Raw genomic sequence first — 56,602 nt, 5'->3', positions numbered from 1 at the left:
CAATTTGGATTTGTGAAATTACTTGTCCACTTTGGCATGATAGTTCGAGTTGTGCGCCTTCATATACATTAGCACACACTTTGCGGATGGACTTCCACAATTATGTGTTGCACTTTTCCTTTACATATTTTCCCCGATAATCGCACGTGTCACTGCATCCATTTTTAGCTGTAACCCAAGAAGCCCAATAACGACCAATGCTATGTCCATTCACCCAAGCATGTCCTTTACCTAGGCCTTGGAAGTCCACCACGATAGGGTTTGTTCCAAAGGGGCTTTAAACTCTGCCTATACCAAGTCATAGGTTTTCCAATAGGAATATGAGGTGAATTAGTGTTCCATGATACACTGAGATGTTGTTGCGAATCATATAAACGTTTCCTCTCACCATTCAAACCAACCTTATAAGACCAAAGGTTGGTTGACAAATCCATAGTAACATTATTTTTCCAATCAATTGAACAGGGCCACCTGATATGCCTGTTTTTATCTCGTCAAACCATGCACCATAGTTTGCAAGCCCGACAGTGGCACTAAGCAAAGTTATAATGTTTGTTCCATTCTTCAAAGAAACTTTCTTTTCATAAGTGAATTTATTTCCCCATTGGCTAAATTGGTATCCTATATACCTCCTATTAACATAACCATGAAGTGTATGCCCCATAGTGTTCACACTGAGAGTTGCATTGCTCCAAATTGAAGTGTCATTGATATCAACACTAGTCATGTACCATAAATAGTCACTAGCATCCAAGGTTAGTTCCTTCTGCTCCAAGAGCTGATGTGCTTTAATATTCCCTTTCCATTCATGGTGTCTTTCTTTGGCTCCATTTTCCATTCCCAAGTGAGTTCATTAGAACTATTATCACCACTCTTTTTCACCATTATTGAGGTCTGACTATTAACTTTTGCCGTATTGAAATTTCTTTGTTGCATCCATCAAGAATGGTGACGGACCAGGCAGGAACAAAGTATTTACCATCATTTTGTAAGTCAATATTTGCATCTTTGTTAGTGTCATTATTGCTCAGGAAACAAAATCTTGCGCCTGTGGAATTGCGTATGTTGTAAGTGTGATTCCATTGCCAAGATCCTTGTCATTTACTGATATATAATTTGTAAGAACATTTTCACCCAATTTAATTGCTGCATGAAGTTGCTTAAGATGTCCCCATTTTGGTTGATTCAAATTCCCATACTCATCAATCGGTGCATCATAGTCATAAGATGTTGTTATATATGGTCCACCTGATGTGCGGCCAAAGTTGGTTCCTCCATGGTACATGTAGTAATTGTTTAATACACCTCCATTTTGGAAAAAGCGTGCAACTGAGAAAGCTGAATCTTCAGCACTTCTATGGGGAACCCTTTCACCCCATTTTTGGAACCAACCAATCCAATTTTCAGTGAACATTTTAGGACTTTTTGGGTTATTAGGTTTAAAATTATGACAGTAGTATCCATTGCAAGTATTGATGATAGGTTGGGGAGCATCACCTTGCTGACACATGATCCATGGAACCCCAATATTTTGTGCTAGAGCCATTTGAGCACACCATTTAACGTATTCCTTCCCGGCATCTTTGTAATTCCACATGATATCTCCATATTCATTCTCAATTTGAGCTAGAACAATGGGACCTCCTTGTGATGCAAACAGATTTGCTTCTTTTGCCACATTCACGATCTTTGTGGTGAAAATCTGCATTTCTTTCTTGTAAACCTCATTATTTGTTCTTAGCTCGATCCCAGGAATATTGTGAAGCCACAATGGGAATCCTCCGTAGTTCCATTCCGCACATGCATAAGGACCAATCCTCATAATGGCATATAGTCCAGCTTCTTGGATAAGCTTGAAAAATTTGACAAAATCCAAATTTCCTGAGAAATTATATTCACGTTGAACAGGTTCGTGACGATCCCAAAATATATAAGTTTCAATGGCATCAAGGCCACCATCTTTGGCCTTTTGAATAAGGTCGGGCCACATCTCCACAGTGCTTCTTGGATAATGGATTGCACCTGAAAAAATAAGACGTCTTTCTCCATTGATAATTAGAGCTTTTGAATCATAAGTAACCTCTATGGCAAAACACGAGTGCAACATAATCATACTCATTAAGAGAATGCTATAACAAGATAACAAACCCATTTTGAACATGTATGATTCTTCCGTCTTTTTATTGAAATATTATAATTGAGAAAATGAATTATATAGGAAAATGTAGTTTGGTTGTTCCCCAAAAATAGTGTTGAACTATCTAATCAATATTCTAAATTAGATTTCTCTTCATAAAAAGTATGTTATATGTGTTGGTCACAAGAAAAAAAAGACACCCAAGGAGTGAGTAAGAACTCGTCAAATACAACCTATATGTTCTAAAAATCTTCAAATATTTAACTTTGTTTATCCAAATACAATTATTAATTTTTAATTTAAGTAATGGAAATAATGAATGAAACAAAAAAATCTTCAACCAAAGTGTACATAAAACTACGGAATAACAAAATTATGCTTGTCGCATATATCTAAATTAGCATATTTAAATTTGCTATTATAATAATTTATATATAGTAAAAGAGATATAATTCCAAAATATTGATTACAAATTATTCAGGGTTAGTTGATGGTTTAGGATAAGATAAATACAAATATAAGATGAATGAACGGTATAAAACACGAGAAGATCTAATTATATCATGTATTTTATATAGACAAAAAAAAGTTTGCTAACATAATCTATTTGATATGTATATGACAATATCGAATCTAATCCTCCACATAAAAAATAACTCTTTAAATGACTTATAATTTTGATTTTACTTTCACACAAAAAAACAGTAGTTGTCTCCTTATATCAAATTATTATTTTTATTAAAATATTTTATTATATAAATAAAAAAGATATATTGAAATTTAAAGTAATAAACTTTTTTTTAAAATTATTTTTATCAATCTCTTAACGTTAAACATGCAAAGTGAAGCAAATTGTGTCTTATATTAAAAATTAAATACCTTACTATTTGTTATATGCTTATTAATTCTTTATAAATGTTCATATTAGAAACTATTTTACTGCCCCGATTATTAAAAAATTATGAATCTGCCATTGATAACTTATACCATTCAATTATATATTTTAGTTATACGAACAAAAATATTTTATTATTATATATTTTAAATTATATTTTGCAATGGTTAATATATAGTAAAAAAATTATATTATGATGGTTTCATACTCGACCCGTACTTGAAAATATGATTTTACTTTCAGAGATCTGTTATAATATGTGGCATATATAACTTATTGTTCTTGTTCAAAATAGAGAGACGTCATTTAACTGTGGACATGTCGAAGGTTTAGTGAAATTAAGATTTAGATTAAAAGGTATTTAAAATAGTTGTCCATAGTGTGTCGATTTATAAGTTGAACTTGTTCATATTTTATACTTCGAAAAAATATAATGATAGATTGATCGATATAGATTTTTATTTAACATAGTCCATGAGTGACCCGAGATTATTTTCTCTTCATTCATATCCACATCCCCTAAGCATGAGGTTCTTAAGGGTGATATGCTTTAGAAATAGTTATCCCAGTCTAAATGGCATGTTTGACCCGTGTAACGAGTTGCAGGGTCCATATTTGAAATCTAGGCTAGTTTTGTTTGAGGTCATGATCATATCCTTAACCCTCATGTCTGTCCAAAGCCCTAAAGCAAGTGGTTATTAAGGGTTAAATTCTTAATGAAATTATTTTGGTCCACCAGCACCTAGGAGCGAGATTGATTTGTATGAGCTGTGTATTTCTAATTGGTGTGTTCATGCCCGATTGACAAAGAAATATTTTTGCTTGTTATAAGTGTGTTTATTGTGTCGAAGCCAACACGATGAGGTTTATAATTTCTCTTGAGAAGAATTCTCTTTACTAGTTGATTTTTTTTCAAAGAGAATGTACCAGTCTGATCTCTAAAAGCTTTGTTGTTGTTGTCAAAACCAATTTACATTGTAGTATCTCTATGATATCACATATTGTAGTTTATAGATAAATGATTCTTCTTTTATCAGATGAACTACCAGTTGTATATTTTCTTAATTAACGAGATATTCATTTGGTATTTCGAGCTTTTTCACGAGTACGAAGAATATAATTTATATCTGAAGAATTGTATCTTCTTAGAAATCTACGACCATTTAATGGAGAAAATTTCTCAATGTTCTATATATAATCACATAGGAATTACTATTTCTCAAGTAAATCTTAATGTTTATCCCGGTACTAATATATCTCCCTCATCTCTTAGTGGTTTTATTTATTTATTTGTTATAAATTAGTGTTGTTTTTATGTTGCCATTTTTTATATTTTGGTAGGGTTTTGGATACTCCGTTTCTTTGTTGGCATGAGTTATAAAGTGTACCATACCAACTTCTTTAATAGAAATGTAAACTTGTTAATCATAAGACACGGTCTATATTAGGGGTGAATAATGCAAAAATTGATGCCTTTTGTTTTTGGTGCAGTTTAAATAAAGCCATATGTCTTTCCACGAGAGGTAGATTTGTTGAAAATCACAGTCGAACACGAACATTGTTAAATGATAGTATCACAAGAGTTAGCCTCTTTCTTCAAATGAGTTTAATATGGTCCAATTCATTTTAAATATATGCCAACACATAGAGATTCTATTTGATTTAGGGGAGAGTTTACAATACTTAGTCCTTTAACTAGAAGGATTTTAACGTGGCCCTACTTCTTTTAATGATACATATGCGCGTAGATGATTGTTGTAAATCCTACTTAGGGGATAGCATCATAAGACTTATTTATATTACTAAGGAATTTTAACATGGTTCAACTATCACTCATGATATTTTGGTGGATAGATGCATGTTGTCAAACCGATTTAGGGGAGAGTATCACAAGACATAGTTCCTCTACCAAGAGGATTTTATCACATTCATTCCATTCAGTTGTTTTTTAATAAAAGATATAAAACTCATGCAATGTAAGTGGTAAGATGAATACATAAATAACATAAATACAAAATTATATCAACTTTATTGTTTGTTTTGTGAAATTATTTGACATATTTCGTACTTTTATATATAACTGGTTATCCTTTTAACTCTTCACCTAGTAGTTTAGTTATATTTTATCATTTTAATTCATCACATTTATTTGTATTCCTTACATTAAGTTCGACAAAATACACTTTTTTGTTATTAAAATCAAATAACTTTAAGTTTTGAATACAATTCCACTTTATATTAGGAATGCCATAAAAGCATATCCTTCCAGAAAATTAAATTTTTAAATAAGTAAAACGATTTTAACTTTAATAATATAATTTTTCGTAACTTATAAAAATATCCATTTACAAGTCATATTGATAATACATTGGCTTAAAATTTAGGGGAAGCTACTAAAGATTTATATTAAGAGTCATGGAAATCAAAAAATAATAAAAACTTGTAAGTAATATATTAAAAATAGAAGTTTGTGTTGAATCAATATTGGTTCAAAGCTAAAACATCATTGCCTTTAACAATTTGAAATCTAAATCTAAATAATGTATCATAATTATTATTTTAATGAATTTTAAATGTCAATCAATTACTATTATCACATGAACGGAATTAGACATTAATTTATGGCGCTTAATTTAATATATATATATATATATATATATATATATATATATATATATATATATATATATATATATATATATATATATATATATAATTTATCGCATAAGTTAATGTATACATTGAATTCTAATGATAAATTTCACATGCACTAATATGCTTTCATATCTTTCACACTTGTGATAAAATATTTCATTAAAATAATTATCCTAATAAATATATAAAATTTGATCTAAGAAAATATCAGGATAAAGATAAACATGTAAGACTTACAAAACACACTTATACCTAAAAAAGAGAAAGAAATAAAAGACACATAAAACTACGATTTATTGTTTAAAAGAAAAATAAAATGTGTGGTGCAAGTTTTTTATTAGAAAGTAATAACAAGCTTTAAATATGAATTTTTTGAAGCAATTATATGTAGGGACGGAGGCACATCCATTGGTATGGGGGCATGTGCCCCCACTATGTTTCTCAAAAACAAATATATATATATATATATATATATATATATATATATATATATATATATATATATATATATATATATATATATATATATATATATATATATTTTAGTAGATTTTAAATTAATTGAAATAATATTATTATTATGAATATATTATTAAAAATTATAAAATATATGAATGTTTGTTTAGGATATTCTTTGAAATTAATGTGAGTTTTTTTATTTTCACTGTAAATAATTAAATCAAAATATGGCATACTAAATATATTCGATTTTTTTTTTGTATAACTTCAAAATATTTTTTCCCTAAACCTTTAAAAAAATTGATTTATAGGATTTTATATTAATATTATGATCTTATAAAAAATGCATACAAAAAAAATATTATTTTTTATAATAAAATTTAGGAAGTTACAAAAATAAAAGATTTATAATATATTAAATATTTTTTTAGATATAAATTTCATTAAAAAAAATATAATATATATTTATGTTTTAAAAATAAATGGAAATAAATTCATATAATAATATATTGTCCTCACAGTTTAAAATTTCTGACTCCGTCCCGGATTATATGTGTTTTTGAGTTGTTTCACTATAATTTTACTAATTTTCAATGAAAAACTAAACAAACTATAATGTTGTTCATGAGGTATAACATCTTGTTTGCAAATATACGGGTCATTTTGCTCTGTAAGAATGATACAATTTTTCATGGTAGAAATGTTGAAAGAGATTGGGTGGTTGCTCAAATAACTTTTATTGTTACCACAACTTACATTAACGTTTAAACTAAAGAAAAATGATTTTAACTTACGATATGTGAAATTTTTAATATATTATTTAAAATTTGATAATTGGACATTTAATTTTTAAATTAACTTGTAGAAAATTCTGGCTTAACATGTCACCTGCACCGCTAATTTAGCTGTACTATTTGTTACTCCAAGTGGAACACTAAACATTTCTTTTGTAACTATAAATCCACAATTACTTTTTCCTATGCATGCAGCTTCCACAACAGATTGGGTATTTGTAGCTTCCCAAGGCCCTTTCTTAAAAGAACCACACTGGCCTTGTGGATTCCCAAAGCTAGCAAATTGGATTTGTGAAATTACTTGTCCACTTTGGCATGATAGTTCGAGTTGTGCGCCTTCATATACATTAGCACAAATAATTCCTGTTGTCACAGTTTGGAACTGAACACTCTGAGGATTACCACCTATTTCCTCAAATAAAACCAATATGTTCATGTCATCATTCAAGAATGATCTTGGTACATGATACCACCTTTGCGATGGACTTCCACAATTAGTGTTGCACTTTTCCTTTACATATTTTCCCCGATAATCGCACGTGTCACTGCATCCATTTGTAGCTGTAACCCAAGAAGCCCAATAACGACCAATGCTATGTCCATTCACCCAAGCATGTCCTTTACCTAGGCCTTGGAAGTCCACCACGATAGGGTTTGTTCCAAAAGGGGCTTTAAACTCTGCCTTATACCAAGTCATAGGTTTTCCAATAGGAATATGAGGTGAATTAGTGTTCCATGATACACTGAGATGTTGTTGCGAATCATATAAACGTTTCCTCTCACCATTCAAACCAACCTTATAAGACCAAAGGTTGGTTGACAAATCCATAGTAACATTATTTTTTCCAATCAATTGAACAGGGCCACCTGATATGCCTGTTTTTATCTCGTCAAACCATGCACCATAGTTTGCAAGCCCGACAGTGGCACTAAGCAAAGTTATAATGTTTGTTCCATTCTTCAAAGAAACTTTCTTTTCATAAGTGAATTTATTTCCCCATTGGCTAAATTGGTATCCTATATACCTCCTATTAACATAACCATGAAGTGTATGCCCCATAGTGTTCACACTGAGAGTTGCATTGCTCCAAATTGAAGTGTCATTGATATCAACACTAGTCATGTACCATAAATAGTCACTAGCATCCAAGGTTAGTTCCTTCTGCTCCAAGAGCTGATGTGCTTTAATATTTCCCTTTCCATTCATGGTGTCTTTCTTTGGCTCCATTTTCCATTCCCAAGTGAGTTCATTAGAACTATTATCACCACTCTTTTTCACCATTATTGAGGTCTGACTATTAACTTTTGCCGTATTGAAAATTTCTTTGTTGCATCCATCAAGAATGGTGACGGACCAGGCAGGAACAAAGTATTTACCATCATTTTGTAAGTCAATATTTGCATCTTTGTTAGTGTCATTATTGCTCAGGAAACAAAATCTTGCGCCTGTGGAATTGGCGTATGTTGTAAGTGTGATTCCATTGCCAAGATCCTTGTCATTTACTGATATATAATTTGTAAGAACATTTTCACCCAATTTAATTGCTGCATGAAGTTGCTTAAGATGTCCCCATTTTGGTTGATTCAAATTCCCATACTCATCAATCGGTGCATCATAGTCATAAGATGTTGTTATATATGGTCCACCTGATGTGCGGCCAAAGTTGGTTCCTCCATGGTACATGTAGTAATTGTTTAATACACCTCCATTTTGGAAAAAGCGTGCAACTGAGAAAGCTGAATCTTCAGCACTTCTATGGGGAACCCTTTCACCCCATTTTTGGAACCAACCAATCCAATTTTCAGTGAACATTTTAGGACTTTTTGGGTTATTAGGTTTAAAATTATGACAGTAGTATCCATTGCAAGTATTGATGATAGGTTGGGGAGCATCACCTTGCTGACACATGATCCATGGAACCCCAATATTTTGTGCTAGAGCCATTTGAGCACACCATTTAACGTATTCCTTCCCGGCATCTTTGTAATTCCACATGATATCTCCATATTCATTCTCAATTTGAGCTAGAACAATGGGACCTCCTTGTGATGCAAACAGATTTGCTTCTTTTGCCACATTCACGATCTTTGTGGTGAAAATCTGCATTTCTTTCTTGTAAACCTCATTATTTGTTCTTAGCTCGATCCCAGGAATATTGTGAAGCCACAATGGGAATCCTCCGTAGTTCCATTCCGCACATGCATAAGGACCAATCCTCATAATGGCATATAGTCCAGCTTCTTGGATAAGCTTGAAAAATTTGACAAAATCCAAATTTCCTGAGAAATTATATTCACGTTGAACAGGTTCGTGACGATCCCAAAATATATAAGTTTCAATGGCATCAAGGCCACCATCTTTGGCCTTTTGAATAAGGTCGGGCCACATCTCCACAGTGCTTCTTGGATAATGGATTGCACCTGAAAAAATAAGACGTCTTTCTCCATTGATAATTAGAGCTTTTGAATCATAAGTAACCTCTATGGCAAAACACGAGTGCAACATAATCATACTCATTAAGAGAATGCTATAACAAGATAACAAACCCATTTTGAACATGTATGATTCTTCCGTCTTTTTATTGAAATATTATAATTGAGAAAATGAATTATATAGGAAAATGTAGTTTGGTTGTTCCCCAAAAATAGTGTTGAACTATCTAATCAATATTCTAAATTAGATTTCTCTTCATAAAAAGTATGTTATATGTGTTGGTCACAAGAAAAAAAAGACACCCAAGGAGTGAGTAAGAACTCGTCAAATACAACCTATATGTTCTAAAAATCTTCAAATATTTAACTTTGTTTATCCAAATACAATTATTAATTTTTAATTTAAGTAATGGAAATAATGAATGAAACAAAAAAATCTTCAACCAAAGTGTACATAAAACTACGGAATAACAAAATTATGCTTGTCGCATATATCTAAATTAGCATATTTAAATTTGCTATTATAATAATTTATATATAGTAAAAGAGATATAATTCCAAAATATTGATTACAAATTATTCAGGGTTAGTTGATGGTTTAGGATAAGATAAATACAAATATAAGATGAATGAACGGTATAAAACACGAGAAGATCTAATTATATCATGTATTTTATATAGACAAAAAAAAGTTTGCTAACATAATCTATTTGATATGTATATGACAATATCGAATCTAATCCTCCACATAAAAAATAACTCTTTAAATGACTTATAATTTTGATTTTACTTTCACACAAAAAAACAGTAGTTGTCTCCTTATATCAAATTATTATTTTTATTAAAAATATTTTATTATATAAATAAAAAAGATATATTGAAATTTAAAGTAATAAACTTTTTTTTAAAATTATTTTTATCAATCTCTTAACGTTAAACATGCAAAGTGAAGCAAATTGTGTCTTATATTAAAAATTAAATACCTTACTATTTGTTATATGCTTATTAATTCTTTATAAATGTTCATATTAGAAACTATTTTACTGCCCCGATTATTAAAAAATTATGAATCTGCCATTGATAACTTATACCATTCAATTATATATTTTAGTTATACGAACAAAAATATTTTATTATTATATATTTTAAATTATATTTTGCAATGGTTAATATATAGTAAAAAAATTATATTATGATGGTTTCATACTCGACCCGTACTTGAAAATATGATTTTACTTTCAGAGATCTGTTATAATATGTGGCATATATAACTTATTGTTCTTGTTCAAAATAGAGAGACGTCATTTAACTGTGGACATGTCGAAGGTTTAGTGAAATTAAGATTTAGATTAAAAGGTATTTAAAATAGTTGTCCATAGTGTGTCGATTTATAAGTTGAACTTGTTCATATTTTATACTTCGAAAAAATATAATGATAGATTGATCGATATAGATTTTTATTTAACATAGTCCATGAGTGACCCGAGATTATTTTCTCTTCATTCATATCCACATCCCCTAAGCATGAGGTTCTTAAGGGTGATATGCTTTAGAAATAGTTATCCCAGTCTAAATGGCATGTTTGACCCGTGTAACGAGTTGCAGGGTCCATATTTGAAATCTAGGCTAGTTTTGTTTGAGGTCATGATCATATCCTTAACCCTCATGTCTGTCCAAAGCCCTAAAGCAAGTGGTTATTAAGGGTTAAATTCTTAATGAAATTATTTTGGTCCACCAGCACCTAGGAGCGAGATTGATTTGTATGAGCTGTGTATTTCTAATTGGTGTGTTCATGCCCGATTGACAAAGAAATATTTTTGCTTGTTATAAGTGTGTTTATTGTGTCGAAGCCAACACGATGAGGTTTATAATTTCTCTTGAGAAGAATTCTCTTTACTAGTTGATTTTTTTTTCAAAGAGAATGTACCAGTCTGATCTCTAAAAGCTTTGTTGTTGTTGTCAAAACCAATTTACATTGTAGTATCTCTATGATATCACATATTGTAGTTTATAGATAAATGATTCTTCTTTTATCAGATGAACTACCAGTTGTATATTTTCTTAATTAACGAGATATTCATTTGGTATTTCGAGCTTTTTCACGAGTACGAAGAATATAATTTATATCTGAAGAATTGTATCTTCTTAGAAATCTACGACCATTTAATGGAGAAAATTTCTCAATGTTCTATATATAATCACATAGGAATTACTATTTCTCAAGTAAATCTTAATGTTTATCCCGGTACTAATATATCTCCCTCATCTCTTAGTGGTTTTATTTATTTATTTGTTATAAATTAGTGTTGTTTTTATGTTGCCATTTTTTATATTTTGGTAGGGTTTTGGATACTCCGTTTCTTTGTTGGCATGAGTTATAAAGTGTACCATACCAACTTCTTTAATAGAAATGTAAACTTGTTAATCATAAGACACGGTCTATATTAGGGGTGAATAATGCAAAAATTGATGCCTTTTGTTTTTGGTGCAGTTTAAATAAAGCCATATGTCTTTCCACGAGAGGTAGATTTGTTGAAAATCACAGTCGAACACGAACATTGTTAAATGATAGTATCACAAGAGTTAGCCTCTTTCTTCAAATGAGTTTAATATGGTCCAATTCATTTTAAATATATGCCAACACATAGAGATTCTATTTGATTTAGGGGAGAGTTTACAATACTTAGTCCTTTAACTAGAAGGATTTTAACGTGGCCCTACTTCTTTTAATGATACATATGCGCGTAGATGATTGTTGTAAATCCTACTTAGGGGATAGCATCATAAGACTTATTTATATTACTAAGGAATTTTAACATGGTTCAACTATCACTCATGATATTTTGGTGGATAGATGCATGTTGTCAAACCGATTTAGGGGAGAGTATCACAAGACATAGTTCCTCTACCAAGAGGATTTTATCACATTCATTCCATTCAGTTGTTTTTTAATAAAAGATATAAAACTCATGCAATGTAAGTGGTAAGATGAATACATAAATAACATAAATACAAAATTATATCAACTTTATTGTTTGTTTTGTGAAATTATTTGACATATTTCGTACTTTTATATATAACTGGTTATCCTTTTAACTCTTCACCTAGTAGTTTAGTTATATTTTATCATTTTAATTCATCACATTTATTTGTATTCCTTACATTAAGTTCGACAAAATACACTTTTTTGTTATTAAAATCAAATAACTTTAAGTTTTGAATACAATTCCACTTTATATTAGGAATGCCATAAAAGCATATCCTTCCAGAAAATTAAATTTTTAAATAAGTAAAACGATTTTAACTTTAATAATATAATTTTTCGTAACTTATAAAAATATCCATTTACAAGTCATATTGATAATACATTGGCTTAAAATTTAGGGGAAGCTACTAAAGATTTATATTAAGAGTCATGGAAATCAAAAAATAATAAAAACTTGTAAGTAATATATTAAAAATAGAAGTTTGTGTTGAATCAATATTGGTTCAAAGCTAAAACATCATTGCCTTTAACAATTTGAAATCTAAATCTAAATAATGTATCATAATTATTATTTTAATGAATTTTAAATGTCAATCAATTACTATTATCACATGAACGGAATTAGACATTAATTTATGGCGCTTAATTTAATATATATATATATATATATATATATATATATATATATATATATATATATATATATATATATATATATATATATATATATATTTATCGCATAAGTTAATGTATACATTGAATTCTAATGATAAATTTCACATGCGCTAATATGCTTTCATATCTTTGACACTTGTGATAAAATATTTCATTAAAATAATTATCCTAATAAATATATAAAATTTGATCTAAGAAAATATCAGGATAAAGATAAACATGTAAGACTTACAAAACACACTTATACCTAAAAAAAGAGAAAGAAATAAAAGACACATAAAACTATGATTTATTGTTTAAAAGAAAAATAAAATGTGTGGTGCAAGTTTTTTATTAGAAAGTAATAACAAGCTTTAAATATGAATTTTTTGAAGCAATTATATGTAGGGACGGAGGCACATCCATTGGTATGGGGGCATGTGCCCCCACTATGTTTCTCAAAAAACATATATATATATATATATATATATATATATATATATATATATATATATATATATATATATATATATATATATATATATATATATTTTAGTAGATTTTAAATTAATTGAAATAATATTATTATTATGAATATATTATTAAAAATTATAAAATATATGAATGTTTGTTTAGGATATTCTTTGAAATTAATGTGAGTTTTTTTATTTTCACTGTAAATAATTAAATCAAAATATGGCATACTAAATATATTCGATTTTTTTTTTTGTATAACTTCAAAATATTTTTTCCCTAAACCTTTAAAAAAATTGATTTATAGGATTTTATATTAATATTATGATCTTATAAAAAATGCATACAAAAAAAATATTATTTTTTATAATAAAATTTAGGAAGTTACAAAAATAAAAGATTTATAATATATTAAATATTTTTTTAGATATAAATTTCATTAAAAAAAATATAATATATATTTATGTTTTAAAAATAAATGGAAATAAATTCATATAATAATATATTGTCCTCACAGTTTAAAATTTCTGACTCCGTCCCGGATTATATGTGTTTTTGAGTTGTTTCACTATAATTTTACTAATTTTCAATGAAAAACTAAACAAACTATAATGTTGTTCATGAGGTATAACATCTTGTTTGCAAATATACGGGTCATTTTGCTCTGTAAGAATGATACAATTTTTCATGGTAGAAATGTTGAAAGAGATTGGGTGGTTGCTCAAATAACTTTTATTGTTACCACAACTTACATTAACGTTTAAACTAAAGAAAAATGATTTTAACTTACGATATGTGAAATTTTTAATATATTATTTAAAATTTGATAATTGGACATTTAATTTTTAAATTAACTTGTAGAAAATTCTGGCTTAACATGTCACCTGCACCGCTAATTTAGCTGTACTATTTGTTACTCCAAGTGGAACACTAAACATTTCTTTTGTAACTATAAATCCACAATTACTTTTTCCTATGCATGCAGCTTCCACAACAGATTGGGTATTTGTAGCTTCCCAAGGCCCTTTCTTAAAAGAACCACACTGGCCTTGTGGATTCCCAAAGCTAGCAAATTGGATTTGTGAAATTACTTGTCCACTTTGGCATGATAGTTCGAGTTGTGCGCCTTCATATACATTAGCACAAATAATTCCTGTTGTCACAGTTTGGAACTGAACACTCTGAGGATTACCACCTATTTCCTCAAATAAAACCAATATGTTCATGTCATCATTCAAGAATGATCTTGGTACATGATACCACCTTTGCGATGGACTTCCACAATTAGTGTTGCACTTTTCCTTTACATATTTTCCCCGATAATCGCACGTGTCACTGCATCCATTTGTAGCTGTAACCCAAGAAGCCCAATAACGACCAATGCTATGTCCATTCACCCAAGCATGTCCTTTACCTAGGCCTTGGAAGTCCACCACGATAGGGTTTGTTCCAAAAGGGGCTTTAAACTCTGCCTTATACCAAGTCATAGGTTTTCCAATAGGAATATGAGGTGAATTAGTGTTCCATGATACACTGAGATGTTGTTGCGAATCATATAAACGTTTCCTCTCACCATTCAAACCAACCTTATAAGACCAAAGGTTGGTTGACAAATCCATAGTAACATTATTTTTTCCAATCAATTGAACAGGGCCACCTGATATGCCTGTTTTTATCTCGTCAAACCATGCACCATAGTTTGCAAGCCCGACAGTGGCACTAAGCAAAGTTATAATGTTTGTTCCATTCTTCAAAGAAACTTTCTTTTCATAAGTGAATTTATTTCCCCATTGGCTAAATTGGTATCCTATATACCTCCTATTAACATAACCATGAAGTGTATGCCCCATAGTGTTCACACTGAGAGTTGCATTGCTCCAAATTGAAGTGTCATTGATATCAACACTAGTCATGTACCATAAATAGTCACTAGCATCCAAGGTTAGTTCCTTCTGCTCCAAGAGCTGATGTGCTTTAATATTTCCCTTTCCATTCATGGTGTCTTTCTTTGGCTCCATTTTCCATTCCCAAGTGAGTTCATTAGAACTATTATCACCACTCTTTTTCACCATTATTGAGGTCTGACTATTAACTTTTGCCGTATTGAAAATTTCTTTGTTGCATCCATCAAGAATGGTGACGGACCAGGCAGGAACAAAGTATTTACCATCATTTTGTAAGTCAATATTTGCATCTTTGTTAGTGTCATTATTGCTCAGGAAACAAAATCTTGCGCCTGTGGAATTGGCGTATGTTGTAAGTGTGATTCCATTGCCAAGATCCTTGTCATTTACTGATATATAATTTGTAAGAACATTTTCACCCAATTTAATTGCTGCATGAAGTTGCTTAAGATGTCCCCATTTTGGTTGATTCAAATTCCCATACTCATCAATCGGTGCATCATAGTCATAAGATGTTGTTATATATGGTCCACCTGATGTGCGGCCAAAGTTGGTTCCTCCATGGTACATGTAGTAATTGTTTAATACACCTCCATTTTGGAAAAAGCGTGCAACTGAGAAAGCTGAATCTTCAGCACTTCTATGGGGAACCCTTTCACCCCATTTTTGGAACCAACCAATCCAATTTTCAGTGAACATTTTAGGACTTTTTGGGTTATTAGGTTTAAAATTATGACAGTAGTATCCATTGCAAGTATTGATGATAGGTTGGGGAGCATCACCTTGCTGACACATGATCCATGGAACCCCAATATTTTGTGCTAGAGCCATTTGAGCACACCATTTAACGTATTCCTTCCCGGCATCTTTGTAATTCCACATGATATCTCCATATTCATTCTCAATTTGAGCTAGAACAATGGGACCTCCTTGTGATGCAAACAGATTTGCTTCTTTTGCCACATTCACGATCTTTGTGGTGAAAATCTGCATTTCTTTCTTGTAAACCTCATTATTTGTTCTTAGCTCGATCCCAGGAATATTGTGAAGCCACAATGGGAATCCTCCGTAGTTCCATTCCGCACATGCATAAGGACCAATCCTCATAATGGCATATAGTCCAGCTTCTTGGATAAGCTTGAAAAATTTGACAAAATCCAAATTTCCTGAGAAATTATATTCACGTTGAACAGGTTCGTGACGATCCCAAAATATATAAGTTTCAATGGCATCAAGGCCACCATCTTTGGCCTTTTGAATAAGGTCGGGCCACATCTCCACAGTGCTTCTTGGATAATGGATTGCACCTGAAAAAATAAGACGTCTTTCTCCATTGATAATTAGAGCTTTTGAATCATAAGTAACCTCTATGGCAAAACACGAGTGCAACATAATCATACTCATTAAGAGAATGCTATAACAAGATAACAAACCCATTTTGAACATGTATGATTCTTCCGTCTTTTTATTGAAATATTATAATTGAGAAAATGAATTATATAGGAAAATGTAGTTTGGTTGTTCCCCAAAAATAGTGTTGAACTATCTAATCAATATTCTAAATTAGATTTCTCTTCATAAAAAGTATGTTATATGTGTTGGTCACAAGAAAAAAAAGACACCCAAGGAGTGAGTAAGAACTCGTCAAATACAACCTATATGTTCTAAAAATCTTCAAATATTTAACTTTGTTTATCCAAATACAATTATTAATTTTTAATTTAAGTAATGGAAATAATGAATGAAACAAAAAAATCTTCAACCAAAGTGTACATAAAACTACGGAATAACAAAATTATGCTTGTCGCATATATCTAAATTAGCATATTTAAATTTGCTATTATAATAATTTATATATAGTAAAAGAGATATAATTCCAAAATATTGATTACAAATTATTCAGGGTTAGTTGATGGTTTAGGATAAGATAAATACAAATATAAGATGAATGAACGGTATAAAACACGAGAAGATCTAATTATATCATGTATTTTATATAGACAAAAAAAAGTTTGCTAACATAATCTATTTGATATGTATATGACAATATCGAATCTAATCCTCCACATAAAAAATAACTCTTTAAATGACTTATAATTTTGATTTTACTTTCACACAAAAAAACAGTAGTTGTCTCCTTATATCAAATTATTATTTTTATTAAAAATATTTTATTATATAAATAAAAAAGATATATTGAAATTTAAAGTAATAAACTTTTTTTTAAAATTATTTTTATCAATCTCTTAACGTTAAACATGCAAAGTGAAGCAAATTGTGTCTTATATTAAAAATTAAATACCTTACTATTTGTTATATGCTTATTAATTCTTTATAAATGTTCATATTAGAAACTATTTTACTGCCCCGATTATTAAAAAATTATGAATCTGCCATTGATAACTTATACCATTCAATTATATATTTTAGTTATACGAACAAAAATATTTTATTATTATATATTTTAAATTATATTTTGCAATGGTTAATATATAGTAAAAAAATTATATTATGATGGTTTCATACTCGACCCGTACTTGAAAATATGATTTTACTTTCAGAGATCTGTTATAATATGTGGCATATATAACTTATTGTTCTTGTTCAAAATAGAGAGACGTCATTTAACTGTGGACATGTCGAAGGTTTAGTGAAATTAAGATTTAGATTAAAAGGTATTTAAAATAGTTGTCCATAGTGTGTCGATTTATAAGTTGAACTTGTTCATATTTTATACTTCGAAAAAATATAATGATAGATTGATCGATATAGATTTTTATTTAACATAGTCCATGAGTGACCCGAGATTATTTTCTCTTCATTCATATCCACATCCCCTAAGCATGAGGTTCTTAAGGGTGATATGCTTTAGAAATAGTTATCCCAGTCTAAATGGCATGTTTGACCCGTGTAACGAGTTGCAGGGTCCATATTTGAAATCTAGGCTAGTTTTGTTTGAGGTCATGATCATATCCTTAACCCTCATGTCTGTCCAAAGCCCTAAAGCAAGTGGTTATTAAGGGTTAAATTCTTAATGAAATTATTTTGGTCCACCAGCACCTAGGAGCGAGATTGATTTGTATGAGCTGTGTATTTCTAATTGGTGTGTTCATGCCCGATTGACAAAGAAATATTTTTGCTTGTTATAAGTGTGTTTATTGTGTCGAAGCCAACACGATGAGGTTTATAATTTCTCTTGAGAAGAATTCTCTTTACTAGTTGATTTTTTTTCAAAGAGAATGTACCAGTCTGATCTCTAAAAGCTTTGTTGTTGTTGTCAAAACCAATTTACATTGTAGTATCTCTATGATATCACATATTGTAGTTTATAGATAAATGATTCTTCTTTTATCAGATGAACTACCAGTTGTATATTTTCTTAATTAACGAGATATTCATTTGGTATTTCGAGCTTTTTCACGAGTACGAAGAATATAATTTATATCTGAAGAATTGTATCTTCTTAGAAATCTACGACCATTTAATGGAGAAAATTTCTCAATGTTCTATATATAATCACATAGGAATTACTATTTCTCAAGTAAATCTTAATGTTTATCCCGGTACTAATATATCTCCCTCATCTCTTAGTGGTTTTATTTATTTATTTGTTATAAATTAGTGTTGTTTTTATGTTGCCATTTTTTATATTTTGGTAGGGTTTTGGATACTCCGTTTCTTTGTTGGCATGAGTTATAAAGTGTACCATACCAACTTCTTTAATAGAAATGTAAACTTGTTAATCATAAGACACGGTCTATATTAGGGGTGAATAATGCAAAAATTGATGCCTTTTGTTTTTGGTGCAGTTTAAATAAAGCCATATGTCTTTCCACGAGAGGTAGATTTGTTGAAAATCACAGTCGAACACGAACATTGTTAAATGATAGTATCACAAGAGTTAGCCTCTTTCTTCAAATGAGTTTAATATGGTCCAATTCATTTTAAATATATGCCAACACATAGAGATTCTATTTGATTTAGGGGAGAGTTTACAATACTTAGTCCTTTAACTAGAAGGATTTTAACGTGGCCCTACTTCTTTTAATGATACATATGCGCGTAGATGATTGTTGTAAATCCTACTTAGGGGATAGCATCATAAGACTTATTTATATTACTAAGGAATTTTAACATGGTTCAACTATCACTCATGATATTTTGGTGGATAGATGCATGTTGTCAAACCGATTTAGGGGAGAGTATCACAAGACATAGTTCCTCTACCAAGAGGATTTTATCACATTCATTCCATTCAGTTGTTTTTTAATAAAAGATATAAAACTCATGCAATGTAAGTGGTAAGATGAATACATAAATAACATAAATACAAAATTATATCAACTTTATTGTTTGTTTTGTGAAATTATTTGACATATTTCGTACTTTTATATATAACTGGTTATCCTTTTAACTCTTCACCTAGTAGTTTAGTTATATTTTATCATTTTAATTCATCACATTTATTTGTATTCCTTACATTAAGTTCGACAAAATACACTTTTTTGTTATTAAAATCAAATAACTTTAAGTTTTGAATACAATTCCACTTTATATTAGGAATGCCATAAAAGCATATCCTTCCAGAAAATTAAATTTTTAAATAAGTAAAACGATTTTAACTTTAATAATATAATTTTTCGTAACTTATAAAAATATCCATTTACAAGTCATATTGATAATACATTGGCTTAAAATTTAGGGGAAGCTACTAAAGATTTATATTAAGAGTCATGGAAATCAAAAAATAATAAAAACTTGTAAGTAATATATTAAAAATAGAAGTTTGTGTTGAATCAATATTGGTTCAAAGCTAAAACATCATTGCCTTTAACAATTTGAAATCTAAATCTAAATAATGTATCATAATTATTATTTTAATGAATTTTAAATGTCAATCAATTACTATTATCACATGAACGGAATTAGACATTAATTTATGGCGCTTAATTTAATATATATATATATATATATATATATATATATATATAATTTATCGCATAAGTTAATGTATACATTGAATTCTAATGATAAATTTCACATGCGCTAATATGCTTTCATATCTTTGACACTTGTGATAAAATATTTCATTAAAATAATTATCCTAATAAATATATAAAATTTGATCTAAGAAAATATCAGGATAAAGATAAACATGTAAGACTTACAAAACACACTTATACCTAAAAAAAGAGAAAGAAATAAAAGACACATAAAACTATGATTTATTGTTTAAAAGAAAAATAAAATGTGTGGTGCAAGTTTTTTATTAGAAAGTAATAACAAGCTTTAAATATGAATTTTTTGAAGCAATTATATGTAGGGACGGAGGCACATCCATTGGTATGGGGGCATGTGCCCCCACTATGTTTCTCAAAAAACAAATTATATATATATATATATATATATATATATATATATATATATATATATATATATATATATATATATATATATATATTTTAGTAGATTTTAAATTAATTGAAATAATATTATTATTATGAATATATTATTAAAAATTATAAAATATATGAATGTTTGTTTAGGATATTCTTTGAAATTAATGTGAGTTTTTTTATTTTCACTGTAAATAATTAAATCAAAATATGGCATACTAAATATATTCGATTTTTTTTTTGTATAACTTCAAAATATTTTTTCCCTAAACCTTTAAAAAAATTGATTTATAGGATTTTATATTAATATTATGATCTTATAAAAAATGCATACAAAAAAAATATTATTTTTTATAATAAAATTTAGGAAGTTACAAAAATAAAAGATTTATAATATATTAAATATTTTTTTAGATATAAATTTCATTAAAAAAAATATAATATATATTTATGTTTTAAAAATAAATGGAAATAAATTCATATAATAATATATTGTCCTCACAGTTTAAAATTTCTGACTCCGTCCCGGATTATATGTGTTTTTGAGTTGTTTCACTATAATTTTACTAATTTTCAATGAAAAACTAAACAAACTATAATGTTGTTCATGAGGTATAACATCTTGTTTGCAAATATACGGGTCATTTTGCTCTGTAAGAATGATACAATTTTTCATGGTAGAAATGTTGAAAGAGATTGGGTGGTTGCTCAAATAACTTTTATTGTTACCACAACTTACATTAACGTTTAAACTAAAGAAAAATGATTTTAACTTACGATATGTGAAATTTTTAATATATTATTTAAAATTTGATAATTGGACATTTAATTTTTAAATTAACTTGTAGAAAATTCTGGCTTAACATGTCACCTGCACCGCTAATTTAGCTGTACTATTTGTTACTCCAAGTGGAACACTAAACATTTCTTTTGTAACTATAAATCCACAATTACTTTTTCCTATGCATGCAGCTTCCACAACAGATTGGGTATTTGTAGCTTCCCAAGGCCCTTTCTTAAAAGAACCACACTGGCCTTGTGGATTCCCAAAGCTAGCAAATTGGATTTGTGAAATTACTTGTCCACTTTGGCATGATAGTTCGAGTTGTGCGCCTTCATATACATTAGCACAAATAATTCCTGTTGTCACAGTTTGGAACTGAACACTCTGAGGATTACCACCTATTTCCTCAAATAAAACCAATATGTTCATGTCATCATTCAAGAATGATCTTGGTACATGATACCACCTTTGCGATGGACTTCCACAATTAGTGTTGCACTTTTCCTTTACATATTTTCCCCGATAATCGCACGTGTCACTGCATCCATTTGTAGCTGTAACCCAAGAAGCCCAATAACGACCAATGCTATGTCCATTCACCCAAGCATGTCCTTTACCTAGGCCTTGGAAGTCCACCACGATAGGGTTTGTTCCAAAAGGGGCTTTAAACTCTGCCTTATACCAAGTCATAGGTTTTCCAATAGGAATATGAGGTGAATTAGTGTTCCATGATACACTGAGATGTTGTTGCGAATCATATAAACGTTTCCTCTCACCATTCAAACCAACCTTATAAGACCAAAGGTTGGTTGACAAATCCATAGTAACATTATTTTTTCCAATCAATTGAACAGGGCCACCTGATATGCCTGTTTTTATCTCGTCAAACCATGCACCATAGTTTGCAAGCCCGACAGTGGCACTAAGCAAAGTTATAATGTTTGTTCCATTCTTCAAAGAAACTTTCTTTTCATAAGTGAATTTATTTCCCCATTGGCTAAATTGGTATCCTATATACCTCCTATTAACATAACCATGAAGTGTATGCCCCATAGTGTTCACACTGAGAGTTGCATTGCTCCAAATTGAAGTGTCATTGATATCAACACTAGTCATGTACCATAAATAGTCACTAGCATCCAAGGTTAGTTCCTTCTGCTCCAAGAGCTGATGTGCTTTAATATTTCCCTTTCCATTCATGGTGTCTTTCTTTGGCTCCATTTTCCATTCCCAAGTGAGTTCATTAGAACTATTATCACCACTCTTTTTCACCATTATTGAGGTCTGACTATTAACTTTTGCCGTATTGAAAATTTCTTTGTTGCATCCATCAAGAATGGTGACGGACCAGGCAGGAACAAAGTATTTACCATCATTTTGTAAGTCAATATTTGCATCTTTGTTAGTGTCATTATTGCTCAGGAAACAAAATCTTGCGCCTGTGGAATTGGCGTATGTTGTAAGTGTGATTCCATTGCCAAGATCCTTGTCATTTACTGATATATAATTTGTAAGAACATTTTCACCCAATTTAATTGCTGCATGAAGTTGCTTAAGATGTCCCCATTTTGGTTGATTCAAATTCCCATACTCATCAATCGGTGCATCATAGTCATAAGATGTTGTTATATATGGTCCACCTGATGTGCGGCCAAAGTTGGTTCCTCCATGGTACATGTAGTAATTGTTTAATACACCTCCATTTTGGAAAAAGCGTGCAACTGAGAAAGCTGAATCTTCAGCACTTCTATGGGGAACCCTTTCACCCCATTTTTGGAACCAACCAATCCAATTTTCAGTGAACATTTTAGGACTTTTTGGGTTATTAGGTTTAAAATTATGACAGTAGTATCCATTGCAAGTATTGATGATAGGTTGGGGAGCATCACCTTGCTGACACATGATCCATGGAACCCCAATATTTTGTGCTAGAGCCATTTGAGCACACCATTTAACGTATTCCTTCCCGGCATCTTTGTAATTCCACATGATATCTCCATATTCATTCTCAATTTGAGCTAGAACAATGGGACCTCCTTGTGATGCAAACAGATTTGCTTCTTTTGCCACATTCACGATCTTTGTGGTGAAAATCTGCATTTCTTTCTTGTAAACCTCATTATTTGTTCTTAGCTCGATCCCAGGAATATTGTGAAGCCACAATGGGAATCCTCCGTAGTTCCATTCCGCACATGCATAAGGACCAATCCTCATAATGGCATATAGTCCAGCTTCTTGGATAAGCTTGAAAAATTTGACAAAATCCAAATTTCCTGAGAAATTATATTCACGTTGAACAGGTTCGTGACGATCCCAAAATATATAAGTTTCAATGGCATCAAGGCCACCATCTTTGGCCTTTTGAATAAGGTCGGGCCACATCTCCACAGTGCTTCTTGGATAATGGATTGCACCTGAAAAAATAAGACGTCTTTCTCCATTGATAATTAGAGCTTTTGAATCATAAGTAACCTCTATGGCAAAACACGAGTGCAACATAATCATACTCATTAAGAGAATGCTATAACAAGATAACAAACCCATTTTGAACATGTATGATTCTTCCGTCTTTTTATTGAAATATTATAATTGAGAAAATGAATTATATAGGAAAATGTAGTTTGGTTGTTCCCCAAAAATAGTGTTGAACTATCTAATCAATATTCTAAATTAGATTTCTCTTCATAAAAAGTATGTTATATGTGTTGGTCACAAGAAAAAAAAGACACCCAAGGAGTGAGTAAGAACTCGTCAAATACAACCTATATGTTCTAAAAATCTTCAAATATTTAACTTTGTTTATCCAAATACAATTATTAATTTTTAATTTAAGTAATGGAAATAATGAATGAAACAAAAAAATCTTCAACCAAAGTGTACATAAAACTACGGAATAACAAAATTATGCTTGTCGCATATATCTAAATTAGCATATTTAAATTTGCTATTATAATAATTTATATATAGTAAAAGAGATATAATTCCAAAATATTGATTACAAATTATTCAGGGTTAGTTGATGGTTTAGGATAAGATAAATACAAATATAAGATGAATGAACGGTATAAAACACGAGAAGATCTAATTATATCATGTATTTTATATAGACAAAAAAAAGTTTGCTAACATAATCTATTTGATATGTATATGACAATATCGAATCTAATCCTCCACATAAAAAATAACTCTTTAAATGACTTATAATTTTGATTTTACTTTCACACAAAAAAACAGTAGTTGTCTCCTTATATCAAATTATTATTTTTATTAAAAATATTTTATTATATAAATAAAAAAGATATATTGAAATTTAAAGTAATAAACTTTTTTTTAAAATTATTTTTATCAATCTCTTAACGTTAAACATGCAAAGTGAAGCAAATTGTGTCTTATATTAAAAATTAAATACCTTACTATTTGTTATATGCTTATTAATTCTTTATAAATGTTCATATTAGAAACTATTTTACTGCCCCGATTATTAAAAAATTATGAATCTGCCATTGATAACTTATACCATTCAATTATATATTTTAGTTATACGAACAAAAATATTTTATTATTATATATTTTAAATTATATTTTGCAATGGTTAATATATAGTAAAAAAATTATATTATGATGGTTTCATACTCGACCCGTACTTGAAAATATGATTTTACTTTCAGAGATCTGTTATAATATGTGGCATATATAACTTATTGTTCTTGTTCAAAATAGAGAGACGTCATTTAACTGTGGACATGTCGAAGGTTTAGTGAAATTAAGATTTAGATTAAAAGGTATTTAAAATAGTTGTCCATAGTGTGTCGATTTATAAGTTGAACTTGTTCATATTTTATACTTCGAAAAAATATAATGATAGATTGATCGATATAGATTTTTATTTAACATAGTCCATGAGTGACCCGAGATTATTTTCTCTTCATTCATATCCACATCCCCTAAGCATGAGGTTCTTAAGGGTGATATGCTTTAGAAATAGTTATCCCAGTCTAAATGGCATGTTTGACCCGTGTAACGAGTTGCAGGGTCCATATTTGAAATCTAGGCTAGTTTTGTTTGAGGTCATGATCATATCCTTAACCCTCATGTCTGTCCAAAGCCCTAAAGCAAGTGGTTATTAAGGGTTAAATTCTTAATGAAATTATTTTGGTCCACCAGCACCTAGGAGCGAGATTGATTTGTATGAGCTGTGTATTTCTAATTGGTGTGTTCATGCCCGATTGACAAAGAAATATTTTTGCTTGTTATAAGTGTGTTTATTGTGTCGAAGCCAACACGATGAGGTTTATAATTTCTCTTGAGAAGAATTCTCTTTACTAGTTGATTTTTTTTCAAAGAGAATGTACCAGTCTGATCTCTAAAAGCTTTGTTGTTGTTGTCAAAACCAATTTACATTGTAGTATCTCTATGATATCACATATTGTAGTTTATAGATAAATGATTCTTCTTTTATCAGATGAACTACCAGTTGTATATTTTCTTAATTAACGAGATATTCATTTGGTATTTCGAGCTTTTTCACGAGTACGAAGAATATAATTTATATCTGAAGAATTGTATCTTCTTAGAAATCTACGACCATTTAATGGAGAAAATTTCTCAATGTTCTATATATAATCACATAGGAATTACTATTTCTCAAGTAAATCTTAATGTTTATCCCGGTACTAATATATCTCCCTCATCTCTTAGTGGTTTTATTTATTTATTTGTTATAAATTAGTGTTGTTTTTATGTTGCCATTTTTTATATTTTGGTAGGGTTTTGGATACTCCGTTTCTTTGTTGGCATGAGTTATAAAGTGTACCATACCAACTTCTTTAATAGAAATGTAAACTTGTTAATCATAAGACACGGTCTATATTAGGGGTGAATAATGCAAAAATTGATGCCTTTTGTTTTTGGTGCAGTTTAAATAAAGCCATATGTCTTTCCACGAGAGGTAGATTTGTTGAAAATCACAGTCGAACACGAACATTGTTAAATGATAGTATCACAAGAGTTAGCCTCTTTCTTCAAATGAGTTTAATATGGTCCAATTCATTTTAAATATATGCCAACACATAGAGATTCTATTTGATTTAGGGGAGAGTTTACAATACTTAGTCCTTTAACTAGAAGGATTTTAACGTGGCCCTACTTCTTTTAATGATACATATGCGCGTAGATGATTGTTGTAAATCCTACTTAGGGGATAGCATCATAAGACTTATTTATATTACTAAGGAATTTTAACATGGTTCAACTATCACTCATGATATTTTGGTGGATAGATGCATGTTGTCAAACCGATTTAGGGGAGAGTATCACAAGACATAGTTCCTCTACCAAGAGGATTTTATCACATTCATTCCATTCAGTTGTTTTTTAATAAAAGATATAAAACTCATGCAATGTAAGTGGTAAGATGAATACATAAATAACATAAATACAAAATTATATCAACTTTATTGTTTGTTTTGTGAAATTATTTGACATATTTCGTACTTTTATATATAACTGGTTATCCTTTTAACTCTTCACCTAGTAGTTTAGTTATATTTTATCATTTTAATTCATCACATTTATTTGTATTCCTTACATTAAGTTCGACAAAATACACTTTTTTGTTATTAAAATCAAATAACTTTAAGTTTTGAATACAATTCCACTTTATATTAGGAATGCCATAAAAGCATATCCTTCCAGAAAATTAAATTTTTAAATAAGTAAAACGATTTTAACTTTAATAATATAATTTTTCGTAACTTATAAAAATATCCATTTACAAGTCATATTGATAATACATTGGCTTAAAATTTAGGGGAAGCTACTAAAGATTTATATTAAGAGTCATGGAAATCAAAAAATAATAAAAACTTGTAAGTAATATATTAAAAATAGAAGTTTGTGTTGAATCAATATTGGTTCAAAGCTAAAACATCATTGCCTTTAACAATTTGAAATCTAAATCTAAATAATGTATCATAATTATTATTTTAATGAATTTTAAATGTCAATCAATTACTATTATCACATGAACGGAATTAGACATTAATTTATGGCGCTTAATTTAATATATATATATATATATATATATATATATATATATATATATATATATATATATATATATATATATATATATATAACTTATCGCATAAGTTAATGTATACATTGAATTCTAATGATAAATTTCACATGCGCTAATATGCTTTCATATCTTTGACACTTGTGATAAAATATTTCATTAAAATAATTATCCTAATAAATATATAAAATTTGATCTAAGAAAATATCAGGATAAAGATAAACATGTAAGACTTACAAAACACACTTATACCTAAAAAAAGAGAAAGAAATAAAAGACACATAAAACTATGATTTATTGTTTAAAAGAAAAATAAAATGTGTGGTGCAAGTTTTTTATTAGAAAGTAATAACAAGCTTTAAATATGAATTTTTTGAAGCAATTATATGTAGGGACGGAGGCACATCCATTGGTATGGGGGCATGTGCCCCCACTATGTTTCTCAAAAAACAAATTATATATATATATATATATATATATATATATATATATATATATATATATATATATATATATATATATATATATATATATTTTAGTAGATTTTAAATTAATTGAAATAATATTATTATTATGAATATATTATTAAAAATTATAAAATATATGAATGTTTGTTTAGGATATTCTTTGAAATTAATGTGAGTTTTTTTATTTTCACTGTAAATAATTAAATCAAAATATGGCATACTAAATATATTCGATTTTTTTTTTGTATAACTTCAAAATATTTTTTCCCTAAACCTTTAAAAAAATTGATTTATAGGATTTTATATTAATATTATGATCTTATAAAAAATGCATACAAAAAAAATATTATTTTTTATAATAAAATTTAGGAAGTTACAAAAATAAAAGATTTATAATATATTAAATATTTTTTTAGATATAAATTTCATTAAAAAAAATATAATATATATTTATGTTTTAAAAATAAATGGAAATAAATTCATATAATAATATATTGTCCTCACAGTTTAAAATTTCTGACTCCGTCCCGGATTATATGTGTTTTTGAGTTGTTTCACTATAATTTTACTAATTTTCAATGAAAAACTAAACAAACTATAATGTTGTTCATGAGGTATAACATCTTGTTTGCAAATATACGGGTCATTTTGCTCTGTAAGAATGATACAATTTTTCATGGTAGAAATGTTGAAAGAGATTGGGTGGTTGCTCAAATAACTTTTATTGTTACCACAACTTACATTAACGTTTAAACTAAAGAAAAATGATTTTAACTTACGATATGTGAAATTTTTAATATATTATTTAAAATTTGATAATTGGACATTTAATTTTTAAATTAACTTGTAGAAAATTCTGGCTTAACATGTCACCTGCACCGCTAATTTAGCTGTACTATTTGTTACTCCAAGTGGAACACTAAACATTTCTTTTGTAACTATAAATCCACAATTACTTTTTCCTATGCATGCAGCTTCCACAACAGATTGGGTATTTGTAGCTTCCCAAGGCCCTTTCTTAAAAGAACCACACTGGCCTTGTGGATTCCCAAAGCTAGCAAATTGGATTTGTGAAATTACTTGTCCACTTTGGCATGATAGTTCGAGTTGTGCGCCTTCATATACATTAGCACAAATAATTCCTGTTGTCACAGTTTGGAACTGAACACTCTGAGGATTACCACCTATTTCCTCAAATAAAACCAATATGTTCATGTCATCATTCAAGAATGATCTTGGTACATGATACCACCTTTGCGATGGACTTCCACAATTAGTGTTGCACTTTTCCTTTACATATTTTCCCCGATAATCGCACGTGTCACTGCATCCATTTGTAGCTGTAACCCAAGAAGCCCAATAACGACCAATGCTATGTCCATTCACCCAAGCATGTCCTTTACCTAGGCCTTGGAAGTCCACCACGATAGGGTTTGTTCCAAAAGGGGCTTTAAACTCTGCCTTATACCAAGTCATAGGTTTTCCAATAGGAATATGAGGTGAATTAGTGTTCCATGATACACTGAGATGTTGTTGCGAATCATATAAACGTTTCCTCTCACCATTCAAACCAACCTTATAAGACCAAAGGTTGGTTGACAAATCCATAGTAACATTATTTTTTCCAATCAATTGAACAGGGCCACCTGATATGCCTGTTTTTATCTCGTCAAACCATGCACCATAGTTTGCAAGCCCGACAGTGGCACTAAGCAAAGTTATAATGTTTGTTCCATTCTTCAAAGAAACTTTCTTTTCATAAGTGAATTTATTTCCCCATTGGCTAAATTGGTATCCTATATACCTCCTATTAACATAACCATGAAGTGTATGCCCCATAGTGTTCACACTGAGAGTTGCATTGCTCCAAATTGAAGTGTCATTGATATCAACACTAGTCATGTACCATAAATAGTCACTAGCATCCAAGGTTAGTTCCTTCTGCTCCAAGAGCTGATGTGCTTTAATATTTCCCTTTCCATTCATGGTGTCTTTCTTTGGCTCCATTTTCCATTCCCAAGTGAGTTCATTAGAACTATTATCACCACTCTTTTTCACCATTATTGAGGTCTGACTATTAACTTTTGCCGTATTGAAAATTTCTTTGTTGCATCCATCAAGAATGGTGACGGACCAGGCAGGAACAAAGTATTTACCATCATTTTGTAAGTCAATATTTGCATCTTTGTTAGTGTCATTATTGCTCAGGAAACAAAATCTTGCGCCTGTGGAATTGGCGTATGTTGTAAGTGTGATTCCATTGCCAAGATCCTTGTCATTTACTGATATATAATTTGTAAGAACATTTTCACCCAATTTAATTGCTGCATGAAGTTGCTTAAGATGTCCCCATTTTGGTTGATTCAAATTCCCATACTCATCAATCGGTGCATCATAGTCATAAGATGTTGTTATATATGGTCCACCTGATGTGCGGCCAAAGTTGGTTCCTCCATGGTACATGTAGTAATTGTTTAATACACCTCCATTTTGGAAAAAGCGTGCAACTGAGAAAGCTGAATCTTCAGCACTTCTATGGGGAACCCTTTCACCCCATTTTTGGAACCAACCAATCCAATTTTCAGTGAACATTTTAGGACTTTTTGGGTTATTAGGTTTAAAATTATGACAGTAGTATCCATTGCAAGTATTGATGATAGGTTGGGGAGCATCACCTTGCTGACACATGATCCATGGAACCCCAATATTTTGTGCTAGAGCCATTTGAGCACACCATTTAACGTATTCCTTCCCGGCATCTTTGTAATTCCACATGATATCTCCATATTCATTCTCAATTTGAGCTAGAACAATGGGACCTCCTTGTGATGCAAACAGATTTGCTTCTTTTGCCACATTCACGATCTTTGTGGTGAAAATCTGCATTTCTTTCTTGTAAACCTCATTATTTGTTCTTAGCTCGATCCCAGGAATATTGTGAAGCCACAATGGGAATCCTCCGTAGTTCCATTCCGCACATGCATAAGGACCAATCCTCATAATGGCATATAGTCCAGCTTCTTGGATAAGCTTGAAAAATTTGACAAAATCCAAATTTCCTGAGAAATTATATTCACGTTGAACAGGTTCGTGACGATCCCAAAATATATAAGTTTCAATGGCATCAAGGCCACCATCTTTGGCCTTTTGAATAAGGTCGGGCCACATCTCCACAGTGCTTCTTGGATAATGGATTGCACCTGAAAAAATAAGACGTCTTTCTCCATTGATAATTAGAGCTTTTGAATCATAAGTAACCTCTATGGCAAAACACGAGTGCAACATAATCATACTCATTAAGAGAATGCTATAACAAGATAACAAACCCATTTTGAACATGTATGATTCTTCCGTCTTTTTATTGAAATATTATAATTGAGAAAATGAATTATATAGGAAAATGTAGTTTGGTTGTTCCCCAAAAATAGTGTTGAACTATCTAATCAATATTCTAAATTAGATTTCTCTTCATAAAAAGTATGTTATATGTGTTGGTCACAAGAAAAAAAAGACACCCAAGGAGTGAGTAAGAACTCGTCAAATACAACCTATATGTTCTAAAAATCTTCAAATATTTAACTTTGTTTATCCAAATACAATTATTAATTTTTAATTTAAGTAATGGAAATAATGAATGAAACAAAAAAATCTTCAACCAAAGTGTACATAAAACTACGGAATAACAAAATTATGCTTGTCGCATATATCTAAATTAGCATATTTAAATTTGCTATTATAATAATTTATATATAGTAAAAGAGATATAATTCCAAAATATTGATTACAAATTATTCAGGGTTAGTTGATGGTTTAGGATAAGATAAATACAAATATAAGATGAATGAACGGTATAAAACACGAGAAGATCTAATTATATCATGTATTTTATATAGACAAAAAAAAGTTTGCTAACATAATCTATTTGATATGTATATGACAATATCGAATCTAATCCTCCACATAAAAAATAACTCTTTAAATGACTTATAATTTTGATTTTACTTTCACACAAAAAAACAGTAGTTGTCTCCTTATATCAAATTATTATTTTTATTAAAAATATTTTATTATATAAATAAAAAAGATATATTGAAATTTAAAGTAATAAACTTTTTTTTAAAATTATTTTTATCAATCTCTTAACGTTAAACATGCAAAGTGAAGCAAATTGTGTCTTATATTAAAAATTAAATACCTTACTATTTGTTATATGCTTATTAATTCTTTATAAATGTTCATATTAGAAACTATTTTACTGCCCCGATTATTAAAAAATTATGAATCTGCCATTGATAACTTATACCATTCAATTATATATTTTAGTTATACGAACAAAAATATTTTATTATTATATATTTTAAATTATATTTTGCAATGGTTAATATATAGTAAAAAAATTATATTATGATGGTTTCATACTCGACCCGTACTTGAAAATATGATTTTACTTTCAGAGATCTGTTATAATATGTGGCATATATAACTTATTGTTCTTGTTCAAAATAGAGAGACGTCATTTAACTGTGGACATGTCGAAGGTTTAGTGAAATTAAGATTTAGATTAAAAGGTATTTAAAATAGTTGTCCATAGTGTGTCGATTTATAAGTTGAACTTGTTCATATTTTATACTTCGAAAAAATATAATGATAGATTGATCGATATAGATTTTTATTTAACATAGTCCATGAGTGACCCGAGATTATTTTCTCTTCATTCATATCCACATCCCCTAAGCATGAGGTTCTTAAGGGTGATATGCTTTAGAAATAGTTATCCCAGTCTAAATGGCATGTTTGACCCGTGTAACGAGTTGCAGGGTCCATATTTGAAATCTAGGCTAGTTTTGTTTGAGGTCATGATCATATCCTTAACCCTCATGTCTGTCCAAAGCCCTAAAGCAAGTGGTTATTAAGGGTTAAATTCTTAATGAAATTATTTTGGTCCACCAGCACCTAGGAGCGAGATTTGTATGAGCTGTGTATTTCTAATTGGTGTGTTCATGCCCGATTGACAAAGAAATATTTTTGCTTGTTATAAGTGTGTTTATTGTGTCGAAGCCAACACGATGAGGTTTATAATTTCTCTTGAGAAGAATTCTCTTTACTAGTTGATTTTTTTTTCAAAGAGAATGTACCAGTCTGATCTCTAAAAGCTTTGTTGTTGTTGTCAAAAACAATTTACATTGTAGTATCTCTATGATATCACATATTGTAGTTTATAGATAAATGGTTCTTCTTTTATCAGATGAACTACCAGTTGTATATTTTCTTAATTAACGAGATATTCATTTGGTATTTCGAGCTTTTTCACGAGTACGAAGAATATAATTTATATCTGAAGAATTGTATCTTCTTAGAAATCTACGACCATTTAATGGAGAAAATTTCTCAATGTTCTATATATAATCACATAGGAATTACTATTTCTCAAGTAAATCTTAATGTTTATCCCGGTACTAATATATCTCCCTCATCTCTTAGTGGTTTTATTTATTTATTTGTTATAAATTAGTGTTGTTTTTATGTTGCCATTTTTTATATTTTGGTAGGGTTTTGGATACTCCGTTTCTTTGTTGGCATGAGTTATAAAGTGTACCATACCAACTTCTTTAATAGAAATGTAAACTTGTTAATCATAAGACACGGTCTATATTAGGGGTGAATAATGCAAAAATTGATGCCTTTTGTTTTTGGTGCAGTTTAAATAAAGCCATATGTCTTTCCACGAGAGGTAGATTTGTTGAAAATCACAGTCGAACACGAACATTGTTAAATGATAGTATCACAAGAGTTAGCCTCTTTCTTCAAATGAGTTTAATATGGTCCAATTCATTTTAAATATATGCCAACACATAGAGATTCTATTTGATTTAGGGGAGAGTTTACAATACTTAGTCCTTTAACTAGAAGGATTTTAACGTGGCCCTACTTCTTTTAATGATACATATGCGCGTAGATGATTGTTGTAAATCCTACTTAGGGGATAGCATCATAAGACTTATTTATATTACTAAGGAATTTTAACATGGTTCAACTATCACTCATGATATTTTGGTGGATAGATGCATGTTGTCAAACCGATTTAGGGGAGAGTATCACAAGACATAGTTCCTCTACCAAGAGGATTTTATCACATTCATTCCATTCAGTTGTTTTTTAATAAAAGATATAAAACTCATGCAATGTAAGTGGTAAAATGAATACATAAATAACATAAATACAAAATTATATCAACTTTATTGTTTGTTTTGTGAAATTATTTGACATATTTCGTACTTTTATATATAACTGGTTATCCTTTTAACTCTTCACCTAGTAGTTTAGTTATATTTTATCATTTTAATTCATCACATTTATTTGTATTCCTTACATTAAGTTCGACAAAATACTCTTTTTTGTTATTAAAATCAAATAACTTTAAGTTTTGAATACAATTCCACTTTATATTAGGAATGCCATAAAAGCATATCCTTCCAGAAAATTAATTTTTAAATAAGTAAAACGATTTTAACTTTAATAATATAATTTTTCGTAACTTATAAAAATATCCATTTACAAGTCATATTGATAATACATTGGCTTAAAATTTAGGGGAAGCTACTAAAGATTTACATTAAGAGTCATGGAAATCAAAAAATAATAAAAACTTGTAAGTAATATATTTAAAATAGAAGTTTGTGTTGAATCAATATTGGTTCAAAGCTAAAACATCATTGACTTTAACAATTTGAATTCTAAATCTAAATAATATATCATAATTACTATTTTAATGAATTTTAAATGTCAATCAATTACTATTATCACATGAACGGAATTAGACATTAATTTATGGCGCTAAATTTGATATATATATATATATATATATATATATATATATATATATATATATATATAACTTATCGCATAAGTTAATGTATACATTGAATTCTAATGATAAATTTCACATGCACTAATATGCTTTTATATCTTTCACACTTGTGATAAAATCTACTTTTAATATATAAAAGTTAATTACCACCATAATTACTTAATTACCCTAATTACAATCCATAATACAGCTACTTTCATGTTCCTATAAATAATTTCGTACTAAACTCTATTAAATACTCTAACTAACTCTACCATTTTACAATTTAATAAAAATATATATTTAATTGTATAATTATATGTTATTAAATTATAATTTTAAATTAAAAATAACTATTTAATATAGTTGATTAATATTAATTGAGTAATTTAATATTATTGTTAATTTACCTACCAATTAATTATTATTATTGTTATTATTATTGTTTTTGATTTTAATACATTTTTATTATAATTCGGTATACAGAATGTACGTATTTACTATAATTATTCTGTTCAAAGGATAAATTATGTTAGTGCAAAGATAACAGCGGTATAAGATTCAATATGCCAGTGTGTTATTGCAAAATTACATCTACGTAAAATTCAATTAATAATAGATTGACATTGGAATGATCCTATATTATTGTTCATAATAAGTAACCGATTTTAATTTATAGAGTTTGGATCTCAATTAAATTAAATCAAATCAAATAATAAATATACTATTTAAATTTTAAAAATATTCTTATCATATATGGCGGGTAAATATCAATAATAATAATAATAATAATAATAATAATTAATTGGTAGGTAAATTAACAATAATATTAAATTACTCAATTATATTATATTAAATTATAACTTTAAATTAAAAATAACTATTTAATATAGTTGATTAATATTAATTGAGTAATTTAATATTATTGTTAATTTACCTACCAATTAATTATTATTATTGTTATTATTATTATTACTTTTGATTTTAATACATTTTTATTATAATTCGGTATACAGAATGTACGTATTTACTATAATTATTCTGTTCAAAGGATAAAATATGTTAGTGCAAAGATAACAGCGGTATAAGATTCAATATGCCAGCGTGTTATTGCAAAATTACATCTATGTAAAATTCAATTAATAATAGATTGGCATTGAAATGACCCTATATTATTGTTCATAATAAGTAACCGATTTTAATTTATAGAGTTTGAATCTCAATTAAATTAAATAAAATCAAATAATAAATATACTATTTAAATTTTAAAAATATTCTTATCATATATAGCGGGTAAATATCAATAATAATAATAATAATAATTAATTGTTAGGTAAATTAACAATAATATTAAATTACTCAATTAATATTAATCAACTATATTAAATAGTTATTTTTAATTTAAAGTTATAATTTAATAACATATAATTATACAATCAAAACGATGTTATATATGTGTAACATCAAAGGTTGGATCCTTTTCAGCATTTTGCCACAAACCTCTATCAAATTTATATACTATTTTTTTTCCAGGTTATTAGGTTTGTAATTTTATAGTCATCTAAATTTGCAGTTACATTAATTTTTGAATTTTTTTCAGTGAAAATGAGTAGAAAGGTTGATTCTGTGAAAGACATCAATGACTCAAAAGAAACTTGGCGTCTTGCTGTTCGAATAATGGATGTTTGGAGTGTTGTGAATAATAAACGTATTGAACATTTGGAGATGATTGTTATGGATTCCTTGGTAAATTGCTTTTCTTTTTTTAAGTATATATTTTTGTATGATAGTTAGTAATTACAACAAAATGCTTTTTTGTATAACATATAAAAAGAAGATTATTTTCATTTTGTTAGGGTGATCGGATTCAGGTCCTTATTCGTCATGACCATTTACTTAAATGGAAAGAGGTCATTAAGGAGAATATGACCTGCATTATAAACAATGGCAGTGTCTATAACAATGATTTTCAGTGGAAGGTATGTGATCATTCAAAAAAAATTGTGTTTCTTGGTGGTACCACAATGAAGGCAATCGAACTTCAAAATATTCCACCTAAAGGATATTTCTGTAAAGATTTTGGTGAGATACTTCAAGGCAAATGCAAAACCGATAGACTGGAAGGTAATTTAAATTCTATTATAACTTATATAACTTATATATTTGCAAACACATTCAATAATGAACCTTACTTTAATGTAGATATTATTGGTGCTGTTAGTGAGATAAACCATATCCAATCTAACACTCCGGGGAAGAAAGTTGTTGTTTCTGTTGTGCTGAAAGATTTGAAGTAATGCGCATTGTTTTCATAACTTATGTGTTTGATAAATTTATATATTTTGCATCACTGAATCCCATCATATAATATTGTTTATTTATATTGCAAAATAGGGGTAATTGCATAAATTGCAATTTATGGGAAATCTATGGATCAAAATTTTGGCTTACTACAATGATCCTAAAAACAATGGAGCTATTGTAATTCTGCTCACTCATGCAATGGTAAAAGATGGCCAAGGTATTACACTATCAGACTTTATAAATACATAGTTGATTTGTATTTTTCATTATACGTTCAATAATTTTTATATTAATTATACAATTTACAGTGTCAAATGCATGGAGTGGTTCCAAATTGTTGATAAATGAAGACATCCCTGAAATTCAAGATTTTATGTCTAAGTATGGATTTTATTTATTTATTTATATTCAGATTATTATACATAATTTTTAATTTCAAAAACAATCTTATTTCTATAGGTTGCCTACTAATGAACAAAAGGAGAAGCCTACTCAATCTGCAAAATCTCTTTCTAATTGGTCTGGTGGTTCTCAGTATTCGCCAGTAGAAAGGTTTGTTCATAATGCGAAATGTATGTCCTTAAGTCAGTTCTGCAAAATCAAACATGTAAGTTGAATACTATAGAGCCGAATTTATCTTTACTATTACAATTATATTGTTTGCTTTTGAAATTAATATCATTATTGATTTGCTTTTAGGAAACTTTATGTGTTACTGTAGCAACCACATTGAAATTTGCTGTCTCAAAGTATGGATGGTTTTATTATGGCTGCACAAGGTGTTCATCGAAGGCACCTAATCCTGAAAAAGCTTATGAATGTTCATGTGGGCGAAAAGTCGAACAGCCTATACCAAGGTACATATAATCTAGATGAATTGCAAATAAATTTGGTAATGGGTTTGTTATTAATCATATTATTTTCTTCGTTTAAAATACTATAGGTACAAGATTGAGATATATGTTAGCAATGGTGAATCAAAATATCGATTTGTATTCTGTGATTCCGAATGTGCTGCTATACTTGGAATGACTGCTGAATTTATGCATAACTCTATGGTGGAGGTACATTGTTATACATAAGTTAAAATGTTAATAATTTATCGAGTTGTAAAGTTCAGATTATCACTCATGGTTGATATTTTATTTTTCCATTAGAATGGAGAAGATGATCCAATGGTTTATCCTGATGAGCTTGAAATGCTGTTGAATAAGAAAATGGCTTTTAGAGTTAAGGTGCAGCCAACGTTTTCCCACTATGCCAAATAAGGGAAAAGAGGGCGCTTATTTTGGCCTATAACAGCGCTTTTAAGCGCCCTCTAATCTGGCGCTGGCATAGGTAAAGACAGCGCTTTGTTTTCCTGGAGAAAGCGCTGTCTAAAGTGGCCACATTATAGTGCGCTTTTAGAAAAAAGCGCCCTCTGGAGTGGTCCATAAAGGGACACCTTAGAGGGCGCTTTCTGGAAAAAGCGCCCTTTAAAGTTGTCAATGTAAAGTGTTTAGAGGGCGCTTTCAGGAAAAAGCGCCCTCTAAAGTTGTCAATGTAAAGTGTTTAGAGGGCGCTTTCTGGACAAAGCGCCCTCTAAAGTTGTCAATATAAAGTGTTTAGAGGGCGCTTTCAGGAAAAAGCGCCCTCTAAAGTTGTCAATGTAAAGTGTTTAGAGGGCGCTTTCTGGACAAAGCGCCCTCTAAAGTTGTCAATGTAAAGTGTTTAGAGAGCGCTTTCTGGACAAAGCGCCCTCTAAAGTGTTAGTTATTTTAAAAAAATTTGTTTGAAAAACAGTGGATATATATTTAATTGGTAACCTGTTCGCATGCTGCAAAAGTGTAAAATTCATATTGATTTCATCCTTTAATCCAATGTTATACACCATTAATCCATTGATATATACAACATGAATCCATTTATATACAACATTAATCCTCCATATATACAACATTAATATATGATTCTTTGATCAACAATATACAACAACATATTCATGATTTAGTAAAAGTACAACAACAATATACAACATATATCCAACAACAGCATACAACAACAACATTCCATACATATATGTACAACAATATACAACCTAGCTATATGATTCTTTGATCAACAATGAATTAACACAATTCATCCTTCATTTCATCCAAATGAGCTCTTGAGTAAGATTTGTATTCCTCAAAGTACTACAATTAAGAGAATAAAACATAGCAACCAACACCTAGTGACCACTGTATATCCAAAAGCTGTCTAGTAGTTCTAACCAATACTAAACAAAATAACGCCCATCCACCCATGGTGGCAAACATGTTCTCCTATTTCCACTTGCAGAACCAGAATCAGAATTTTCAACTTCACTTATGTAGTATCTAGCGCGGAAAGCTAGCAAGTGTGCATAATAGGCAGGAGGAACTGCATACAAGATAACATTTTTGTTAAACTAAAGTTTTGTATAGCCTAAAACAAAAACAAGCAAAGGGAATCGAGTAACAAACCTATTGAGACAGATCGAGTACACCTCGCATAACTGAATGGAAAAAAATAGTATCAGAAGGCTTCTAAAATTAAATGAAAACAGTACAAGTTTAGAAAACATTAATTAAGATTAAAAAAGAAAATCATATCATTACGTGTAGCACAAGTTATTGGTCAAACTCTGTAGCTGGTCTGCAGTGAATTTATTTTCATCATACAGCACATGATAATGCGTTGGTCGACTAGTCCCCTGCAAAAAGAACACGTCCAAATGCAAATAACACAGAACTGTCAAAAGGCGATTGAGGCTTGACGACAATAGAGCATCTCCATCTAAACAAATATCAATTTATCATACTTTCGAGCATCCCTTGCCCCTTGCACGAATGATTGACTTCATAATAGCCATTTTACCTGTAAAAAAGAAAACAATTAAAATCAGATGACAAATGTAAAAACAATTAAAATCATAAAAGTCATTTTACCTGTAATAAAGAAAACAATTAAAATCATTTGACCTGTACCTTTTTCACTAAGTTCTCTTTCTTTTCTTGGTTGGAATATGTTCTACATGTATCTTAACAACACGGACGGTTGGATTGATCCAAATACCCTCATTATGATCATTTCTAATATATGAATCATTTGATATAATATTCTCATCTTGATCATTTCTGGTAAACGATTCAATCTCACCATCAATATCACCTTGATCTCCAGTGTTTTCATCAATTACTTTGTTGGAAAAAAGAACTATAGACCATTTCGTACTTTTCGGATCATTGACATAGAACACTTGTCTAGCTTGAGAGGCTAGAATAAAAGACTCATCTTTGTATCCCATCCTATTAAGATCCACTTGCAAAAATCCTGACTTATCCATTCGAATGCCGTTATTATTTTCAACCCACTTGCAACCAAATATAGGAATCTGAAACTTCTCATAATCAAACACCAAATGCGCTCGATAACACCAAAATACGAAAGATTTGCAAATTTGGGGTTTAAGTCCTTCACACTTGATATGTGCATTGCTTCAGCTACCACGGTGACACCACTATTCTGCATAGTACTTTTATCATCTTGGTCTTTGCTATAAAATGTGTATCCATTAATCGCGTATGCGCTATAAGAAAAAACATGGAAACTTGGACCATATGCTAAGCATCTCAACCTTTCTGTTATTGAAGCGGGATCTGAATAATACTTTGAATAAATATGATCCTTAAACCAAGGTATAAAACATCGATTGTGCTCTCGTACTATCCAATTTTCATTTCTATTGGGATTTAAACCTCGGAGAACATCCTTGTGAATTTCAACATACGGCTCAACCTCATTCTCATTGTGCAGAACATACAAATGCACTTGATCCCGTTCGACCCTTGATACTGCCACGATTTTATTTCCAATTAGATTTTTTCCTTCTTTCTTTTCGACAAGCTGAGACTTAGGGAGTCCGATTGACTGAACATTAGACAAATATTCAGTACAAAACTCAATCGCTTCTTCAACAATGTATCTTTCAACCATACAACCTTCTGGTCGACTTCGGTTCTTCACGTACCCTTTTAATATTTTCATATAACGTTCAACAGGGTACATCCATCTCATATAAGCTGGTCCATACAATTGTGTCTCTTTCACAAGATGAACAACTAGATGTACCATTATGTCAAAAAATGATGGAGGAAAAAACATTTCAAGCTCACACAAAGTAATAACGATTTCTTTTTGCAACATTGGTAAGATCGCAGGATTGATCACCTTACTGCAAATTGACTTGAAGAAAGAACATAACTTAGTTATAGAGCTTCTTACTTTTTCTGGAAGAATAGAACGTATACCTATTTGGAGAAAATGTTCCATTATAACATGGCAATCATGGGTCTTTAAACTCTTTAACTTGAGGTCTTTCATAGACACAAGTCTTCTAATATCTGAAGAGTACCCTTCTGGAACTTTAACTTCACTTAGAAACTTACACAATGTTTTTTTCTCCTTTCTAGATAGAGTATAAGCAGCAGGCGGTAGATATGTTCGTTTTCCTTTCTTCAAGGGTCCTAATTCAGTTCTTATTCCCATCGCTATCAAGTCCTTTCTTGCCTTAAGGCCATCCTTAGACTTTCCTTGTATATTGAGTAACGTGCCAATAACACTTTCAAATACATTTTTTTCAATATGCATAACATCAAGAAAATGTCTCACATACAAGGACTTCCAATACGACAATTCAAAAAAAACTGACCTCTTCTTCCACCCACTTTTGACAAGTGTGTGGGCAAAAGGCTTGCCAAACTGAGTATCCAAATCTTTCACCTTTTCAAAAATTTGATCACCCGTCAATATAGGTGGAGCTCTGCCTTGTTCTGTCTCTCCATTGAACGCCTTTCTCCATCCACGGTAGTGATGATTTGAATTAAAGAATCTCCGATGACCGAGAAAGACATTCTTCTGACCAAACTCCAAGCGCTTCCAATCTGTTTTATCTTCACAAATAGGACACGCACATTGACCTTTTATGCTATACCCTGATAGATTTCCGTATGCTGGAAAATCATTAATTGTGCCAAACAACATCGCCCTCAAGTTGAAACTTTCTTTCCTATATCCATCATAAACCTCCACACCGGTCTCCCACAAAATCTTTAAATCTTCGATTAAGGGCTTCAAGTACACGTCTATGTCATTCCCTGGTTGTTTAGGTCCAGAAATCAACATAGACAACATCATGTACTTACGCTTCATACATAGCCATGGAGGTAGGTTATAAATCATAATAATCACAGGCCATGTACTGTGTGAGATACTCTGGATACCGTGTGGGTTCATTCCATCAGTAGATAATGCCAAGCGAAGGTTTCTTGATTCTTCTCCAAATTCAGGATAATCATTATCAATTTTCAACCACTGTGGTGAATCTGCCGGATGTTGATACTTTCCATCTATAATTCTTTCATCTGCATGCCAGGTCAAGTGTCTTGAATCGGTTTCACTACGAACATGCGTCTAAATCTCGGAATAACAGGAAAATACCACAAGACTTTTGCTGGAGACAACTTGTTCTTATATCGTGAGACACCGCATTTAGGACACTCATTTAACGATGCATACTCATTTCGAAACAAAACGCAATCGTTTGGACATGCATGTATCTTATCATAGCTCATGCCAATAGAGCACAACATCTTTTTGGTCTCATATGTTCGATTGGGAAGAACATTATCCTCAGGAAGCATATCTTTCAAAAGGGCTAATAACTCTGTGAAACTTTTATCCGACCACCCATTGCCCGCCTTTAAGTTGTACAACTTTAATACCGCAGACAATCTTGTGAATTTAGTGCAACCATCATACAAAGGTTCTCTGCATCACTTACCAACCTCTCAAACATTTCGGGACAATCCTTAAGATCTCCTTCAAGTGCTTCTGCAATGTCTTCAACTCGATCACAATCGTATGTATCTGCGCCACTATAGTTTGAGGCATAGGTCGTACTATCCCCCGGTTCAACATTCTCGTTACTTTTCTCACCATGCAAATTCCAACATGTATAACTTCGATCAATTCCATGCCTCATTAGATGCGATGTCATCTGAACTGCGTCAACCCGTTTCCCATAACAACAACCCAAGCAAGGACATATCATTCTACTGGGGTCTTCGGCGTGCACAACGGCAAACTTAACGAATTCTGATACCCCATTCTCGTACTCTCTCGACAATCGATTGGAAGACATCCATGTATTATCCATTACTAATTAGAATAAACAAAACACAATTTCAGAAGAGTTCAAACACATTCGGACCTAGGTTTCTAATGATACTGGTGTTGACACAAAATCATATGTTCATAGGTCGTATAACCCTAACTACTGGGTAATGTAGTCCCATTGCATGCGCTATCATGGTCACTAAAAACCAACCGTCAATTTCCTAATAAACCCAAACTATTTAAATGACTATGAATATTGAAACTTTACAGGTCGAAACAAACGTAGCATAGACAACAATAACATAAAACAGAAATTGGGCAAAGCTAAAACAAAGCAATAACATAAAACAGAAATTGGGCAAAGCGTGTACCTTTGATTGGAAGAAGGAGGAAACGCGCAGTAATAATGTAGATCTAACAGAGGTGGAAGGAAAACGCCTTAGAACCCTAACGCGAAAAAGAACGAAAATAAGTGAAATAACAAAACGCGCAGTATGTTATAATTTTAATGTTTACTAAAGGGGACATTAGAGGGCGCTTGTGGAAAAAAAGCGCCCTCTAAAGGGGGCCTAAGAGGGCGCTTATGGAAGCGCTCTCTAAGGCTTTCTAGAAGCGCTTTATAAGCTGGAAATGCACATGGACTTATAACAGCGTTTTATTAAAAGCGCCCTCTAAGGGTAACCTTAGAGGGCGCTTTCTAAAAGGCGCCATGTATTGTTGTCCCTCTATCTCCTCCTTATTTTTTCGTTTCACCTTAGAGGGCGCTTGTGGAAAAAAAGCGCCCTCTAAAGGGGGCCTAAGAGGGCGCTTATGGAAGCGCTCTCTGAGGCTTTCCAGAAGCGCTTTATAAGCTGGAAATGCACATGGACTTATAACAGCGCTTTAGTAAAAGCGCCCTCTAAGGATAACCTTAGAGGGCGCTTTATAAAAAGCGCCATGTATTGTTGTCCCTCTATCTCCTCCTTATTTTTTCGCTTCACCTGAGAGGGCGCTTTATTACAAAAGCGCCCTCTAAAGTGCGCTGTCTATTGCTCCTTATTTTTCGCTTCACTTTAGAGAGCGCTTTTGTAATAAAGCGCCCTCTAAGGTGCGCTGTCTATTCCAGTTTTGGCGGTAGTGGGATCCCAAGCGTCTGTTTGGAAGCTTTGTGATGATGAAGCCTTTGTTAAAGAGATTGAAAATGACTACATAGTAGAAGACGTATAATATTCACTTAATTCATGTATTATTTAAACATTTAACAAGTATAATAAATATTCGATGTTTCAATGTGCAGAATCAGTCTAAAATTGAATATGCAAAGTTGGTCCCTAACAAAAAAAATTTGGAAACTTCCGCAGTAAGTATCTTCATTTGTTAACATAATATTTTCTATGATAAATATTGTATTATTATAATTCATTTTATATCTGACAATTAATTTTTTATATTGCAAGCAAAGATTATCTGCATCTGGTGAAAATGATCCAGAATCAATCATTCTAATGACTCCGGCTAAGGATGTTGTAATTGCTGACAAGGGTGAAGAAGTTGATTTTGAAGCGTCTAGCGCTACGCAATTATCAGGCACCAAACCATCCAAGAAATTAAAGATAGAACCATATTCTTAATTAGAATTTTCGGAAATTTGATATTGAAATATATTTTATGAACTTTTTAGCACCAGAATGAGTTTAAGTATGAAGTTGTTAAGAACATGATATTTTGGTTGTAGGATGTGTTCTTACTTTTTTGAAGTGTTTATTTTGTGGGATTACAATTGACATTTATATTTCATGTATGGTTTAAAGGATGATAATGAGTATTTAATTCATGTATGTGAAATTATTCAAAATCCTATGTTGTTATGTTGAACATTGTGTTTTGTGTGTTCTTTGAACTACAAAATTTATATGAGTATCATATCTTCAAATGTTAATAAGTATTTTATATTGATAACAAAATACGTTGTCATCTTATGAAATATGTGTATACGACTAAATTATAAATAGATTATTGCAGTTGCATGCTTTCAGCATGCCACTAATGGTGTTAGAAATTAAAAAACAACTTAATAAAAATTTATTATGAAATCCTTCAAAACTAATTATAAAAAACACATAGAAACACATTTTTTTACAATTTTTTCAAAGTCTAATACATATGTTAAAATTCCAGGTAGTTCAGAAATGTTGGAGCAATGTTTGAATCTTGCATTCAACTGAATTAAGGATTTATAAAAAAAAACAAGGTATAATTATCATATACAGTAAATGTCTTTTGATTGGTAATGGAAAATCTACATGTTTGTTTGAAATGATTAAGTTAAGCATGCAACTATACTTTTTACCAATCTCACGTCATCATATATAGTATTATAACTCAACATATTTAAATTATTTATTTGCCAAAATATAGTTGGGGGTTGAAATGAATAATTATGTCCACTGCCTCCTTTCTATTGACTAGGTCAGTGGAGTATTAAAATAATTCAGTCGTAAGATAATTAATGTTATGCATGATTTGTAATAAATCAATAAGAATATAAATTCTTTATACATTTAGTTGTACAAGAAAATGATTGTAAATAATTAAAGTGGGTTAAGAAAATGGGCCCCACTAAATCCCACTATATATTATATAAAATATAATTAAAAAATTAATTCAAATATATCAAAATACATTAAAAGAGAGTTTTTCATTGGGTAAGGTGATGTATGATATGAGTAATTTTCAATGGGTGAATTATTTTATGGATTTGGGATAAAAAGAGAATTTTGAAATCTTGAATTATGGTGTGGATTTGGAATAAGAGGTGGATTTTCAAAATATGGGGTGTTTTGTTGATTTGGGATACAAAGAGGACTTCCATCATTTTGCATAAAATTGGAGCATGTGTTATGTTGATTGAGGTTCATTTTCAAATGAAATGTGTACACAAAAAAAATAAAATAAAATAAAATAAATTGGTCAAATTTAGACTAGATGTGAGTGAAAAATGTGATAAAATAAATTACCTATTTATACTACAAAAAATATTACCGTTATTTTATTGTTGTTGCAATCTTATCATTCCAAAATGAAATCATATCCTGAAATCAAATTAGTTATTATTGTAGTTTTTTACGGTTGCGGGCAGGTTTTGAATCATCACTTCCTAAAAGGTTGCGGGCAGGTTTTGTATAAACCCAGTTTTTTAAGGACCAAAGAATTGTACGAAGTTAAATCATTTTTGTTGCTGGACTTATTTCTCACAATTTTAACTAAAATTGTGAACCTTTTGTTTCAATATCTTTTGTTGCATTAAACCTTACTGTATCAATTGCAATTAATTTCAACATTTGTAGTATTCATTACTATATTTTAAAACAAATGAGGTTCTGGTATTTCTTTACATGGTTTATGTATTTTGGTTAAATAATCATTTATTATGAAGTTAATATTTGCACTTTTATACCTCAAATTAGTAACAGATTGGAAAATTTCATCCATTACTAAATAAATATATTTTATTTCTTATGTCCAAAATCTCAATGATAAATGGAATGTTTATTCATAACATTAACAATGGAATGTTTATTATATATCAAATATCAATAAATTGTAAAAATATTTTTGTATTATATTTTTGATTTTTCTTAATATAGTATAAAAATAATTAAACAAATTATATTACTATAAATTAATAATGTTTTACTTTATTATGTCCCAAACTGGAAAAAGTTATTTGTGGAAAATTTTTGAACCCATTTATTGATCATTTAACATCCATTACATTAGAAAAAACACTTATGCAATAAATTGTGTATGGTAATCCGACCATATATATATATATATATATATATATAGATATATATATATATAATATATATATATATATATATATATAGAATATATATATATATATATATATATATATATATATATATATATATATATATATATATATTATATATATATATATTAGATATATATTATATATATATATATATATATATATATATATATATATATATATATATATATATATATATATATATATATATAATTAAAATAATATATTTTAGTAGATTTAAATTTATTAAAATAATATTATTATTATGAATATATTATTAAATATTATAAAATATATGAATATTTGTTTAGGGTATTCTTTGAAATTAATGTGAGTTTTTTATTTCACTGTAAATAATTAAATCAAAATATGTCAGACTAAATATATTCGATTTTTTTTTGTATAACTTCAAAATATTTTTCCCTAAACCTTTAAAAAATTGATTTATAGGATTTTATATTAATAGTATGATCTTATAAAAAATGCATACAAAAAATATCATTTTTTATAATAAAATTTAGGAATTACAAAAATAAAAGATTTATAAAATTATTAAATAATTTTAAGATATAAATTATATTAAAAATATAATATATATTTATGTTTTAAAAATAAATGGAAATAAATTCATATAATAATATATTATCCTCACAGTTTAAAATTTCTGACTCCGTCCCGGATTATATGTTTTTTGAGTTGTTTCACTATAATTTTACTAATTTTCAATGAAAAACTAATGGGACCTCCTTCCAGGCATCTTTGTAATTCCACATGATATCTCAATATTCATTCTGAATTTGAGCTAGAATAGTGGGACCTCCTTGTGATGCAAGCAAATTTGCTTCTTTTGCCACATTCACGATCTTTGTGGTGAAAATCTGCATTTCTTTCTTGTAAACCTCATTATTTGTTCTTAGCTCGATCCCAGGAATATTGTGAAGCCACAATGGGAATCCTCCGTAGTTCCATTCCGCACATGCATAAGGACCAATCCTCATAATGGCATATAGTCCAGCTTCTTGGATAAGCTTGAAAAATTTGACAAAATCCAAATTTCCTGAGAAATTATATTCACGTTGAACAGGTTCGTGACGATCCCAAAATATATAAGTTTCAATGGCATCAAGGCCACCATCTTTGGCATTTTGAATAAGGCCATGCCACATCTCCACAGTGCTTCTTGGATAATGGATTGCACCTGAAAAAATAAGATGTCTTTCTCCATTGATAATTAGAGCTTTTGAATCATGTAAGTTGTAAATGCGCCTAAGAGGGGGGTGAATTAGGTGGTAAAAAAATTTCTTCGATCTTGTTTCCGATTCTTGGTTATTTTTCATTTAAGTGCTAAAAAATAAATTGCGGAAAGTAAAAGGACACCGGAAATTTATAGTGGTTCCCTTCACACTTCGAAGGTACTCCACTCCCCTTTCGACTCGAAAGAGATTTCACTATAGTTAGAATTATTGTACAGCCTACTCACACCAATGGTGATGCTACTATCTACCTATAGGTAATCAAGTGTATGAAGAACAATCCTCTTCAACACTTCACTTGTTTCCAACAATCCTGGACAACAAGGTATGATACACAAAATCTGAACTTAATTAAAAAGTTGATGATGAATCTTGAATATATTAATCACTTGGATTAATCTTCCCCTTTGGATATCAATCACTCAATGTAGTATACAAGTGTTCAAACCGAATGATATGTATTCTTTTCAAGGTATATGAAGGTTTAATGCAAAGAATACTTTAAGAAAGTTTTGGACACTTGATAAAATCTGAGTTTTTATAAGAGTGATTTAATTGAAAGTTTTGCAAGAAAGGAGGTAGTCATAAACAATGAGTAATGATGTTTATATATTGCTAAAACACCTTTTTGAAAGAGTATGATGAATGAAAAGATGTCATGATTCAAAGGAATGCAAAGAAAACATTTGAATGAAGAAATGCACCAATTTGCCAAAATTGTCAGCGGTAACCGGTTACTGCTCGGTGGGTAACCGGTTACTTGCTTCCAACGTCAAAAAAATATTTGAAAAATAACAGTGGTAACCGGTTACTGCCCAGTGGGTAACCGGTTACTGAAGCCCAGTTTTGAAAAATAGAATTTGGCAGAATGTGAAAAATGAAATGCAATACATCCTTATTTTCTATATGGACCAAGATATCATGGAAAAAATATTTGAATACTTGTATATCATATTAGTGAAAGTTTTAGATATACCAATGATGATACTTGATCCTTTGAATGATATATTTCACATGAATCTTTACTCCATTTCAATTCACTTCAAGTCTTTCACAGCTTTTTGATCTTGTCACATGAGAATTGTTGAGAGATGTTGTAATCATCAAAATCATCAAGGAGCCATGACTTCACAATCTCCCCCTTTTTGATGATGACAACTCACTACTTGAAAGTTAATTCTAAACTTGTTTCTCTAATACAAGGATATCTCCCCCTATGCAAGTGCTCCCCCTTTCTTTTGGAATATGAGCAAAGCTTTGAAAAATGTGTATCTTTTCCTACAAAATGCTAGAGAAAAAAAACACAAGCAATTCTTCTCCCCCTTTGTCATTAGCAAAAAGGTTGGGAAAAGACTTGATAAAAAAACAGTCATACATTCTCAAACATAATAAGCATTCATTCACAAAAATGATAACCAAGGTTTAAACACATGAAAACATGATATTGTACTAGATAATTAGAAACATATCACATAAAACTACAACATAGATATGATAAGAACATAAACAAGACCAAAACACTTAATCACTTCTGGAACCCTCTTCCATCTCCACATCTTCGTCTTCTTCAAAGGACGTTTTAGAGTGGTAAAGCTTGAGAAGTTTGTTAACCCCACGCATTGCTTGATGATGATTGGAGTTCATTTGCAATTTCATAGACATCATCTCATGATGAAGAGATTCCAAGGAATATCCTCCTTCCGGGGTAGCAACATCCAATTCATCTTTATATCTATAAGTGCCATCCGGAGCAAGAACAATTCTGGTATTCTTAGTGATTGTGGTTTTGTTGATCTCACACAGTTGTTCATCCATCTCAAGATATTCTTCATTATCAAGAGGAACATTAAAATAAGCCAATAATTTGGAGACAAAGTAAGCATATGGCAGCCCTCCGGCGAGACCAAGTTGATGTTTCAAATGATAAAAAGAACAAATATGACCAATTTATATCTCATCCTATTTTTAAGGCTTTAATCAAAAACACATCAAAGTCGGTCACTTGAGCATGATTAGAATGTCGAGGCACCAAAATGTATGCTAAAACATAGTGTAACATCTGGTCACTAACAGTCAAGGATTTAGCATACTTGATAACACGAGATGATTGAGATTGTCTACCACTTAAATCATCATGAGTTCCACGAGAAATCTCAACAAAATAGTTCAAAGTATCAAAATCTTTCCATTCCTCACTTGGAATAAATCCGATACGGAATTCATATCCCTCATTTGGAATTCCTAAACATTTGGAAATATCTTCTAACCCAATAGACATCTTAGTATTGTTAACACAAGACTCCATACATATGTCACCAAACTCATCATGTGCAAACTTAATATTGCGATAAAAAGTTTTAACCAATTTGGGATAAATCAAGCCTACCTCAGAGACCAAATCTTTAACCCCAGAATTTTGCAGAAGCTCCTCAAAATTGAAACTGTGAGCAGGAAAGGCAGTGAACTTCACATATTTTGTCTTCATCAATTCCCTTCTACCAACTTCAGATTTGGATTTCTTAGCCTTTGAAGGTGGCATGTCCACAGTTTCTTCCCTAATTTCATCATCTTGAGAACTTTCACCAATAGGTTGCTTTCCTTTGTTCTTCTTGGAAGGAGCCATGATTTGGTTTTGAGAGTTAGGGTTTGAAAGGGAAAACCGAAAATGAAACTTGAATTGAGAGAGGTGAAGATGGTTGGATGTTGGAAGAGAGATTGGGTTTGATATTTAAGAGGTTGAATTATTATTTTTGAGTAAGTGGGTGTGATTTTCTTGAAAATGGATTTATGACATTGAAGGTGGAAGGTGGAAGATGGAAGATGGAAGTTTTCCAAGACAAAGTGATAAACACACATAAGAGCAACACATGTGAATGTTTAAAAATTAATTTTTTTTTCTGACTTTTTAGTGGTAACCGGTTACACTACCCCCCAGGTAACCGGTTACGCATGCAAAAATACGAAAAATAAAAGAAAACACGAACAGCGGTAACCGGTTACGACCCTACAGGTAACCGGTTACTCAAGCCAAATTGGCAAAAAACAGCAACTTGATACAGCAAATATGGTAAGGAATTTTCATAAATTGTCAGTTAGACATGTTTAACACATATTAAGGCAACTTTTAGTCAAAGACACATATCATGAAAAATAATATACATTGTAGAAAAATCGAAAAACGTCATACTTTCGACATGGAATGCATAAAAAGTGAAACTTACCGAACTCGAAAATTATATAAATTACATACTTTCATCTTGATGATGTACCATGAATATTCGATGAAAAAACTAGAGATCTATTTCGCTCAAAATTCCATGTTCTCGGCGAATCTTGAAAAATTGCTCTTTAGCCAATGGTTTTGTGAATATGTCGGCAAGTTGGTTATGTGTATCCACGAACGTAACATCTACATCTCCGTTGAGCACGTGATCTCGAAAGAAATGATGTCGGATATCTATGTGCTTTGTCCTTGAATGCATGACCTGGTTCTTTGTGATGTTGATGGCACTTGTGTTATCGCACCGAAGAGGAATGCAACCGAGATCTACACCAAAATCAAGAAGTTGTTGCTTAAGCCATAAAATCTGTGCACAACAACTGCCTGCTGCAATGTACTCCACTTCGGCCGTGCTAAGTGCGACACATGCTTGTTTCTTGCATGCCCACGACACTAGTGCATTCCCGAGAATGTGACAAGTACCACTTGTGTTTTTCCTATCAGTCTTACATCCTGCATAATCGACGTCGGAATAACCAATCAAGGAACATATACTACCTTTTGGATACCATAGTCCGACGTTCGTTGTTCCTTTGAGATACTTCATAATCCTCTTTACGGCGGTGAGATGAGATTCCTTCGGATTTGCTTGAAAGCATGCACACAAACATACACTAAACATAATGTCAGGACGGCTTGCCGTCAAATATAGTAATGAACCAATCATACCTCGATATTTTGTGATATCTATTGAAACTCCGGATTCATCTTGGTCAACGTACGTTCCGGATCCCATAGGAGTGGACATCACTTTGCAACTATCCATATCGAATCTTTTCAACAATTCCTTGCAATACTTGGATTGGTTGATGAAGATGCCATCCTTTGTTTGCTTGATTTGTAGTCCAAGAAAATAGTTCAATTTTGCCATCATGGACATCTCGAATTCTCCTTGCATTATAATTGAAAATTCTTCGCAAAGATCTTTGTTTGTTGAACCGAAGATGATGTCGTCGACATAGACTTGAGCCAATAAGGTGTTACCCTTGATCTTCTTTATGAACAAAGTTTGTCAACCTTTCCTTTACAAATCCCTTTTCACATAGAAAGTTGTTGAGGCGGTCATACCACGCTCTTGGTTCTTGCTTTAAGCCATATAGTGCTTTCTTCAACTTGTAAACATGTGAAGGATTCTTGAAGTCTTCAAAACCGGAGGTGTTTGACGTAGACTTCTTCATTGATATAGCCATTTAGGAAAGCGCTTTTGACATCCATCTGAAACAATTGAAAATTCATAGAACAAGCATAAGCAAGTAATAATCGAATTTCTTCTAACCTTGCTACCGGAGCGAACGTCTCATCAAAATCAATTCCTTCCTCTTGGTTGTATCCTTGTGCGACCAATCTTGATTTGTTACGAACTATGATCCCATTCTCATCAAGTTTGTTCTTGAACACCCATCTTGTTCCTATGATGTGCTTGTTGTTTGGTCTTGGTACAAGACTCCAAACTTGATTCCTTTCGAATTGGTTGAGTTCTTCTTGCATTGCTACTATCCATTGATCGTCGCCTAAGGCTTCATCGACTTTGGTTGGTTCTATTTGAGATACAAAAGCCATGTTGACACAAGCATCCTTGAGATTTAGTCGTGTTGCAACGCCTTGGCTAATATCACTAATAACTTTATCGATCGGGTGATCTCTATGAGTTCTCCATTCTTTCGGTAGATCATGATGTTCTTCAATGATTGGTGAGTCATCTCCTTGTGGTATTGGTTGATCATTTGGAACTTCCTTTGTTGTTGTGACATATCTATTATATCATCATCATCATCAACAATAATGTTATCCTCTTTCGAGGGGTTAGTTTCATCAAAAGATACATGCATTGATTCTTCAATAGAAAGAGTTCTTTTATTGAAAATTCTAAATGCCTTACTAGATAGGGAGTAGCCAAGGAAGATACCTTCGTCGGATTTCTCATCGAACTTACCAATGTTGTCCGTACCATTGTTGAGAACAAAACATTTTCACCCAAAAATGTGAAAGAAAGATATATTGGGCTTCCTTCCTTTGAATAGCTCATACGGAGTCTTTTTGAGAATCGGCCGAATGTTGACACGGTTGCTTACAAAACATGATGTGCTAACTGCGTTCGCCCAAAAATATTATGAAGGTTGGAGTCGCTGAGCATTGTTCTTGCGAGCTCCACCAAAGATCTCTTCTTTCTCTATGACACCATTTTGTTGTGGTGTTGGTGGTGCGGAGAAGTTGTGGGAAATTCTGTGCTCTTCGCAAAATTATTCAAAGAATGTGTTTGGAATTCTCCACCGTGGTCACTTCTTATGGAGATTATTGTGAGGGACTTCTCATTTTGAATTTGTTTCGCATACTTCTTGAAAGCCTTGAAAGCATCGCTTTTCTGCACTAGAAACAATGTCCACGTATATCTAGAGAAATCATCAACAATAACTAAAGCGTAAACATTACCTCCGAAGCTTTTCGTTCTTGATGGACCGAAGAGATCCATGTGCAAGAGTTGAAGTGGCCTAGACGTAGATACAAATTCTTGGATTTGAAAGTTATCTTGGTTTGCTTTCCCTTTTGACATGCGTCACATAGCTTATCCTTGATGAACTTAATCTTTGGAAGACCAACAACTAGATCATGCTTTATCAACTTATTCATGTGCTCCATGTGAATGTGAGCGAATCTTTTATGCCATAGCCAAGCCTCGTTGTTGTTCGTCATTAAGCATTTTACCTTCAAGGAAGAGTCATCAAATGAAGTCATAAAAATATTATTAACCCTTTTACCTTTTAGCAAAATGTCATGGGTGACTTCATGTTCTATTAAACATTCATCCTTTGTGAAGTTGATTCGGAACCCTTTGTCACACAATTGACTTATGCTAAGTAGGTTGTGCTTTAGGCCTTCAACATAAAGGACATCTTCGATGATGGTAAAAGGAGGTGCTCCAATGGTACCTACTCCAAGGATCTTTCCTTTATTGTCATCACCGTATGTAACATATACTTTGGCCTTTAAAGATAGATGTGAAAATTTGTTGACATCGCCCGTCATATGCTTTGAACAACCGCTATCAAGATACCATTGATTCGAAGTTGTCTTCAAGCATACTACACAAACAAAATCAAGTTTTGTTAGGTACCTGTAACACCTCAAAATTTGCCCTCCTCTTCTTGAGACTAGTTTGGGGCATTGCATTTCATGTTTTAGGGCATTAGGCATTGCATTTTGCATCTCATATGAAAATGATAAGGTCATCCTCCAAAGTCTTTCAAGATGGGGAAGTTAGGTGATTTTAAGCCTGAGGGTCTCTATGAATTGATCATCAACCATCTGAGGGTATGGGTTCCAATTAGGGTTTATTGATTCTTCAAAGGTCTTGAGCAGCATCTTATCTTCAAGGATATATCACCGTCATCATGGTTCTATCATCATCAAGGGTTTCAGAGTTCATCTTCAAGTTCCTCTGGATTAGGGTTGTGACCTCTGGTCAACCCTAATCAATGCAGTTCTTCCAACTAGGGTTTCTCAAAGAGATAAGGTATTTCTTGGATGAGGATCAAATGATTATATAGGAGTTTACATGAGCTAGGGTTTCATTTTGAAGCAATTTCACCAAGTGGTAGGGGCTCAATTTGATCAAGACATGTCAAGGTCATCTGAGGACCAAAAGTCAACTGTGCAGTCAACTGAGGGCTATGAGGTGGGGAAATGAGTTGAGACACCTCAATCATATTCAAATGGGGTCTATTCATCATTCTAAACATCCATCTTGAAGATTCAAAGGTCATGGCAAAAGCTACTAAAATGGAAAATGACCTATAATTCAAAGTTTCCAAATTTGGCAAGTTTTTGGTCCACTTTCAACTTGACTTTTCAATATCAAAGATGTTTCAAATGGATTTTTGGTGAACATGAAAGTTGTAGATCTTTGTCTCCCCTTTCAAAAAGTCCTAATTCATGTCCATATGATGAATGGTTGAGGAGTTATGGTCATTTGATCACAAAGTGTGCATGGAAATTCAAAATGGCATAACTTTTGATGTATGCTTCAAATTGGTTCATTCTTTTTGCAAGGTGCTCCTCATGTTCAAGGAATCTCAAAATTACATCATTTGACTCAATTGTGCAAGCTAAGCCTCAAGGAATCATGGTCAAAAGTCACATTATTCCACATTTGTTCTAAGGATGATATCATGCTACAAATCAAGATTCACAAAGAACTAAGGCAAGGCTTCACTTCAGCTTTCTTCATAGACCATATTTGAGTAAAAATGAGCCCTTGCCATGCATGAAAGAGGCGTGTATGTATGTTCCTTGTTTCACACATGTTCAAAATGAAGCAAATCTTCACCATTCATTCTTGGCTTAAAATGCAAGCAAAATAACCTTCAAATCCTGACCCTTGGTTGCTTTTGAGTGGATTAAAACCCTAGCATGGGGCTGAGCACGTGCATTATGGCCATGGGAGCTCAATTTGCATTTTGCAATTTGCATAACAACTCACTAATCATAATTAGTAAATGGCTAAAATGATTATTAGTGTCATTAGTAAGAAGTATAAGTAGGAAACCCTAACCAAAAGCCTCATAACTACCATTTCAGATCTAGAATTCCAGAGAACTCTCTCAAACTTTCTCTCTTTGAATTTGCTTTTTCTTCACACAAATCTCAAATATTGTTGCAGATTCTTGATCCTCATGCTTCACTGATCAAGAATCACCCATCGTTGGGTGTAATTCCTCAAGAAATCAAGCAGTTCAAGTGCATTACCATGATGATCGGATTTGGAAATTGAGGCGCATTCAAGAGGTTTCAACCCATTTCTCTTTGCATAAAGCTT

At 30.8% G+C, this 56,602-nt stretch overlaps 4 protein-coding genes and 1 pseudogene across 4 annotated transcripts; all 5 read right to left on the bottom strand.

Moving 5' to 3' along the window:
• Positions 1–10: 10 nt before the first annotated feature.
• Positions 11–2,152, bottom strand: LOC127114261 (beta-galactosidase 7-like; annotated as a pseudogene).
• Positions 2,153–7,022: 4,870 nt separating this feature from the next.
• On the bottom strand, positions 7,023–9,478 carry LOC127114265 (beta-galactosidase-like). Its single transcript, XM_051046571.1, has one exon. It carries the CDS (start codon positions 9,456–9,458, stop codon positions 7,023–7,025), a length of 2,436 nt encoding a protein of 811 aa, XP_050902528.1. The 5' UTR covers positions 9,459–9,478.
• Positions 9,479–14,359: 4,881 nt separating this feature from the next.
• LOC127114263 (beta-galactosidase-like) lies at positions 14,360–16,816 on the bottom strand. Its single transcript, XM_051046569.1, has one exon. It carries the CDS (start codon positions 16,793–16,795, stop codon positions 14,360–14,362), a length of 2,436 nt encoding a protein of 811 aa, XP_050902526.1. The 5' UTR covers positions 16,796–16,816.
• A 4,830-nt stretch (positions 16,817–21,646) lies between these two features.
• On the bottom strand, positions 21,647–24,103 carry LOC127114262 (beta-galactosidase-like). Its single transcript, XM_051046568.1, has one exon. The coding sequence runs from the start codon at positions 24,080–24,082 to the stop codon at positions 21,647–21,649; it is 2,436 nt and encodes an 811-aa protein (XP_050902525.1). The 5' UTR covers positions 24,083–24,103.
• A 4,872-nt stretch (positions 24,104–28,975) lies between these two features.
• Positions 28,976–31,423, bottom strand: LOC127114264 (beta-galactosidase-like). Its single transcript, XM_051046570.1, has one exon. It carries the CDS (start codon positions 31,409–31,411, stop codon positions 28,976–28,978), a length of 2,436 nt encoding a protein of 811 aa, XP_050902527.1. The 5' UTR covers positions 31,412–31,423.
• Positions 31,424–56,602: the final 25,179 nt, after the last annotated feature.

This window comes from Lathyrus oleraceus, unplaced genomic scaffold, assembly GCF_024323335.1.
Source record: "Lathyrus oleraceus cultivar Zhongwan6 unplaced genomic scaffold, CAAS_Psat_ZW6_1.0 chrUn0475, whole genome shotgun sequence".
NCBI lineage: Eukaryota > Viridiplantae > Streptophyta > Magnoliopsida > Fabales > Fabaceae > Lathyrus > Lathyrus oleraceus.
Note: the sequence above shows the minus strand (reverse complement) of the source record. Positions and strands in the feature narration are given on the sequence as shown.

What these genes read in the sequence shown, in the direction of transcription:
- LOC127114262 (XM_051046568.1), bottom strand. Translation starts at nt 24,082, where the DNA reads ATGAGTATGATTATGTTGCACTCGTGTTTTGCCATAGAGGTTACTTAT.
- LOC127114265 (XM_051046571.1), bottom strand. Translation starts at nt 9,458, where the DNA reads ATGAGTATGATTATGTTGCACTCGTGTTTTGCCATAGAGGTTACTTAT.
- LOC127114264 (XM_051046570.1), bottom strand. Translation starts at nt 31,411, where the DNA reads ATGAGTATGATTATGTTGCACTCGTGTTTTGCCATAGAGGTTACTTAT.
- LOC127114263 (XM_051046569.1), bottom strand. Translation starts at nt 16,795, where the DNA reads ATGAGTATGATTATGTTGCACTCGTGTTTTGCCATAGAGGTTACTTAT.